General features: G+C 44.7%; 1 protein-coding gene and 1 long non-coding RNA gene across 2 annotated transcripts; both read right to left on the reverse strand.

Annotated features, from left to right (window-relative positions):
- Positions 1-2,734: 2,734 nt before the first annotated feature.
- RPTN (repetin) lies at positions 2,735-8,734 on the reverse strand. Its single transcript, XM_084866473.1, has 3 exons — positions 8,710-8,734; positions 7,095-7,252; positions 2,735-6,337 (listed from the first exon to the last, which is right to left on the reverse strand). Exons 2-3 carry the CDS (start codon positions 7,230-7,232, stop codon positions 3,275-3,277), a joined length of 3,201 nt encoding a protein of 1,066 aa, XP_084722599.1. The 5' UTR covers positions 7,233-7,252; positions 8,710-8,734; the 3' UTR covers positions 2,735-3,274.
- Positions 8,735-62,341: 53,607 nt separating this feature from the next.
- LOC311612276 lies at positions 62,342-66,466 on the reverse strand. Its single transcript, XR_014793267.1, has 3 exons — positions 66,429-66,466; positions 63,410-63,568; positions 62,342-62,883 (listed from the first exon to the last, which is right to left on the reverse strand). It is a non-coding gene; the product is annotated as an uncharacterized lncRNA (long non-coding RNA).
- Between the last annotated feature and the right edge of the window lie 5,623 nt (positions 66,467-72,089).

The raw sequence follows: 72,089 nt of genomic DNA on the forward strand, positions 1-72,089 counted from the left end.
GCAGCAGAGCCAAGACAAGAACTCTTTCCTGACCCCCTCCCTCTCTTAAACTGTTGCTATATGTTTAGTTGTGTTCTTAGCTTGCTTTCCTCTCAAAAATACAAGTTGCTTGTTTGCAAAATGCAATAAGAGATTGTGTTTTGCAGTAAATATTCAGTCAATAAATATTCCATTCAAGTTTGGTTCCAACTGCTTGAGTAAGTCTCATAATGAATTAGCCCACAATAATGGCCGTAAATCCATTTGTGCTGGGTTCTCAAAGGAACAGGAGACTCATCAGGTTCTTAATGACCTTATCACTTCCAGGGAAAGGATGCACGGCATAATTGAAGCAACAGGAGAACACGTATTTATACTGCTACCAGAAGGCAGAATGCACACTGGGAAATTCGGGCATATGGAGCTCAACAGAGCACTGAGGGAGGATTGAAGGAGGTAAGTTTGGAACTGGCCTTTCAAGAGTCAGATGCTATGAATTTCTACACTAAGGACCAACTCCAAACTGTACAGCAAGCCATGCTATGAGACATTCGTATTAAGCCTTGGGGTATTTTATCATATTCATGATACTTGATACAGAATCTATCAGACCAAGAGCAGTCACTAGTCTTGATGTAGAGGGTATAGAGGCAAACAAGAGAAACAAAATCCTTGTTGTTGTGGACCTTAACCTCCAGTAGGGGGCAGAAGACAATGAACAAATAACAAAAACAAGATATCAAATATGAAAAATGCTAAGAACAATAAACAAGAAGAGGAGTATGTGTGAGAAAGTGATTGGGGCATAATCTTAGATGAAATGTTAGAGAAGCTTCTCTGGTGAGGTGACTTTTTAGCTGACACCTCAATGAAATAAGGAGCTAGCCACAAAAAGATCAGGGAGCCAAAACCAGTTTGGCTCAGTGGATACAGCGTCGGCCTACTGACTGAAGGGTCCCAGGTTCGATTCCGGTCAAGGGCATGCACCTTGGTTGCGGGCACATCCCCAGTAGGGGGTGTGCAGGAGGCAGCTGGTCGATGTCTCTCTCTCATCGATGTTTCTAACACTCTATCTCCCTTCCTCTCTGTAAAAAAACAATAAAAAATATTAAAAGATCAGGGAGAAGAATATTTCAGGCAGAAGATATAGCTATTTCAAGTCCTTGAGATGGTAAACAGTGACTGAAGAGAAGAGGTACAAGATGAGGTCTGGCAGGGCCCCATCCTAGGAAGGCCCTGGGAGAATGTTAAATTTTATACTCAGTATGGTGGAAAACTACCAAGCATTTTAATCAGGGAAATATATGTCCTGACCCAGGGTTGAGTCTGCAAACTTGGCATATCAGGATGAAGGGAAGTGACATGATATGTGAAATTGCAAAGGAGTAAGGAGACCCATCAGGAAGCTATTGCTGCATTAAGAGGGAGATGTGGTGATGGGGGTGATAAGAGCAAAGATGGCAAGAATGATGGAGTTGAGCTATACTGTATTTTAATAGAAACAAGAGGACTTGCTAATGAGTTTGGTTTGGGTTGGGAGAGAATGATTACAATAAATACTATCTCCTACGTTTTTGATTGAGCGATGCGGATGATGCTACTAACTTACTGAAATGAAGAAAATTGAGGGAGAAATAGGTTAAGTCAAGAGCTCTGTTTGAGAATGCTAAGATGGAGATATTATTTCATGTCCAAATGAAATGGCAAGTAGATAATTAGATATATGAGTCTGTAGTTTAGGAAAGAGGTAGGGTTGGAGATGAAGATTTAAGAACCTTAGAAATAGTGATGATAGTAAAAGTCACTGGATAAGATTACCTATGGTTAGAAAAGAGGAGAAGGCAACTGGGGAGTGATTCCCAAGGGGATGAAAGTTGGGCTGCACTGAAATAAAGATCAGTTTTCTGTAGGGAAATAATGTCTTTCTGATTTAGATTATTTGGAGGAAGCATTGTGAATTAGCCTCATGGTATGTGTGACTTTTTTCAGAGTTTGGGAATAGAGACAGCGTTTAAGAGTAATGGCCTTCTGTTTGGACTTTTCAATTGAGGAAATTTGGAATATTGTACTGTGGCTTAGGTTCAGAGAGCTGCTTGCTAGGCCCCCCACCCCCCCCTCTTGAGGGTGGACTCCCCCCTTTCTGGTCATTGGCTTTTGACCTTAGAGGTGATGTGTTAACTTTATTCTAAAGTCACTGAAGAGAAGGGAGATTAAGGCAGTGGAAATGGAGACATGGGAAGAGATTCAAGAGGTATGGAGGATAGAGAATTGGCATGACTTAATGATCATTTGAATGTGTTAAGTGAATGAGGGGAAAGAGTCAAATTTGACTGCAGGGGAAGGAGCTGTAAATGATATTTAGATAAGTGCCTTTTGACTTCTTTTTCCTTATTTCCTATTGATTTTTATTTTTTTTCAGTGTCCCGGGAACTCCAAGAACAAAATTATATTAGAAGTCAAGAAATTTGGCCTTGTTCTTGGAGAATGGCCCACAAGTGAAGATAGAATAGCCCCACAGTGAAGGAGGAAAAAAAGAGTTATCGAAGTCATTGCTCATCAATTATTTATTGGGCATTTAAATACAATTCCATAGATTTTCTTGTGAATGGTTTTCAGGCCCCAGTATCTTTGGGTCAACAATTTTGGTTGACTAGGATCTGAAAACAGATGACATATGCTTCCTTTCTATTTAATATGATCAGAAACTAGAATGGTATTGAGCTAAAGCCAGTCTAGTCAGCTTTAGTGCTAGGAGCCAGGGCGCTGGAGGTGTTGTGAATCAGAGATGTCCTCTGTGGTCTCTGACTCTCCTAGCAGCCTCTCACTGAGGTTCAAGTGTAGACTATGAGGCTTGAAATTCCTGATGTTTCATCCGCAGGAGCCAAAGCTCACTAAAGCCCAGATATCCTCTTCTCAGTTTGTGGTGCGTATCTTCAGAATACCTTTCCTGTTTCTGAATTTTGGGAGAAGTTTCTACCTTTCAGTGACCCAACCATACCCTAGTTACAAGGAAGGCAAACCAGGAAATGATTTAAATCCCCAAACTAATCAAAATTGGGATCTGATTATTTCACCCAATTTACCACTCAGATTTCAACCCGCCAGCACACCCTGGATTTGCTGCTCAAAGAACCGAAATGCCCTAGAAGTAAATGCTAGTCCTCAAAAAGCATCCTTGAAAATAGATAGTAAGTAGAGGAGAGAAGGAAGACATACATTTTCAATCTCTTAGAAGTAAATATGAACTTGACACGTAGATTTCTTCTTTGGCAGTAGCTCTGTTGTGCAATAAGGCCTAGTTCCACTGCTCTCTCTGCTCTTGTAGATAATCATAGAGGGGATAGGGAGTAGTCACTGCCTTGGTAGGGTGACTTCCACCCTCTTCTCTTCTTTGGGGCCTCCCATGGCTCTGGGTTGGATGGAAGGCCAGGCTACCGTGTCTTCCCTGGGAGCCTTGGCTCTGGCCATCCTCATTCATGCAGTAATTTTCTCTGTTAGCATAGCCTCGCTGGGTTCCATGGGATTGTCGATCCTGGGACTCTTGATCTCTTTCTTTCTTCTCATGGGTTTGCCTATCCCGTTGTGGCTGACGGTTTTGATCTTCTTCATGAGGTTGCTTATCTCGTCTCTGGTGCTTCTGCTCATCTTCATGGGTTTTCCTGCCCCGTGTCTGATGGTTTTGTTCCTCTTCATGGGTTTGCCTGTCCCGTGTCTCACCCTCATGACCATGTCTACCCCCAATTTGGTGATCCTTCTCTTCCTCTGCCTGGTGGCTCTGCTCCTCACCATGACACTCCTTGGTCTGGGCCTCTCTGTGACCCTGCTCACTACTGCGTGATTGCCTCTCACTCCCTTTGTGAGAGTGTGGCCTTTCTTGCTGAATTGGTGCCATGAGTTTGTGTTGGTGGTGTTGGCTATCCTCCTCAGGCTCCCATGCCTGGTGACTGTTCTGTTGCTCTACCCTAGACTGAAATCTCTGTCCCTGATTTTGGTTCACTTTTTGTCCTTGAGTCTGTTGACTGGGTTTTCCTGACCTTCCTGATTGCTCAACATGTGAGCCTCTGCTTGTTCGCTCATTCCCCTGGAAGCACCTATTTTGCCCAGTTTCCCCAGGTTCTGACTGACTGCATTGAGAGCTCAGTCCTTGCCTTTCTGCCTGACCATAGTGGGAACTCTGGCCTTGTCTGTCTGCCTGACCATAGTGAGAAATCTGGCCTTGTCTGCCTGCCTGTCCATAGTGGGAACTCTGGCCTTGTCTGTCTGCCTGACCATAGTGAGAAATCTGGCCTTGTCTGCCTGCCTGTCCATAGTGGGAACTCTGGCCTTGTCTGTCTGCCTGACCATAGTGGGAACTCTGGCTTTGTCTGTCTTCCTGACCATAGTGGGAACTCTGGCCTTGTCTGTCTGCCTGACCATAGTGGGAACTCTGGTTTTGTCTGTCTTCCTGACCATAGTGGGAACTCTGGCCTTGTCTGTCTGTCTGGCCATATTGAGAGACTGGGCCTTGTCTGCCTGCCTGTCCATAATGATAACTCTGGCCCTGTCTGTCTGCCTGACCATAGTGGGAACTCTGGTCTTGTCTGTCTGTCTGGTCATATTGAGAGATTGGACCTTGTCTGTCTACCTGACCATAGTGGAAACTCTGGCCTTGTCTACCTGTCTGTCCATAGTGGGAACTCTGGCCTTGTCTGCCTGCCTGTCCATAGTGGGAACTCTGGCCTTGTCTGTCTGTCTGGCCATATTGAGAGACTGGGCCTTGTCTGTCTGCCTGTCCATAATGATAACTCTGGCCCTGTCTGTCTGCCTGACCATAGTGGGAACTCTGGTCTTGTCTGTCTGTCTGGCCATATTGAGAGACTGGGCCTTGTCTGTCTGCCTGTCCATAATGATAACTCTGGCCCTGTCTGTCTGCCTGACCATAGTGGGAACTCTGGTCTTGTCTGTCTGTCTGGTCATATTGAGAGATTGGACCTTGTCTGTCTACCTGACCATAGTGGGAACTCTGGCCTTGTCTATCTGTCTGTCCATAGTGGGAAATCTGGCCTTGCCTGCCTGTCTGTCCATAGTGGGAACTCTGGCCTTGTCTGTCTGACTGGCCATGTTGAGAATCAAAGTCTTGCCTGTCTCTCTGATGATAGCCTGATTCCTGATCCAGGCTTGCAGAATTCCCATAATAAGAGCCTGATTCCTTTTGGTTTCTTTGGCTACAGCACGAATCCTCTCTAAATCTTCTAGGCTGGCCTTGTTGTTGTCTAAGCCTTTCAGACCAGCCATTATGAGAATCCTGAACTTGTTTCTCATACTGATTTAGAGCAAATAAATATCCTTCTCTTTTATTCTGGTCACTGCTAGATTTATGATTCAGTTTTTTATCAGAGCTGGAGTCCTGACCTTGCCTCTCAGACTGACCATGGTGAGACTCCTGACCCCCTCTCTCAGACTGACCATGGTGAGACTCCTGACCCCATTTCTCTGACTGACCATGGTGGGAGTCCTGACCCCGTCTCTCAGACTGACAATGGTGGGACTCCTGACCCCGTCTCTCAGTCTGACCATGGTGGGAATCCTGACCCCGTCTCTCAGTCTGACCATGGTGGGACTCCTGACCCCGTCTCTCAGACTGACCATGGTGGGACTCCTGACCCTGTCTCTCAGACTGACCATGGTGGGACTCCTGACCCTGTCTCTCAGACTGACCATGGTGGGAGTCCTGACCCTGTCTCTCAGTCTGACCATGGTGGGAGTCCTGACCCCGTCTCTCAGTCTGACCATGGTGGGAGTCCTGACCCTGTCTCTCAGACTGACCATGGTGGGAGTCCTGACCCTGTCTCTCAGTCTGACCATGGTGTGAATCCTGACCCCGTCTCTCAGTCTGACCATGGTGGGAATCCTGACCCTGTCTTTCAGTCTGACCATGGTGAGACTCCTGACCCTGTCTCTCAGAGTGACCATGGTGAGACTCCTGACCCCATTTCTCAGACTGACGATGGTGGGAATCCTGACCCTGTCTCTCAGTCTGACCATGGTGGTAATCCTGACCCCGTCTCTCAGACTGACCATGGTGAGACTCCTGACCCCATTTCTCAGACTGACCATGGTGGGAGTCCTGCTTTCCTTTCTCATGCCTCTGCTTATGTTGTCTGCTTATATTTCCTGGAAAGCTATGGTCTTGTGTTCCCTCCTGCTCTCCTTCTTGCTGGGAGGCTCTATCTCCACATGACTTATTTTCCTCCTTATGATAACAAGCTTGGACCAACTGGAACACCAGCAAGAGAAATTCATTAAAATCAACATGTCCATTTCTGTCTCTATCCAAGAGGTTCAGGATGGTTTCCACAGTCTCTGGGTCATTTGGTCTCTGTGGGAAGAAAAACAAAGAGAAAAATCAGATGTTCTCCTGTGGATATTAAGATGTGTGCCAGGGTTCATGCCTCAGTCCATTTAGTTTGAATGAACCTTTCTTGTGTGAGAAGCCATTAATCTGAAATGGCTTAGGCTTGGTTCTAGTCTTTGGTCAGCTTCTTTTTAGAATCTCATCCCTTCCTGATTCATTGGAGGGAGCAGGACTATGGGGAGTGATATATTTATTTAAAATCAGCTCCCTTCATAATGAATTTGGGGAAGCTGTCCCACCCCATCATATTATTGTTGCTTGTTTATCAACATTTTTCCAACCACAGTATGAGCTCCTGGAGGGAGTGAAAGCTGTCTTCATCTATGTTTGTATCCTCAGTGTATGGTGCTGGTATGGAAAAGGTGCTTAATGACTCTTTGTTGAATGAGAAAATGTGTGGACAGCCTTAAAATATAGAAACTAATATATTAATCTAGATTTCTTCTGAGAAATGATTTCCAGTTCAAAGTTCTACTTCCTCCTGTTTGAACTCAGATACAAGTAGATGTGTGTGTGTGTGTGTGTGTGTGTGTGTGTGTGTGTGTTTGTATGTGTCTGAGCATTCCTATGCACACATGTCTATGTGCTGGGAGCAAGCTACCTGTAACTCTCTTAGTTCCAGGGTGGAGCATGACCAAAGAAAACAAAAACTAAGCCCTAAATGCACGTTTCAGAGTCACACACACTTGACTCCATGGGATCCAGACTCTATGCATCTTACCCGGAGGATGTTTCCAAACTCAGCCAAGAGCAGCTGCTTCAACTCCTTCTTGCTCAGCAGAGCACAGTCCCCATCCTCTTTAGCATATTTCTGGAACACCTTGATCACGGTGAGTATGCTGTTCAGGAGTGCAGCCATTTTGGCAAAGACAGGTAAACCTAGAAGAAGAAACAAGATTTTGTTTGTGTTTAGGATGAAGCCCAGGAGGCAGCATTTTCAAAGGGAAAGTGGCCCCTCTTGGTCAGGGAAAGAGCTTCTCCTTAGCCATACCCCTGACCCCCTTTGACCCATAGTCTGGCTCCAAATATCACACAATGGGAGAAGGGCGCAGACTATGGGTTACCTGCTAGAAAAAAAATTGCTATTTCCTAAGAACAACAACAAAAAATATACAATAGGTGTTTCACATGCCCTATCTTCTTCTCCGGATGGGACTTGCTTAACTGAAATTCTCATATTAGAATAAAAGGGAAAGATAGTCAGGAAGCCTATGAGGCAGGACCAAAGCCAGTGTCATGAAGCATAACTTTGCACCAATGACTAGCATGCTGAACAGGGCACTACATTGACCTCACTGCAGGTCTCAGTCTTCTAATGAGTGGGGAAGAAGGCTAGAGGTCTCTTGCCATGGCCAAGGAAACTTTCTGGGAGACTAAATTCCAGTAAGCACTTCTGGCCTGGATGATCACTTTGGATATGATTATAAAATAGAAACAGTAAAGCCCTAACGGGTTTGGCTCAGTGGATAGAGGGTTGGCCTGCGGACTCAAGGGTCCCAGGTTCAATTCTAGTCAAGGGCATGTACCTTGGTTGAGAGCACATTCCTAGTAGCGGGTGTGCAGGAGGCAGCTGGTTGATGTTTCTCTCTCATAGATATTTCTAGCTCTCTCTCCCTTTTCCTTCTTCTTTATAAAAAAAAAAAATCAATAAAATATATTTTAAAAAATAGAATCAGGGAATACAAAACTGCTACAGGTGAAATAGCAAGCCAAATGAACTGCATAGATGATGGGAAGATATAATCAGAGAAGTTCACATTGGCCATGCTAAGAGGCAAAGGGTCTTTGGGGATCTGGATCTCAAAGCTATTTCTTACATTACGAAAATCCCAGTTACTGGGCTTAGAGGCCTCCAAACAGAAACCCTAACTGCAAAGCACATTGGACTTCCAACAGCATGCAACGATGCCTGTACGAATAAGGACAAATAACAAATTGCATGGGACTAGTCCCTAGTATCGATTCATTGCAATGAGGCTTGAATATTATCTGGCCTTGTTCCTGATGAGCTCTAAACTCTCGGGTCTTGCCTAACATGCACAAAAGGAAAATTGTCTACTAGGGGAGACTAGGCAAACCTCCAATAGTTCTAGCCCTTGATTTTAGAAAACCTAGGACACACTGTAAAAAAAAAAGCATATATCTTCACAGCCTCAGAAGTAGGCAATCCTAGCTATGATCATATCCTCAGATAGAGCCAAGAAAATGAAGCGGGAGGGTACCCAAGGCTATCACCCTCAGAGAGTAGTCTCAGGCCTCTCCAGCCCAGAACATCACAGCCACCCACCATCAGGAGCCTCCTGGATACTGCCATTGCTCCCCCATGCATGTCTTACCTGTGTAAGGAGGAATGAGCAGAGATTGAGAAGCTGAAGAGGATACTGGAGGCCTGAAAACCCATCCTATTTATAGGGGTTTTAATTGTCCTACGAGGCCATCTCAGGAGACACCCATTCTGTGGCAGAGCCTGAATCACCCTGGACCCAGTCCAGCGTGGCCTCTCCCTCTCCAAACCGTTTAGTTGATTTACTTCCCCCACTTGCTCATGAACTTGTTTGTCAATATAGGTGACACGGTTCAAGTCCCAGCCCCATTTAATTAGGGGAGTGTGTGTGTGTGCGTGCATGCTGTGGGGGTCTGAAAAGGCAGAGGTGTTCATCCTTAAGATGTGTCACTTACCAAGACTAATGGAGGATAATAGTCAAATCATACCAAAGAAGATTAGCAATATGTTCACGTTACAAAAATCCGTCAATGTAGGGACTAGAGCTTCTGGGTATAGGGCCTGGATATAGTTCCCGGAAGAGATTTGTCCTATGACCTATGCTAATGTCTTGCTTGTGTGTATTTTAATCTATTGACCTATTTTGAATTAAAAAAAGTTTTAACAGCTCTTCAGGTTAGTGGAGAGATATATGACTGATTGCGGGGAGGAGGGCTGTGATGATGGTGTTGCTACCATCACTTGAACCTTTTAAGGTTTTACCAAAAAGTTAGAAGTTAGCATCTGGCCAGTGTGGCTCAGTGGTTGAGTGTTGACCTATGAACCTGGAAGTCCCAGTCAAGGCACATGCCCGGGTTGTGGGCCCCAGTGTGGGACATGCCAGAGGCAGCTGATCAATAATTCTCTCTCATCATTGATGTTTCTATCTCTCTCTCCCTTTCCCATCCTCTCTGGAATCAATAAAACACATTTTTTTAAACAACAACAGCAACAACAACAACAACAAAACTTAGAGTTTAGGAACAACGTGGGAGCTTATACTATTTGTGAGTAGAGATGCGGTCAGACACCTGGGCCTCCAGTCATTCCCCGCCTCTGCACCTGTGACATCACCAATGTCTTAGGCATAGGAGAGTCAGAGTAAATCTTGGTGGAGTAAGTGAATTATTGGTTAGGAAAGCGTTTGGGAATTTTGTGTAAAATGCAAAGAATTCGAGATTTGCTGAACTTTCTATTTAAAAAAATATATATATTTTATTGATTTTTTTTACAGAGAAGAAGGGAGAGGGATAGAGAATTAGAAACATTGATGAGAGAGAATCATCGATCAGCTGCCTCTTGTACATCCCCTACTGGGGTAACCATGCCCGCAAACAAAGTACATGCCCTTGACCGGAATCGGACCTGGGACCCTCCAGTCCGTAGGCCAACGCTCTATCCACTGAGCCAAACTGGTTTCAGCTGTACTTTCTATTTTTGTTTCTGGTTGTACTTTTTTCTGTGTAACCATCCATCAATCAGTTAGTAGTGCTTGGGATTTTGCAAGGGAACCACAAAAGTGCATAGAGATTTAATCCAGTTGGAGTAGAGAAGTTTTATGTAGAAGAAAGGTTTTGAATGCCAGGAACAGAACACGAGGAGTGCTGAGTGTTGGAAAACCTGGTATGTATGGAATGTTCATACATACCCAGGGGTTGGGCCCAGACTTCCCTTAGAAAGTGGGATTTGTGTTGGTCCCTGAAGGATTCAGGTGGGCAGAAAGGAAAGAAGAGAAATTCTGGTGGGGAGAAGGGAAAGACCAAAGAGACAAAGGTGAGAATTTAGAGGGTATGTTTTGATTAGAGTGAGTTGGTAAGTCTGGCTGGAGCAGAGGGTATACAGGAGAACAGATATAGAGAATTTTTGAGCTGAAAAGGAAATATAGTCTTAGCCTCCTAATTTTACAGATGAGGAAACTGAAGCCCAGCTAGATTGAATGACTCCCAAGCGTCCGACAGGGTTATGACTAAAGCCTGGCCTTTTACCCCGTCCCACCATGCTTTCTCATAAATTCTCTGAGGCGGACTTGCAGTCTGTTTTAGGGTTTATTTTAATGAGAAATGTGAAGCAGGGACCATTTGGGTCAGGAAAGTGACAAGATAAAAGCATTGTTTGGGGGAAGATTTTGATTTGACTGCAGTAGGGTGACCAGCTGTCTCAGCTGGGACTGAGGAGCTTCCCCGGAGGTGAGACTTTGAGAGCGAAAACTCGGAGGATTCTGGGCAACTTGGGACAAATTGGTCACCCCGGACTGTGAAATATAAGACACATTGGAAAGAGCCCTGTCTGAGCAGGGAGGCCCGTTAGGAGTCTCTTGTAGAGCCATGTGTGGAGTGTGGATGCAGCAGTACGTAACCATGGGAAGGTCCTGGGTGATAGAGGAAAAGAAAGGATGTGTGGAGTGTGGATGCAGTAGTACATAACCATGGGAAGGTGCTGGGTGATCGAGGAAAAGACAGGATGGGGGTTGGGGAGATTCGATGAGGGGCAGGGAAGGGGAGAAGTCAGGTGAGACTCCAAGGCTTTAAGCGTAGAAAACTAGGAGAGCTGTGGTGTACTGAAGAAATGCGACTCCTGAGGGGCTCCATGGGGTCTGAGCTTCAGCATCCGCTCACCCCACCCCCACTGGCACTCCACAGGGTGGCTGCCTGTCTGGTCACCTTCCTGCCAGTTTGCACCCAATGTTGTCTGGGGTCTCCTAGCACTGGAAAGGCCTTGCTTAGATGTGTTTATACATCCTGAGAGCTGGGTCATGCTGAGATTCTATTTCTGCTTTTGTATCTTCACCATTGAGAGCTGCTTAGTTATGCCTCTTTTTATCATTAGAACCAAAAACCAAGAGAAGGGTTGGTGACTCCAGGGACTTATAAGGGGAGTGGAGGTGAATGGATAGGGGGTAGAGAGCAGGGAACCTGGGGGCTCCTTTCTGTGGATGTCTCTCAGGGCTCCCTAGCAGCTGTAAGGGAGAGGGAGAGAGAGATAGAAATGTCAATGATGAGAGATAATCATTGACCGGCTGCCTCCTGCATGCCCCACACTGGGATTCAATCCCACATGTGCCTTGACCAGGAATTTAACTGTGACCTCCTGGTTTATAGGTTGATGCTCAACCACTGAGCCATGCGGGCCGGGCGAAGCTTTTTTATTTTTATTTTGGCATTGACATGCTAAGATTCTGGGATTCCAATCTTAGGTGAGCAGGGGCTTTCGAGGATATATTATAACTGCTCTATTCACGAATTTGATAAAGGCCTAAGAACTTCGTGCTCCTCAGTCTTCCTCTGTGGGAAACAGGAGGACAATAATGGGCACCCGGTTACTTAGAATTTTGAAGCTCTGGGCTGTGTTTTGCTGCCTTTTGCATTCATGTTAGAATGTAGCCCTGTGATCACAAAAGCTAGATGTTTTTAAGCTACAATTTATTGATCTTACTATGTAGGGTAGGCTCTGTGTTAAGCCTTTTCGCATATGTTAGCTTGTTTAATTCCCACAGCAACTTCAGGAGGCAGGCAATATTATCGTCAGGTTTCTAACAAGGAAACAGGTTTAGAGAAAGATAAGTAGCTTGCTCAAGGCCATGCCACTTGGCACAGCTGAGCTGGGGTTTGAATCCACCACTTCCTGATTCCAAAGCCCTTGTTTGCAACACCTGTGTTACACAGCTCCCTCTGGAACAGAACTGGCGCGTGCCCACTTCCCAATGAGAACATCAGCTCTTCGCCAAGGCTGACACTGTAAGAAGGAGATAACTTCCTAATGACAGGCGGCGAAGGAATCCAGCCTTGGGATGAGAACCTCCTGTTGCACAAGCTCTCAAATATTTATTATTTTCCTGTGCTTCTCCGGGATCTAAATGGTTCCAATAATGAAGGTGCTTGTAATCTGTTTGGGGAGACAAGACAGATGCTTATATTTATGCTAGAGGCCCAGTGCACGGATTTGTATTGAGGGGGGAGGGTGGTCCCCTCAGCCTGGCCCGCGGGGATCAGGCTGAAACCACAGTCCAACATCCCCCGAGGGGTTCTGGATGGGGAGAGGACACTCTGCAAATTTGCTGTTGCCTGGTAACTCCCTGGTGGTCAGTGAGCGTCATAGATACCACCTGGTTGGCCGGTCGCTTAGGCTTTTACTAGTATATAGATAGATAGATAGATAGATAGATAGATAGATAGATAGATAAATATGAAAACACAAGAAAAGTACATAGAAAAAGTACCCTTCTGTTTTTACAATGGATAGAATGTGATTGAAGACATCCTTTTGTTGTCCATTTCCTTTGGTTCTTTTTTTTTTTTTTTAAATATTTTATTGATTTTATTTTTTTTACAGAGAGGGAGGCGAAGGATAGAGAGCTAGAAATATCGATGAGAGAAACATCGACCAGCTGTCTCCTGCACACCCCCCATCGGGGATGTGCCCACAACGAATGTACATGCCCTTGACCGGAATCGAACCTGGGACCTTTCCGTCTGCAGGCTGACACTCTATCCACTGAGCCAAACCAGTTTCGACTCCTTTGGTTCTTGACTCTTGCAAGCCTTTGTTGTCCACTTTCCATGGGTGCAGATGTGCCCAGTATGGCTCGCACTATTTTACCTAATGGAGTTTTCAGGGAATCTTGCGGTGAGATTTTGATTAAGGATAATGATCATGGAACTCTTAGATTTCCTTTTCCTCCCGTGGAGATGTTGGGTGGCTATTCAGTGAGAGGAAACCCACAGAACCCAGAGGATGGCTGAGTGTTTGTAGCACAAGGCAGGCCCTGGGTAACCCGGGCAGGCTCCCCACTCCTGCTTAGCCCTCTGGCATGAAGCAGGTGGATAAACCACAGTTGGAGCAAATGACCACCTTGCCCTGGAGAGGAGTGGGCCTAATTAATAGACATAAAACTCTTTGAGATTTGTTGATATTAAAAGGTCATGTCTTATCGTCTACACAAATGAGTTTTCATTTTAAAATCTGTCCTTGCAGATAAATTACCCTCCTGTTAATTACAGGCCATTTTTTTCTTTAATGATATCTGTGAGAGTCAGTGGTTTTTTGAAGGTAACACTGGCCTCAGCGATATTTTAACCTTGTCAGAAAATGTGTCCCAGTCCAAGAAAGGAGCTCGCTCTAGGATTCCTGGGGTCTAGCGCACAGGTTTTCATCTGGAGCTGACTCTTCGTTGCCAGCTCTGTAGCCCAGCCACTGCTTCTATTTCTTATGTTTTTGGCTGTGAGATCCCCATCATCCCTCCCGCCCAATGTCTCAGGCCACAGTCACCCCTCCCTCCCTCACCGAAATGAACCAGAAAGTGTCAAAACTCATTGCTGAGCACCGACCATGGAATTTTAGGTAAATCCTAGAACCTGGTTAATATTGCTTCAGACCAAAACAGATGTCTTGAAAGTTGACCCACATGTAGCAGAATTTGCATCAGTCAGGCCAGGTTTTTGAGTTGTTTTTTTTTTTTTTTGGTCAAAGAGCTTTATTGAAATGTAATTGACATACCTTACCATTTATCCCTTTAAAGTGTACAATCCAATGTTTTTTTTTTTTTTTTTTTTTTTTTTTTTTTTTTTTTTTTTTTTTTTTACTATTGCACAACCATTGCTGAAATCTAGTTTAAGAACACTCCCTTTACCTCCCAAGTAAAACTTGCCCTCTTCCATCCCATAGCAATCATTAATCTATTTTCTGTCCTTACAGTTTGCCTATTCTGAAAATTTCATATAAACGGATCATACATATGTGACCTTTATTGTCTGGCTTTTTCTTTTTCTTTCTTTTCTTTTTTTTTTTTTAGCATAGTGTGTTTCCAAGGTTCATCCATGTTACAACATGTATCAGTACTTCATTTCTTTTTAAAGCTACATGATATTCCACTGTTTATTCATTCAGCCACTGATGGGCATTTAGGTTGTTGCCACCTGTTGACTTCTGTGAATAATGCTGCTCTGAACATTTGTGTAAATGTTTTTGTGCGGACATATGTGCTTTTCAGTTCTCTTGGGCAAGCACCCAGGAGTGGAGTTGCTGGGTCACATGACTACTCTGGTTTAAGTTTTTGAGGATCCGCCACATGCACAGTTAAGTTGTTTTTAAGGAATTTTCTGGAGAGGGATGGTTAGTTTAAAGGCCTTGGCTTGAAGATGCCAACAGGCTGAACCTCGGCAGAGACAGGGCTTGTGAGTTATAGCTGTGGTTCTACAACTTCCTGGTCTTGCATAACCTTGCAACCCAGCAGCCACCAAAGATCCCACAACAGTAGGCACCTGTGAAGGTCTGTTGACCAAATGAATGCATGTGTTGTGAGGTAAAGTGGGAGTGGAGGAAGTGGGGTGGGGAAGGTAGGTAAATACGCTTAGTAATCTGTGAAGTTTCAATAATATTTTACGAGTTATTAGCAATGCATTTGGGGTGCCCATCTGTGTTTGCAGCTCCATGCCCCCACCCTTCCACCCCCAGAGAAACTCTGTCAGGAAGGGAATAGGTGACCCTGGGAATCGGGATCTGTGGACGTCAGTGCTCAGTCACCTGTTCCCCTTTTGAAAGCAGTCAGATCTCCTGCAGCTTCTGGCCCTTCACCTTGGTGCCCAGAGAGACCGAGGACTGAGAACAAGAAGTCCTGGGTTCTCACCAGGGTCCACCTCTCACTTTCACTGGGATCTTGGAGAAGATGTTTCTACTTTGGGACTCAGTTTCCTTCTTTATCTAGAAAAAAAGGAGGGATTTGAAGCGATGGCTGGCTGAATGGGATGATTTCCCACCTTTGCATGTCTGAGCTCTCCGGGAGCTATGAGATTCTGTAACTAACCCATTTCTTGTCTCTCTGCCCTCCTCCCCTCTCCCCTTCACTGCTGCTGCAGCCTGGGAGAGAAACCCATAATTGTTTGCTAGGACTGTGTGCAGCTATCAACTCCTCTCTCTTCCTTCAATCTTCCTTTCTAACCTATTTCACACTGCCCCTAGACTCATTTTCTCTTCTCATGAAGGGTTATCATTTTCCCATGAGAAACAAGCTCCAAGTTCTTAGTAGGCTCTGCAAGGTGCTCCACAGCAAGTAGATCTTTGAGGTTTCAAGTGGCCTTACTTCTCTCCACCGCAATGGACTTCTCAGTCCTTAGCCCTCTAACTAAACCCTGCACGGCTCCTTCTATTCTTATGCGTGCTGCTTCTTCCCCCTGGAACCCTCCTTTCTATTTATGTCTATCAACACCCTACCCGTTTTGAACACATTTCAATACTCACCTTTTCTATCAAAACATTTCCAAGTTTTCCTCATCAGAGATCTCCTCTCTCTTCTCTGTCCCCTCCCTAACTCTGCAGCCTTTCCTGGCTCTATAATCTCGTTGGTGTTCTGTAGATGGCTGCATACACACTTGTCTCAGTAGATTTTGAGTTCAATGAGGGAAAAGACATCTCTTAATTCATCTGTATCCTACAAGCTCTGCTCTGCCCTTCACAGGATGGTGTCTTTTATTTTTTATTTAAAAAAATATATTTTATTGAGTTTTTACAGAGGGGAAGAAAGAGGGATAGAAAGCTAGAAACATCAATAAGCTGCCTCTTGCACACCCCCAACTGGGGATGTGCCCGCAACCAAGGTACATGCCCTTGACCAGAATCGAACTTGGGACCTTTCAGTCCGCAGGCCGACACTCTATCCACTGGGCCAAACTGGTTTTGGCAGGATGGTGTCTTTTAAATGTGTGGTTGGGTGGCTTTCTCTAGCTCCTGTGCCCCTGGTATACTGGGAGTTTGAGCTTGTATTTCAGGTAGTCTTTTAATACTTTCTGCTGTTTCCTATGTAACATTTCTTTACTTGTGAATTAGAGGATGAATTCTCTGAGGGTGAGATCTTGACTTCCCTTCTGATCCCCTCGTGTGTCCTGCGGCCATGCTAGGCTCCCATGGACGGCTGAACCGGATGGCTTGCCACCTCTGCAATGTACTGCATCTGGGCTCCCCGGGCAGTTCTGACTTGGAATTTAGAGCTTGTTGGTGGCTTGCCTCTTGGGAGTTAAGGGACTACCTTGTGAAGATTATCTCCTTACGGAGATGGGTCTGGAAGCTGGAGCAGCAGTGGGCTATGATAACTCCAGGGGGCCTGGGGAATGGCTGCTGGTAGCCTGAAGGGTTTATACGGGAAAGAACAGAGGCACTGCTTTAGTTTCTCAGAAAGAGCCGGACATCATGGCTCCCAGAACCAATGGAGAAGCTGGGATCTGAGGCTCAGCCCAGGAGCCATAGCTCTCACCAGTCACAGACCAGAGTGTGTGTGACACCAGCCAGCATGTGCATGGGGAGTTCTAGAGCAGGCCAACTGAAAGCAGTGTTGGGGGGCAGTCAGGTCTCTGGAGTCAGGTCACCTGTCATGATGATGCCCTGCCTCTGTCCTGGGAGGAGGGACAGGGAGGGGGTCAGTGCCCAGGCCTTCCTTGACAGGTCTCAATCCTAAGACTCCTCAGAGGAGCAGATTACCAACTTTCCCCAGGAAGGTCACATCTGTGTCTCATTCCCTCAGCTGCCAAGCATGGCAGACGCTGGATCCAGGGTCCTGAGAGAGCAGGGAGAGAGCAGCAGGAACTGCGGGAACCATTGCAAAGGTGTCAGTGAGCGGAGGAATCCTGTGGAAGCCTTTGCCAGCGGAGCACAGCAGTAGGAGAGGTCACTAGGGGATATCTAGGGACCGTGGTGGAGATTATCTGGGACTGGGGAGCAGTGCTGTTCCCAATCCTCTGTGATTTTTTTTGCCTGGTCCCCAAAATGAGGACAGTTGACTCTTGAATAATACACCTGCTTGTCACATCCAACTAACAAATTCTGAGCAGTCAGGAAATAAGAAAGAAAGAATGAGGAGCTGGAGACTAAGCCAGAGTTTTCTTCATGGATTGGCTGGTTCATTCATTCATTCATTCATTCATCCATCCTCTTAACAAATGTTAAGTAAGGAAGATAGACCATTAACAACGAAAAGGATTCTAAGAGAGGTTATGACCAGGGTTGTGGGAAGAGCACACTTTCATCGTCATTAAGTCTCCCCTTACAGTGGGACCAGCCCGGACAAGCACTCTCACCACCCCTCGGCTCCCGCCCCCAATGCCTGTGTCCTAGCAGGTTCACACCCTTCTGTGTGCCCAGCTGTGACTCGGCCCAATTGCCACTTCAATTTTCCATGGGCGGTCTGCCTACTCATCCTTCTTTTTAATCTCCAAACTCTTTGTTGTGGTCACAGATGCTCCACGTGGCTCTAGTCACCTGCAGGAAAGAAATCATTAGATTCTTGCTGCATCCAGAAACAGCAGCGCCTTCCTGTCCCGGGAGAGGAGTGAGGGTCAGCACAGTGCAGGCGTTAGGGGAGGAAAAGTGGCAGGAAAAGGGAGGGACCCAGGCAGGATTCTTCTGTGACACGTTGCCTGTGCTGGTCAGCATCAGTAGGAGCCTGGCTGCCTCTCTGATATCTCACCTTCATCATTCTGTGCAGCCGGCTCCTGTGGGTGTGCAGAGGAGGGGCTGGGACTCCCCTTAGCAGGGTGCTCAGGAGCCCAACTCTGCGTGAGGAGGTGGGCTGGTGAATTTGAGTGCAGGGAGCCTCCTGCCACCTGGGAGGAAGGATGGAGGCTCTTGCACATGAAGCCTCTTGGATCCCGTAGAGCAGGGAGCTTCCAGTACCCAGAGTCTTCCTGCCTTGGAAAAGGGAAACATGAAGGCCGAGGAGAGTTAGGTTAAAGTTTTTTACAAGGTCACACAGGGTCGATCTTACAAGATGTTAACAGTAAAGCTACGGTTAGAATCCAAATGTTCTCACATAGCGGCATGACAACTCATCTCTCTTGTCTTTTTAAATATATTTTATTTTATTTTTAATATATATTTTATTGATTTTTTTACAGAGAGGAAGGGAGAGAGATAGAGAGCTAGAAACATCGATGAGAGAGAAATATTGACCAGCTGCCTCTTGCACACCCCCTACCGGGGATGTGCCTGCAACCAAGGTACATGGCCCTGACCGGAATCGAACTTGGGACCTTTCAGTCCACAGACCGACGCTCTACCACCGAGCCAAACCGGTTTCGGCTATTTTATTTTTTTTCACAGAGAGGAAGAGAGGGGGATAGAGAGCTAGAAACATTGATGAGAGAGAAACATCGACCAGCTGCCTCTTGTACACCCCCTACCGGGGATGTGCCCGCAACCAATGTACATGCCCTTGACCAGAATGGAACCTGGGACCTTTTAGTCCGCAGACCGACGCTCTATCCACTGGACCAAACCGGTTCTGGCCCATCTCTCTCGTCTTGACACTCCATTCTGTGATCGTTTTTTCACCGAATGACCCAACGCCAGGCAGAGAGAACCAGGGCCCCAGGCCACGCAGGTCTGCTCTGGGGGAGAGTTCTCACCCAGCGCCTGGCACAGGGGAGGGTGCCGTCAGTCAGCTCTCCTTCACCTCCGAGGTGGCTTGGCCATGATCGCCTTTCTGGAAACTCACAGGGCAACAGAGGTCCTGACCTCCCTGGGTGTACTTGGGCCTCCATTTATAGACTGTGTCAAAAGTTCAAGTACTTTATGGGCGCAGATTAGTTGCTATCATGACTTAATATGCTCGCAACCCACGGTGGTGAGGTGCTGCCCTGAGAAGCAATGGGAGAATCTTGTAGGGCTAATAAGGTCTGTGCCATTAATTGGTGTCTTGAGGGTGTGGGATGTGGAAAGGAGGCTGTTTTGAGCTATGCTCTCACTCTGCCTAAGACGGAGTTCGGCTGTTCTTCAGGTTTAGTCCTCCACCCTTGCCTTCTGGTGACTCCTGTGTTCCTTGAATGTCTCCCCACATTTCCAGTCCCTCCCCATCTCCCATTTCTTGTTGTCTTAGGCATCACGACAGATTCTTCCTGGCGTTTCCATTCCAGCTAAATGGAGATAATAGCCGCCGCCACCTCATGCTCACAAAATTGCAGGCATGTTACGGGGGATTAATGGCATTTTAGGATTAAGGACGGGATGGAGTTTAAAAGCTCTTAGCCCTTCCTTAATTAGGAGATTTACCTGACACAATGCGTTGCTAAGCCTCCCGGATTTCCCTGTGGCACTACTTCTGTTTCTCTGTGGTCCCCCCCAGTGGTTGCCATTTGGGAAATCTGGGGACAGCTGCTTTGGGTGTCAAGTCCCTGTCATTTGAACACCCCCCCCTCCCCTGTAGGGCCTGTGACAACAGAGCTCAGGTATACGGGACCTGATGCACTTGCAAGGATGCGGCAGATGGAAGACACTGTGTGGACACCTCAATAGCCCCCTTGTCCTCTGCGTCACAGACCTCACTGGTCGGGTGGGCACCAGGACCTTGTGGCAGAACCTTTCTCTGCCGGGGTCTTCATGATCTGACCTAGCTCCCACTTCTGACTCCATCTCCCCTCAGAGCGCCCCTGCTCTAGTCAAAGTGGCGTCTGTGCAGAGCGCAGGGCCTACCTCTACACCTTCACTCCGGTGGCGAGTCTTCTCTGAAATGTGTTCTCTTTCCCTTTATTTTAAAAAAAATATATTTTATTGATTTTTTTTTTTTTTTTTTTTTTTTTTTTTTTTTTTTTTTTTTTACAGAGAGGAAGAGAGAGGGACAGAGTCAGAAACATCAATGAGAGAGAATCATCGATCAGCTGCCTCTTGCACACCCCCTACTGGGGATGTGCCCGCAACCAAGGTACATGCCCTTGACTGGAATCGAACCTGGGACCTTTCAGTCTGCACACCGACGCTCTACCACTGAGCCAAACCGGAACAGCTGTTTTCTTTCCCTTTAAATCAACCCCCTCAACCCCCGTGAAACGAAACGGTCCTTGAGCCCTGCTTTGGCCTCTCCCTGCACTGAGCTTCAGGGCACATCTTATCTCACAGAGCACTTTGGTTCAGAGCAGCATGCCCCCCCCCCCCCCCCAAATCTTCCAGCCACCAATGCCTAACTCAGCGGTTTTCAAACCCTGTTCCTCGGAACCTGTCAGGGGCTGAGGGGAGGGGCCTGGTGGAAATGCCTCTGTCACCCATGCCCATTCAAATAACTGCCTTTATCTCTAAAGCACCCTAAGCTTTTCTTTGAGGGGGAGATGCCGCCGTCAAACAGTTTGAGAACTACAGCATCCGGTTTGCTTTGTTTGTGATGTGGAAGTGGAGGTCCAGGGTCCGCAGGGACACACGGCTGGGCAGGGCCGGGATCAGGGCTGGCCTTGAGTCCTTGTTGCTGGTTTAATCGTACTGTTCCCTCAACCGTGAAAGTATCCCTGGGCTTGTGACATGCTCCATTGTATCATCTAATATATATCACATCTCTTTGAAAGAATGAAGTATCTCATACCTCGATGTTCCCTGGCACAATGCCCTGCTCATTGGTGCCCAGTGACTATTGACCGCTGTCGGTGGTGGTGATAACAATGACATACACGTCTAGCGAGCCCCCTGCGAGGCACCTCGATGGCTTCCCTGGCTCTGGCCCCTGGAGGGCTGTGCCTATGGCAGTGGTTGGGCCTTAAGTCCAGGCAAGGCCATCATGTAGGGCAGTATTTCCCAAACTTCTCTCATGATGAGAATCACCTGGTGGAGTTGTTAAACTACAGATTCCTGAATCCCAACTAAGAAGTGCTAAACTAGAATTTTTGGGAACATATAGGTAAACATATACTTAACTAGTCAGGATTAGACAGAGCACTAAGTTAAGATACTATTTTACCTATAAGATATTTTACCTATATGTTCCCAAAAATTCTAGTTTAGCACTTCTTAGTTGGGATTCAGGAATCTGTAGTTTAACAACTCCACCAGGTGATTCTCATCATGAGAGAAGTTTGGGAAACACTGACGTAGGGGGATGATCTCAGAGGGATCCTAATTGCTCTGCGAACTGTGCTCTTCTATAAGGTTAATGTGAACCAATTCTGCCCTTTTCCTCATGCTTTCAGCATAGGCCTTAAAGCTGACTCCCAGGCGATCTGAAGGCCCAGTGTACTCCCTGACAAACCCAGCTTCCAGGCTGTGTCCTTGCCCCTGACTGTGCTCAGCCCTGTCATCTTCTCCACAGACGCTCTTTTATAATAGCATCCACCTCCTCCCGGAAGCCTGCTCTAGTTCCTCAGGCTCCCAATACTCTTTCCTTCTCTAACAATAATCCTTTTAGTCATTATTACCATTTTTCAGCTTTATTGAGGTAAATAAAGCAAATACAATTATGGTATTTAAAGAATACCTTGTGATGATTTGATATATATATGTATTGTGAAAGGATTCCTCCCATCTAGCTAATTAACACACCCATCACTCACATATTTATCTTTTTTTTAAATGAGAACTTTAAAGTTTTATTCTCAGTCAATTTCCATTGTCAATAAAAAATCGTGGAAATGTGTTCTCTCTCTCTCTCTCTCTCTCTCTCTATATATATATATATATATATATATATATATATATATATATATCTATGTAATATCCTTAGGCCACAAATGCCTAAAGTGTTTATTCTCTAGCCCTTTCCAGAAAAAGTTTGCTCACCCTGGATTTAATCTATACTGTAACTGTTCAGGGACAACACAGACAATGACCAAAGGATTGGATTTCCTTTATACATGTAGTTTGTTTCTTTTCGTATTCATTTTTTAAAAATCTCTTTTTCTTCTTTCATTATTTTTTCCTTTATTATTTTTTATTTATTTTAGAAAATACATTCTTTTTTAACGTTTTTAAAATTTTTTTATTTATTCATTTATTTATTTATATTGCAAACTTAATTTCAGAAATATAAAATTCAAACTAAATTTTCAAACATAATCATTGTACAAATGCTACTCTTGACACTCACTCACATGATATTCTTTCAATTCATACCCTCAACCCAAAACAAAATATAAAATTAAGTATAACATCAATTTTTATGTTTCCAGAAATGATAACACAATGCAACTTTTAACACATAAAGTAATTTTATATGTCTGCCCCTAACCTTAATTAACCTAGCAGAATCTCTAACTTTGACAGCAATCTATAAACTACAATAGAGGCAACATTAAAAAAATTAGATTTGGGGTTAACTAAATTTTAGAGAGTAGGTTTGTGTTGAAGTTACAATTCAGGTTAGATCTAGAAAATGCATTCTTGAATCTCACTCAGTTAAATCCTTAGTCCTGCAGTTCAGTGATTTCTTTTTTTATTGTCATATCTTCAGGGAAGAGGGAGGCCACCCGGCCATTGTGGAAATCAGTTTTAATTTGCTCTGAGTCAGGACTATGCGACAGAATAGTGAAGCCCTGTATTTGCAGTGAAGGTTTTAACTGCCTGAATCCTGTTAGTTACTCCCCTCTGTTCCAGCTTCCACAGCTGAGGAGGAGAAGAGTAAATGTTCTGTAGACACCTGGTGGCCAGTTAGGAGAAAGCAGTGTTATCTGAGAGCAGAGCCCTGTGTACCTCTCAGGTGTGCCTGGGGCCCCGCCAAAGCCCTTTCTGGGTTTGGAAGTTGAGTTAGTCAGTCTGTTATCAGTCCAAGGGGTTCATCCTGGGAAGATGGTCCTGTTTTCTAAGTCAAGTTTGTCTAGAAATGTATCCTTGTTGCTGGTTTAATGTTACTATTCCCACAACCTTGATAATCATTCCTTTTTTCTTGATTCCATAGATTTTCTTCTAGAGGTAAAGTGCTGTGGACCCAGGACTACCACAGCATCTGAAGCACCATAGAAGTCTTATGGTGCTTACAAATGTCTTTCACATCCCTACTATCACCCCCCTTATAGATGAAAACACCGAGGTACAGAAAGGTTCAATAACCTACTTGAGGTTACATAACTAGTCAGGGAAATAGGCTTTGAATCCAGACGGTCTGACTCCGTAACCTCTACTTTTAACTCTCAATAAACAACTGTTGATTGGTCAGTGACATGTTTGTTACTTGAGGGAACCTGAAAAGAAATCTTACTCCAAAATATAGTTTCCACCGAAGGGAGTGCAGTTGTATAATATTATCATTAAGCACTGCCCTTCCTCAGTTTCTTACAGTGCTTTAAAATGTGTAGTATCCTATGAAGAGTTACACTAACCAGTCAGTGTGAATTTATTTATTAGATGTTGTTATTGTCTCATTGAATGAAGGTGCGAGTGGGGCTGGGAATTGTTGGGTCCTTCAAAGAAATTACATAAGCAGCTATTTCCCTGCTCTTTTTCTAAACAGGGTTGAAAAGTTAATCAGAAAGAAAATATGGTAGCCAAAATGCCACCACCATCTAATACATATTATATCTCTTCGAAATAATAAAGTATCTCATACCTCTATGTTCCCTGATAGTGGTTAAATCATCGACAGTGGCTCTAGGTCTATTAGCCAAGGCTTGCTCTACTAGAGTCTAGTTAATAACTAGATCCAAGAATTAGGCAGATTAACCAATCAATCCCATGGCAGCCTTGGGCTGGGCATGTCCCACCCCCCAGGTGTTGGTCCCCATTTTGGTGTGGAGGGTCTCTGCAGTCCCCAAGTAGAAGCAGGGCTGAGCTGAGCCAATTATTCTTACCAACTTTGCCAATCAGTGAAGTCCTACCATCTCAAGGACAGAGAGAGAAAGAGGCCAGGGGTGTGGGAAAAGCACTACCATCCAGCAGAGACCTTCACCATCATCTCCTCGAGCCCCTCGTGGTACAGCCACAACAGAATTTCAGGAAGGGGAAAGAAAGGACTTGGATAAGTGAGTGTTGCAAGTTCATGGGGGAGATGGACCAGGACGCTAGGCATCACTCCATCTACATTGCACATTGTCTTCCTCCAGGAAGAGGGAACAGTGGAAGCTCTCCAGGACCTGGTGGGATGGGGAGAGGGGTGGGGGGAAGTGACTAGGCATAGGGGGACCCTTCAGCAGGCCAGAGCATCAGGTATTGGAGTCAAGCCCTCTCTCCCCTGCTCTCCTCCTCACAGACCCACCCAGTGCCAGAGCTGGGAGGACTTGAGATGAACACTTTCGTAGTCAGGGTTCTCCAAAGAAAAAGAACCAATAGGATGCATGTTATAATACATATATTACACTGGATTGGCTTCCATGGTTATGGAGGCTGGCAAGTCCAAAGCCCTGCAGTGTGGACCAGCAGGCTGGAGACCCAGGAGAGCCAATCTGCAGAGAAGGCCCAAAGGCAGTCTGCCGGAGAGAATTTCCTCTTGCTCGAGGCAGTGGGTCCTTTTGTTCTCCTCACACCTTCAGCTGATTGGATGCGACCCATTCACATTATTGTGTGTGTGTGTGTGTGTGTGTGTGTGTGTGGTAATCTGCCTCACTCAGTTCACTCATTTAAATGTTAATCTCATCCCAAACGCCTTCCATAATGAACCATCACACCCACCTTTCCTCTTCATTGTCCTTGTGAGGCTGGAAGTTTCCCACTATATTAGTCATTTGAATACCACTTTCATGATTTTTTTCAATATCCCTGTGTGATGCACTTAGTGTTTTCTTTAAACCAGTGTTAACTATTCATTTAAAAATTAGCCTGGCTTATACTAAATATTCGAGATAAAGGGATTTATTGTACTAGGTGTAATTTTTTTCTAAATAAGAATAACATTTTTTAAAGCATGGTAGCCTTTAAAACCAATTTGCAGGTGCCTGAGGCTCCGACTGGCCAGCAGGGGGCGGAGCTGCCCGATGACCTCGGAAGACCGCTGGGGATGGGGTGGGCGTTGGGGGGCGGAGCACGGTATTTTTCAGGCCCACCGGGCACAGGGCGGAGAGGAGAGCCTGGGCCTAATCCCACCCAGGGCGCCCTCCACTGAGCCCCCAGAGCGGCTGCTGAGAGCGCCCACAATCCAGGCCTTTGGAGGCCCAGAGCCCAGACTTGCGGTGCCGAGGCCCCCCTCCGGGTCAGGGCCCCGACGGGAGGTGAGGCCCCGGCGAGGCGCTTCCATCCTCCCCGAACCCGGAGTTTGCTCGGAGCAGAGGCCGCCCCGCAGAGGGGGAGAGCCCCGCGGGCGGGAGGGCGGTCTGTCTGTCTGTCTGTCTGTCTCCTTCGAACCTCCTGCCACGCGGGGCTGCACGTTTGGAAACCGGGAGAGGCACCGCCTGGGGCCGACCCACAGGGGAGGGCGGGTGCGCTCCGTTAGGGAGAGGGGACCGCGCGGTGGGGGACCGGCCAGCTCCGCCCAGAAGGGCTGTTGGTAGCTTCGGGGCTCAGAGAGCGCCCCTCGCGGTGGCCTGTGGTGCTGCATCCTCCTTCCGCTGCGGCCTCGGGAGCCCGGAGCCCAGGGTGCGCCTGGCTGGAGGGGACCCCCAGGCAGCATGGCTTGGTTTCTCTTATTACTATTTTAATTTAAATGGTTTCGCTGCTTTACCGAAATGGAGACATTTATTTTAAAAGGAAACTTTTGTCTACAAAAGGGTCATAATGGTACCTGCATCACACCGGATTGATGTGGGGATTATAAATGAAATAATATACAGAAGTGCTTTAAAAAGTGCTTGACATGGCAGAGCTCAGTACATAGATGCTCTTACTGTTTCGATTTTAGTGGGAAATGAGTTCTGGGGAACACTGGGGCATATGGGCATATGGGCCTTCAAAGAAGGCTCCAGGATGTTTTGGAAAAATCCAGTCTAGCCTCGTGTTTTTTTTTTTTTGTTTTTTGTTTTTTTTTTAATTTAAATAAATTGATTTCAGAGAGGGAGGGAGAAAGAGATAGAAACATCAATGATGAGAGAGAATCATTGATCAGCTGCCTCCTGCAGGCCCCACACTGGGGATCAAGCCCACAACTCAGCATGTGCTCTTGACTGGAATCAAACCCGGGACCGTCAGTCCCCAGGCGGATGCTCTATCCATTGAGCCAAACCTGCAAGGGCTCCTTCCTTCTGTTTTAATGTAGACCTGATTGTCCTCACTGGCCAAAGGGAACTAATCCCTGTAACCCCATTCACCCCTGGAGATTCCTGAGTTTAATTGCTGAATTTGCTACTAAGTATTGTACAATGGCCAGCAGGTGGCGAAAGAGCACCGTGGATGTGTTTGCACTTTTGTGATTGATAATAAAACACCGTGGTTCAAGGTTTCCGGGGATATAGGGTTGCTGGAGGGTGTGGGTAGGAGACCTTGGCCAAGGAATAATATTAATGATTTATTATTCTAGTCTTTTTTTTTTCCACAAGATTTTGGCTTTTATTTTATTCATTCATATGTTCATTCAACAAATATTTATTAGATGCCTACTTTGTTCCATATGTTATTCAGAGACTTGATATATACTAAGTGGCCAGATTATTATGATCTCTGAGCCTAGGCCCAGTGCATGAATTCGTGCATGGGTGAGGTCCGGCCAGCCTGGCCGGGGAGAGGGGACATGGGCGGTTGGCCAGCCTGCCTGCTGGTCAAACTCTTGATTGAAGGGACAATTTGCATATTAGCCTTTAATTATATAGGATATACACTGAGTGGCCAGATTATTATGAATTCATAATAATCTGGCCACTCAGTGTATATCAATGAACTAGAACAAAGATTCTTGCCCTTATAGAGCTCACATTTTTTGCAGGTAGCAATAAAGATAATAAATTATATAGCATGTTAGAAGTGTTAAGGAAAATAGAAGTGCAAACTGGAATGTGTGGGGATGGGATTGTTGGGATGGGCGGGTTGCAGTATTAAATATGGTATCTAGGACGGACCTCATTGGGAAGGGAAGATTTGAGCAAAGATTAAAGAGAAATGAAGTTAGCCAAGCAGAGATCCTGGGGAAGAGTGTTCTAGATACTACGAATAGTTTGGAGCAGTTATGTTTACCCTTGGATTGATGAGATAATTGAGACTCAGGGAAGTGAAATGACTTCCTAGTATTTAAGGTCTTACAGGAGGTTGATGGCCAATGAGCTTCACCTCCTCATTTCTAGCCTCATGTTTATTCAACAGATTATATTATCACTGTGTTTGTCAAGGTGATGGAGCCTTCCAGTAAACCTGCATGATACATAGCTTGCTTAAGTGATGACTCACATTATCCTGGCATATTTTCCCATTGGGCCATACCTCAACTGCCTGTGATCTTTTGTTTTTACATAATCAATACAATATTTATTTTGCTAAGTGCTGTGGAGGATAGAAACGAGGCATGCCCCTGCACCTAAGGGACCAATAAGCTATTCCTAAGCATCGTTTGGACTTCATGTCTTCTCTTTCGTCTACTTTTCCAACTTTCCTCCAGGCAAGTTCACTGATGATCTCTACCTACAGCTTAGAATCCAGTCAAGTTCTCAGACTTGGTCACCCATTCTTGGTTTGTAGGTTCCTGAATTTCTCCCTCAATTCCCTTTGCTTCCAGTTGATACGTAGTGTCCCTAGTTATCCATAGGTCACAGTGTCCACTCTCTCTGCCCCGTGTTGACCCATCTCTGAAAGCAGGCTTATACTTTGCCCTCTACTCCTAGGCTTCAATGAGGTATCCCACCTGGATCCTTAGTGGCCCTCTAGAACTGTCTCCTTGCCACCTGTATTCACAATTTTGATGTTTAATTTGAGCCAAGCTGACAACATATCCCAGGGAGCAAGATTTCAAATGCTCTCCACAGTTGTTGAGATCTGACCTCTTGAGTGGAGACTTCGTTCGTGTCCTCCTATTTGGAGAACCGTGCTTGGTTCTCTCAAAGCAGCTTCTCTGAGCCTGAGTTAGTTCTCTCAGCCTTAGAGTCCCCTTTCCTTCCTGCCCCCACTTGCTGGGAGGAGATTGTGGTGCTTTGTGTGCAAGCCCTGGGTCATAGCGCTTGTGCAACATTGGTGAAGAACAGAAGGCTGTGCTTTTAGGTAATTAATTGGAGTTTGGTAAGCTCGTAATGGATAAGAATGTGGCAAAGAATGGAAGGTGGAACTGGAGCCTCGTCTTGAGGGACAGCTGGAATTAGTGGGCGTAGGGGAGAGAACAGGGTGGGGGTGACCTTGGAGTGTTGTGGCACAATGAGAGAGTAGCCTACATGGAATGGAACAGAGAAGGTGTGTTGGGGAGTGGTGCCGGCCAGAGGACTGATAGGAAGGCTGAGCTGGAGCAGGGCCTGGAGCACCTGGTCAAGACATTGGCATTTCAGCATCAGAAACTATTCTCAAGTGTGACGTTCCCTGGAAGGTGGCAGAACGGCATTATGACAGGACCTACATGTCCATCTGTCTGTCTTTGAGCATCTCACATTTACTGCGTTCCTGAGTACCCCATTTAAAGAGGTTCCCTTGGTTGTTTTGTTAGGGCATTCTGTTTCTTACTTTTTGCTTGTTTATTCTCAGTCTTCTCTAGAATAAACCTTAGAAGAATGCTGCCAGAGGGCCAAGATTCTGTCTGATTGCTTGTTGAATCCCCACAATCCAGCACAGTATCAGCTACTCAACACTCTAAAAATATTTGTTGACTGAATGAATACCTTAAATAAAATATCTGTTTTTCCAGACCTCCTTTACTTAAAAATAATAATAATAATAATAAAATATATATTTTATTGATTTTTTTACAGAGAGGAAAGGAGAGAGATAGAAAGTAAGAAACATTGATCAGCTGTCTCCTGCACGCCCCCTACTGAGGATGTGCCAGCCACCAAGGTACATGCCCCTGAAACGAATCAAACCTGGGACCCTTAAGTCCGCAGGATGACGCTCTATCCACTGAGCCAAACCAGTTTCAGCTCCCTTACCTTTTGAATGCTTGAGTTCTGTTAGTGCTAATGTCATCTATCTATCTTGTCTGCAAGGTTGGAAATTAGGAGTCAGCCTTGAGGAAGACATGGGCAGAAGACCTCGCTACTTCTAAATTTACATGGGGACTATACTCTTACGGAGATCTTGTTTTATGCTCCATTTCGACAAGATAACATAATGTACCCATTTTAGATGTGAAGGCTGAAAGCAACAGACGTGAAGAATGAAGGAAAAGGAGAACTCATTAGGCGGGCCACTGGCAAATTGTAAATTACATATTTCTAAACGTTACCCCATCATATTAGCTGTTTTGATCTCTTCCAAGGGCAAAATCACATAGTGGGTTAAGGGTGTGGGCTCAGATACTGGTTCTGCCACTTCCCAGCTGTGTGTCTTTGGGAAAGGTGCTTTACCTCTCTGTGGCGCAGGTTTCTCCTCTATAAAACATGGGTAAGGGTAACACCTCACAGAGTTATTTTGATTACATTCTTAGAGCAGTACTAGCACATACAATGCTCACCAAGTGTTTGCCATTAGTAGCCGTTAGTATTCCATGGGTCGGTGAGACATCATGGATTCTGTTGCCAGTTGGGGCTGCTCATCTGAGACAAAAGGGTGTGATAGTGGAGGGAAGTTAGAATTTGCTGAGTGAGGAGCAAGTTCCTGTGGGAGATGGCCATGGCCACAGAGGGAGGTACTGGGTCCAGATGGGATTATTTCTGGTGAAATGTGAGGTGAATTCTTTGACATACTCAGGAGGTGTTACCACTTAGCTGTCTCTATGAGGGGCTGTGCAGACAGCTAAAAGAACTCCATTCCTACCCATTTATTTCTTTGTAGGCGAAAAGGACAGCCAGGCAATTTATGATTAAGGTTGTTAGTGCAATATTGAAGTTCTCCAACGGCCCATCGTCTCCTTCCTGACGGTGAGTCTCCCACCCTCAGTGAACACACAACTCAACATTCCATTCCAGGAGTGGCGGTGCTGACACTGAGGTGGGCCAGGAAGGTTTGGTGGTTTTACCAAACTGAGTAACCATAACAAATTACTTTTCACCCTTGAATCCCTGTGGCCCACTATTCCAGGCACTTAGTATTCTTGCTGACATAGCAAAGATGGATTTGATCTTGGTTATTTTACACTTGGGAGTGATTTTATTTTGCTGAATGTTGGACTATTTGGAAGTGAAACATTTTAATTTTTAATTTATTTATTTATATTTATTTATTTATTTTTGGAAGTGAAGCATTTTAGAGCTGCAGAAACTTCTGTGGCCAGGTATATGCAGTATCCATGTGGCCTTTCCCAGCCGCTCTGTGGGACGTCACATCCGTGTATCCTGAGGGCCCCTCCATGAAGAATCTGAAAGCGAAGACACCAACATTCTTTTCTTCTGAATGCAAAAGGCAATGTATAGGTGCGAGACATTAAAGTTCCAAAGAAGTTGCAATTGGGCAGAGTATTCTTTGTTTTTCTATTCCACTTCTATCCAGAATAGAAAAAAGACCACCTAAAACGGGCAGAGGGGAGTTTGGAGAAAAAAGTAGAGTAGGATGTAATGTGTGGATCTATGCTATTCTCTTACCCAAGGCTGATATGAGTGGTGGTGAATTATTATTATGATTACTATTACTATTATTATTATTTTTATTATTGAAAGGCATAGATGTGTTTTCTGAATAAGGCCTTAATTAGGGTAATCTATTGTCTCTGTAGCACGTTCTCCAAATAAAGGAGTCTCTTTAACAGTTCCAGTGCCAATGAATGGTCCACTCTCTTTATGTGTGAGCATCTGAGCTGAGAGGACCCCTGCTTCCCTCTCTGAGTGCCACCAAAGTGCCTGAAAGCCTTGTAGAGAGCCCTTCAATGTGGAGGAGTAGAAGGGTGGCTTGTCTTTACATGCGCGTTGGAGAAGCTCAGTGGCATGAGAGAACATCTGAAGGCACCAATTATTCCTGTTCCTTTCTGGCATTTTGATGTCTTTCTCTTTGCCATTACGATCTAGTCACTTTTCTAGTTCTATCTTTAAGAGGATTTAGGTCTCAGTATGTTGGGTTTCCCCTGCCATATGTGTCCATTTTGGACTCTAAACTTCAAGTCTTTTCTTATGTGGGCTATTCTCTCCATTTGTTCCTTGAATGGATACTTTCCTGAACCACAGTAATCTCTATTTATGACTTTCTGAGGTTTCTCTGTTTGTTTTCTCAGGTTATTTCACTCATCCAGTGCCAACTTGATTTTCTAAGACTGAATTTTTTACTGATTGCTTGGCCTTGGCTTTGTGTTAATCTCCTTCAGCATTTTGTCTCTCTTGATGCTGTTGGCATCTTAATTTCTATTCTGAGAAGTCCCGGTTCTTTTTTATTTGTTGGTAAAACCTACCACTCCCCTCTTGTTGAATGCATAGTCTTTGGATCATGTAGAACTATCGGTGAAAGATGTTAAAGAGAAACATCAGGTTCAAAATGGAGTCATTTTTATTAAGCCCCATCAAAATTCAATACCTAACCTAATTGCAGTGTCAGCCCCTCCCAGTAGGGGAATTTTAAACCAGTCTAGAATTGCTTGATAAGACCTTGGTCACCATTCCTCCAAAGAAAGGTGACCCAGCTTGAAACAATTCTTCCTTATCTTTTGTCAATAACTTTCTTGTTCTGCCCAGTTTCTGCTTATAAAAACCGTCCACTTAGTACAACTTCTCAGATTGTCTCAGATTCATAATTTGTTCAATAAAGCCAATTCAATTTTTACATTTACTCGGTTGAAATTGTGTTCTTTCACAGAGGAAACCAAATAACAGGTAATAAATAACTAAATAATCAGATTGCTGGGTGGAGGAGAGTGTGCTCGAGGGAGGTAGGAGTGGAGAGAATAGTGTGGGGGTGCAGGGAAGAGCAGGGCGGGGAAGGAGTGAGAGGAAGCAAATATTCTTAGCCCACTCACTGTCATTATGTGTGACCTCTCTCAAAGGAGGTGGAGGCCTTGTCTAGGTAGAAGTCATCATTCCTGGCAGGAGGAGGTGGCTCTTGTACCCTTAACCCCATCCTTTCCTTCTGCCTCTTTAGGAAGCAATCAGGAGACTAGATTTGCTCCATCACTGATAATAATCACAGTGCATTACAACAGCGATTTTCAAGTGATGTTCTGCAAGAATTGTTAAAGCATGCAATTCCTGACTATTTAGTCAGGAGCACTGACCCCTTTACCTTTAGATTTTGAAAATTTAAAAAATATGACAACAGCCAACACAACAATAGCCATCCGATGTGAACGAATCAAAATTATATCTATTTTTTTTTGTCAGACTGGCAAAAAATATGACATTTTTTGGTGTGCCACAGAATTTTAGTCATTAGTTTATATGTGCCATGAAATGAAAAATGTTGAAAATTGCTGCATTATAACAATTTCAAAAGTGTGATTATGAAATTCAGCATAGATATGAACAAAGGCAAAAGGACTGACTGACAGACTAAAGAAATAGAGACATGACAAAGAACATATTTATTTAAAAATTGCATATCCGCTCGGCTGGCATGGCTCAGTGGTTGAGCATCGACCTATGTTGACCATAACTGGAAGACTCTTTTTAAGTTCTCTTGCCAAAAAATGCCCCTATTCTTAATTTTTTCTTAGAATGCTCCCTGCCTTCTACTAGAAAGTTATTTTTTTCCTGGATGATGCTGTTTCCATGAACTCTATGAAGTGGAAACTAGCTATTCCTGGTGAAGTCAGTATGGTCTAGTGGACTGAGAATGTTTCCCAGTCAGCACACTTAAGTTCAAGTCTGAATTACATCCTGGACAAGCTGTGTGTTCTTGGCTTAACTTCCCAGAACCTCAGTTTGCATACTGAGAAGCTTAAGGATCTCTGCCCCCCAAAGTTATTGTGAATTAAAAAGGGGATACGTGGCCTGACATTGTATATCCCATAGCATATTCCTGACTGTGTATTTTATAGTTACTTTCTTTTACTTGAAGAGTTGCCACTACTAGCAAAGCCCATCTTCACTACAGTAATTGAATGTAGAGGGACATTTGGCTGTAAAATTATCCCACCCTTCACGCACCTGAAGTTTGGGCCCAGGAGAAGTTCTGTAAGGATTTCTGTCCTTTCCTTCTATACCTGAAATCCTCAGTATTTATCATTGAGTGTTCCTGGGCCTATAACTTTGTCTTGCACCTTCCCTGAAAATCCCAAACTTGCAATTACCGTGACTTCATTTTCTTTGCTTCTTCTGCCAGGTTATTGGTATTAGTGAATATCACATATCCTATTGTGATTCATTAGCTTCTCTCTACACATTTATGATTTCAACTTTATCTCAATTCTGAATACTAACTGGGATTCTCGTTACTCATTCCTAGATGGTGCCCTTATTACAGTCTCCTTAACAAATGCTTTACATCTTTCCCACTCTTTCCTCCCCACCAATGGGAGGATGGTGGAGTGATTAAAAAAGCATTAGGAGTTCATTTCTGAGACGAATATGCTTTTGAATAAATAACATGGAGGCATTTAAAGGAAAAAAAAAATTACACGGTTACCAAGTTTATAGTTAGTTTGTTTATGTGGATAAAACAGAAACTTCCCCACATAATTATCATATTTGTAAACATCAGTATTACAAATGTTAGGGAGCTTTTTACATTAGGAAGTCAGAATTGACAGGAAATGGCTTAAGCTTCATTGATTCGGGGAGACTAATTCTCGGTGAAATCTTCTTCCTTATTTCTAGGCGATCTCAGGGTGCAGGGTTTTTTCCGCCTCTCCAGCTGTGCGATCTGATCATTGTAGTCATAGTGGTAGCTGGACAAGGAATCATTTTGCTTTCGCTAAGTGGCCAACAGATGTGAATTCTCCTACATCCCATTTTTTTCTCAAAGAAATTCACTGGGCCACAGACCATTAAAAATGCAAGCTGCTGGCCTTTATCACCTAGAAATTCTGATTCAGTGGGTCTGGGATGGACCCACTGAATCAGAATTTCTATAATATAAGAATTTGGTTTATAAATAATTACCTCAGGCGATTCTATGCAGCTCATCTTTTTAGAAACACAGAGGTAATTATATATTCACTTATTTTTACCTTCTATTTGCTTCAAGAATATATATCCTATTTCTTTTCAAGGCTGATTTCACTATACGTGCTTTTGATTCTATTTATTTCATTTCTTCTGGGTCCTTGAGTCATCAATGAACCTCCTTCTCTGGTATTGACAGTCTCTTCCTTTTCACAATTGCCTTCCCCTTGGCTTACAAATATTTTTCACTCATTTAATAAATTTTTATCAAGTGCCCTTTATGTTTCTGGCACATGCTTTAATTTTTTTTAAAAAAATACGTTTTTAATAAAAAATATGTTTTTATTGATTTTAGAGAGAAAAAAAAGGGTAGAAGGAGAGAGAAAAAAACATTGATGTGAGAGGGAAACATCAGTTGGTTGCCTTTGACATGTATCTCAATCTGGGATCGAACACACAACCTGGGCACATACCCTGACCTTATAGAACTTCTCCTGGGCCCAAACTGCAACTTTTCGACACAGGATGATGTTCAAACAACAGAGCTACACCAGCGAGGGCTAGATTTATCATTATCGGTGTTTTTCATTGACTTTTCTTCTCTGCCTACCTCACACTCCCCTTAAAGCCCTTTAATGCCTGCTTCCAGCTTGCTTTACCAAGCCTCAGTTCCTGAAACTCTTTGCCCTCTGTGTTTCTGTCAAAGGCACGCACCCTTGGGTCCTTGAAGACACTATTTCCGTAATATCTTCGCACATGAAGTTTCTTTGTCTATGAAGTCTGGAATATTGCTTGGCAGATCTGTTAGTTATGTGCCTCAGAGCACCCACTGATTTAAGGTTTTCAGCATCTGGAATGCTCTGACTAGGATATGTAGATGAGGACTGAACTAGGAGAGTGCTGCTCTGAGATCTTTGATGTTTGGAGTAAAGCACACAGGGTGAGAGAGTCAGAGAGTGCAGGAGTAGATGGGGGACAGGGCATTGTGGTTATTGCGGGGAATTGGATATAGGATCTTTGTCTTTTACTGAGTGGAAAACTGTTGAGTGGTTGATTATAATTAGTCCATAGTGAACTTCAAATAAGGCGCGCACTAAGGAAAACTAGGTCAGAAATGCCACCCTCTGGAATTGAAGTTAATGAGATCATTAAACGTGAAGAGATGAGTTATCTGAAGCAGGGATCCTCCCTTAGAAATTGTTCCTAAGTGTGTTGCTCATGAACGAGGGTGTTTCTCAAGAGTCCCTCAGGGACATTAAGTGTTGCATTGAGGGTAGGAAAAGGCGAGTCAGAGGCAGAGTTTCAGTTGGTGTGTTCCCAGCAGCGTCCAAAATGAGTTGTCTGTCTTATTATTGAGTTTTAATAATTTCTCATAAAATCTGGGTTATTCATGAAGGATAGGACCTTGAAAATATTATAGCTATATGAGCTAGTTTCTATTCTGACCACATGTGTGTGAGAGTAAAGTGAAGCAGAGATGAGACAACCTTAGTGTTTGATCACTATTTTTTATTGTTAAATTTTAATGCAGTTCAGTTATTTGATACAAATATGTTATAGTCAAACCAAGGAATTATACAGCAGTGGCAGATTAATCTTTCTTTACCTCTGGGTTTAAAGGCTGTTTTCCTATGTGGAAAGGCCAATGAACTGTAGAGATAGATTGGAGCCATTGTATTCCTGTGGTATTGCTCTTCCAAAGTTTTTTTTTTTTTTTTTTTTTTTTTTTTTTGGGTGTGCGTGTGTGTGTTCAGGCAACATCTTTCTTGCTAAAACCAAGTGAGAGCCCTCATTTGGATTTCTTAATCCTGAACTGGTGTATCTCTGTTGTTTAAGAAATAATGCTCTCACTCACTAGCTAGGGAGAAACAAACACCTGATGCCACTTTTTAATGTGACATTAAACAAACACCTGCAGCTTACTAATGAAAGATGCACCCGAGAATAAGGGCTTGATGGTTTTGGTAAACTGGGAAACTTCCTACATTACATATTTGCTTTTAGGATCTTCTTTTTGCTACCATCCATGTGGGGCACACCAAAAATTATGACCCATATTGATGTAAGAGAAGCTTTTGCTCCAGAACTGGTAGTATCATTTTTTGCTTTTTAGAGATGCAGGCTTAGTTTGGCATAAATAATGAACAGCGAACTCTCAAAAAGACTCCTTAACCAAACCCCAGGCTCCATAAATACTTTATATTAGGCTTCTAAATTTAGGTCCACACATTATTTATTCAAATCAGGATTTCCTAGCAATGTAGCCCATATACCCTATATTCTTTGGAAGGAACCAAATAACAGTGAATAGAATGCAGTCAAATGAAAAAGATAGAAACAAATACATTTACTTTTAGAAAGACTCTTTATAATAAGTTGCTTGTCTGTTATAGTTTATTTTTTAAATTACTACTTGAGTTAATTTCGTTTCTCTTTATTATTTATCACTAGAATTAACACCTGTGTTCTTGGACATATTTATAGAGTGGAGTGCTGCTACTGAAACTGTGGGAACTTGAGTTGGTGCTTCCATCTCCACAGTTATTGCCTTCTGTCTGATAATAATAATAGCCATCTTGTCTATTATCCTCCTTGGACATTAATACTAAATTGGGTGTGTTGGCTCTAGGTTGTCCAAAGCCACAACTCAAGGAGCTTTCTACTTGTCTTTGTCCATGAATACTCTCATATCTATCAGACTCACTACTTTTTTCTTCTTCATTGTACCCTGACCATTCCTGGCTATTTCTTCTTGATTGATTGGGGGTTGAGGATTTACTGTCCTCATCATGAGTACCACTTGAAATTGACTCACATCTTCCTTGTAATTCATGTTGCTCATAGCTAGGACACCAAGTAGACCCAGAACCACATTGTTTAGGGCAAGGTGAATGACACGAGCCATAACCATATTGTTCTGTGTCAGAATACTGACCAGATCCCAAATCATATTGTTCAGAGCTAGATGAGTGAGATGAACCAAACCCAGATTGTTCAGTGCCAGAATACTGACCAGATCTAAAGCCACATTGTTCAGAGCTAGATGAATGAGATGAGCCAGACCCATATTGTCCAGTGCCAGAATACTGACCAGATGCAAACCCAGATTGTTCAGAGCTAGAACATAGACCCGAGCCACATCCATGTTGAATATGGTGAGAGGCATATCTGTGTTGGCCACAGCTAGAAGGCTGACTCCATCCACATCCAGATTGGCTATAAGGCTGACCTGAGCCAGAACCATGTTGACCACAACTAGAAGATTGACCTGAGCCATACTCATGTTGACCATAGCTAGAACACTGACCTGAGCCAGAACCGTGTTGGCCATAGCTAGAAGACTGACCTGAGCCATACCCATGTTGACCACAGCTAGAAGACTGACCTGAGCCAGAACCGTGTTGACCATAGCTAGAAGACTGACCTGAGCCATACCCATGTTCGCCATAGCTAGAAGACTGACCTGAGCCATACCCATGTTGGCCATAGCTAGAAGACTGACCTGAGCCAGAACTGTGTTGACCATAGCTAGAAGACTGACCTGAGCCATACCCATGTTGGCCATAGCTAGAAGACTGACCTGAGCCAGAACCGTGTTGACCATAGCTAGAAGACTGACCTGAGCCAGAACCGTGTTGACCATAGCTAGAAGACTGACCTGAGCCAGACCCATGTTGACCATAGCTAGAAGACTGACCTGAGCCAGACCCGTGTTGACCATAGCTAGAAGACTGACCTGAGCCATACTCATGTTGACCATAGCTAGAAGACTGACCTGAGCCAGACCCGTGTTGACCATAGCTAGAAGACTGACCTGAGCCAGACCCATGTTGACCACAACTAGAAGACTGACCTGAGCCAGAACCGTGTTGACCATAGCTAGAAGACTGACCTGAGCCAGACCCGTGTTGGCCATAGCTAGAAGACTGACCTGAGCCAGACCCGTGTTGGCCATAACTAGAGGATTGACCTGATCCAGATCCATGTTGTCCAAAGCCAGAAGATTGACCTGAGCTATGTCTGTGTTGTCCAGAGCCAGAGGATTGACCTGATCCATACCTATGTTGGCTATGGCTAGAAGATTGACTTGAGCTAGACCTGTGTCGGCCATAGCCAGAGGTTTGACCTGATTCAGACCCACGTTGTCCATAGCTGGAAGCCTGGCCTGATCCTGATCCATGTTGGCCATAGCTAGAAGACTGACCTGAGCCAGACCCGTGTTGATCATAACTAGAAGACTGACCTGAGCCAGAACCGTGTTGACCATAGCTAGAAGATTGACCTGAGCCATACCCATGTTGGCCATAGCTAGAAGACTGACCCGAGCCAGAACCGTGTTGGCCATAGCTAGAAGACTGACCTGAGCCATGCTCATGTTGACCACAACTAGAAGACTGACCTGAGCCATGCTCATGTTGACCATAGCTAGAAGACTGACCTGAGCCAGTCCTCTGTCGGCCATAGCCAGAAGATTGACCTGATCCATACCTATGTTGGCTATGGCTAGAAGACTGACTTGAACCAGACCTGTGTCGGCCATAGCCAGAAGATTGACCTGATTCAGACCCATGTTGTCCATAGCTGGAAGCCTGGCCTAATCCTGATCCATGTTGGCCATAGCTAGAAGACTGACCTGAGCCAGACCCGTGTTGACCATAACTAGAAGACTGACCTGAGCCAGAACCGTGTTGACCATAGCTAGAAGATTGACCTGAGCCATACCTATGTTGGCCATAGCTAGAAGACTGACCCGAGCCAGAACCGTGTTGGCCATAGCTAGAAGACTGACCTGAGCCATGCTCATGTTGACCACAACTAGAAGACTGACCTGAGCCATGCTCATGTTGACCACAACTAGAAGACTGACCTGAGCCAGAACCGTGTTGGCCATAGCTAGAAGACTGACCCGAACCATACCCATGTTGGCCATAGCTAGAAGACTGACCTGAGCCAGAACCGTGTTGGCCATAACTAGAGGATTGACCTGATCCAGATCCATGTTGTCCAAAGCCAGAAGATTGACCTGAGCTATGTCTGTGTTGTCCAGAGCCAGAGGATTGACCTGATCCATACCTATGTTGGCTATGGCTAGAAGATTGACTTGAGCCAGACCTGTGTCGGCCATAGCCAGAGGTTTGACCTGATTCAGACCCACGTTGTCCATAGCTGGAAGCCTGGCCTAATCCTGATCCATGTTGACCATAGCTAGAAGACTGACCTGAGCCAGTCCTCTGTCGGCCATAGCCAGAAGATTGACCTGATCCATACCTATGTTGGCTATGGCTAGAAGACTGACTTGAACCAGACCTGTGTCGGCCATAGCCAGAAGATTGACCTGATTCAGACCCATGTTGTCCATAGCTGGAAGCCTGGCCTAATCCTGATCCATGTTGGCCATAGCTAGAAGACTGACCTGAGCCATACCCATGTTGGCCATAGCTAGAAGACTGACCTGAGCCAGAACCGTGTTGACCATAGCTAGAAGACTGACCTGAGCCATACCCATGTTGGCCATAGCTAGAAGACTGACCCGAGCCAGAACCATGTTGGCCATAGCTAGAAGACTGACCTGAGCCATGCTCATGTTGACCACAACTAGAAGACTGACCTGAGCCATGCTCATGTTGACCATAGCTAGAAGACTGACCTGAGCCATGCTCATGTTGACCATAGCTAGAAGACTGACCTGAGCCATGCTCATGTTGACCATAGCTAGAAGACTGACCTGAGCCATGCTCATGTTGACCACAGCTAGAAGACTGACCTGAGCCATGCTCACGTTGACCATAACTAGAGGATTGACCTGATCCAGATCCATGTTGTCCAAAGCCAGAAGATTGACCTGAGCTATGTCTGTGTTGTCCAGAGCCAGAGGATTGACCTGATCCATACCTATGTTGGCTATGGCTAGAAGATTGACTTGAGCCAGACCTGTGTCGGCCATAGCCAGAGGTTTGACCTGATTCAGACCCATGTTGTCCATAGCTGGAAGCTTGGCCTGATCCTGATCCATGTTGGCCATAGCTAGAAGACTGACCTGAGCCAGTCCTCTGTCGGCCATAGCCAGAAGATTGACCTGATCCATACCTATGTTGGCTATGGCTAGAAGACTGACTTGAACCAGACCTGTGTCGGCCATAGCCAGAAGTTTGACCTGATTCAGACCCATGTTGTCCATAGCTGGAAGCCTGGCCTAATCCTGATCCATGTTGGCCATAGCTAGAAGACTGACCTGAGCCTGACCCATGACCATGACCAATGGTCTCATTTGAACTTGACCAGTTGTCTTGTCCTCCACAACTCCCTGAGCTGAATCCATGATGTTGACTTGAATTCTCATGTTGTCTATTTCCTAAAGATTCATTTGAGTGAGACCCACGTTGGTCAGAACTGAAAGACCGATCCTCTGAGTGGGACACATGCCCTTGTTCTCCATAACCGCCTGACTGATTTGCTGAGTGTGATCTTTTTCTATAGTTATTTGACTGAGTGTGACCATCTTCGTCACTCGCAGACCTTTCTTGCTGATGAGAGCCATACTTATTTTTCTTAATATTCTTAAAGTGGCCTGAGTTTGACTCTCTCCATCTTTCCCCAGAGCTTTGCCTGTGTCCCAAATTAGATGAACCTCCTTCATGCCCAATTCTTCTGGAGCTCCTGGAATAGGAATCGTTCTCTCCTGCACTCCACCTTGAATGGCTGGAAGACGATTCTTCCCCATTGTTCTTCTTTTCTGTTTCACTATGTTCCTCTTGGTGCTGGTGACTGTGATCTTTTTGCTTTGACCCTGAAGCTTGGCAGTAATCTTTGCCGATGATTTTATTACAAGCCTGAGCCAGCTGGAATATCATCAGAAGATACTCAGTAAAGTCCACTTTCTTGTTATGGTCTCGATCCAGACTTTGCATGATAATATCTACAGTTTCTGGATCATCTGGGTTCTGTATAGGAACAAGGTACAAAGGGAAGCTCTGTGAATATGGACCACATACCCAGCTAACCAATTGAAGAAAGGCTGTAGAAGTGTGAGAGCTTGGCTTACATAGGTTAAAACAGATAGTCCTTTAGGCTGGACTATACTATCCTGAGCACGAGGGAAGGAAATATGCAATGAACAATGCAGTGAGAAATAGAAGAATGTGCAACTGGAAGATTATTTTTTTTAAGGAATGGGTCAAATATAGATGATTAGCTAATTTATAAACAATAATTTTGGATATTAATTAATTATATATGATTTTTCTTGATTTGTTCATCTTTATTCATTAACTCATTAATTCATTTACTCATTCAAAAAATTTATTTTGCACCTACTACCTGCCTCTCATTCAGTTAGGTGCAATGAGTAAGTTTGGTTCTTGACAAAATGGAACTTAAAGTCTAGTGGGCCAGACACACAAACTTAAAAATCACAGTTTATTGTGATGTTTCTATAAGAATATACCAGAGGGGAGCCACTGGGGGTTTAAGGAAGGTTAATGAGGGGAAGTGATATATTTCGAAGGATGGATTGGACCCAGGTAGAGGGAACAATATGAACAAAAGAATTGGAGGTAAGAGAAGACATGGCTCATATAGAAAGAACTGAAAGAAATTCAGGACTGCTAAATTTAGAGCATTAGCAGTCAAGAGATGTGCTAGAGAGGTAAGTATGGAGCAAATCATGCCTTTGAAGATACATTAAGTAACTTTGGACTTTATTTTAAAGAACTGGGAACTGTTAAAGGATTTTGAAATGAGTGTGAAATGATTAGATTTGTGTGTAATGCTGAGATTGGAAGTAAGAAATGGCTTGAACCAGCAATAGTGATGGGGTGAAATGGGCTGATTGAGAGACTGTGATGAATTTGATGGAGGTTGGAGGGTGGAAGAGCAAGCTGAGAGAGGAAGTTAAAATGGCACCAGATTTCTGCTTTGGGCACACAGGAGGAAAGGTTAAGTTTTGTATCTGACATCCTGAATTTGAGACATTGATACGAATCCAAATGAAAATATTTAGTATGTAGCTGGATTCAATGAGTTGGAGGACAAGAACTACATCTAAGCTCCTAAATATTTATTTCCAGAACTGAAATTTTAAGATGGTGGTCACCCTCTTTCATGATTTAGGAGTAAGATGCTAATTTCTTGAACTCAGAGGCTTTATAATGCCTCCATCTTAGAAATGGGCTGTGGTCAGGATGTTTTGGGCTGAAGAAAGACTTAAAAAGGGAAGAAGATGCATTTTACCTACTTTTCAGTTTTTCTGAGGACCATCTTGGTTGTTGTTCCAGAAGAATTACTCACTTAGGACATTTAATCTATGATTTTTTTTAATAGGATCACTTTCTTGGTCATGTTATGGAAACCATTACAGGGGTCAACGTTTGACCTTGTTTTAAACCCTGTTCTAGGGTAGGGAGAATCATCTAGGAGTTTGATATATGTGACAAAAAGTAGAAAAGGAGAAGAAGGGAATTGCAGTGTTTTAGTCCTGATATGGACTTATATCTTACCTTCATAATTTGATGGAATTCATTTTCCAAAAATACTTTCATTTCTCCCTTGTTCAACATGGCACACTCCTCATCATTTGTGGCATATTGGTAGAAAACTTCGATGACAGAGACAATGCTTTGTAGGAGTTTAGGCATCTTTTTGGAGATTTAATTAACCTAAAAGGGAAGAAAAGGAGAGACCCACCTGTTATTATTCCTTTTTCTTGTTTAAATACATAAGTAGTTTTAATTATTTGTAAAAATGGTTCTGAATCAATGAGGGATGATTAATTCTGTTATGATCAAGAGCCAATCCAGAGTTAAATGACTTGTTCAAATCCTATAGCAAGAAAGTGATGAAATTAGGAACAGAAACTATATCTCATATTTCCGTTTCTGAATGAATATAGGAGTGATGACTTCTTTTTTTGGTCTCTTTGCCTCTTCCAGGGATAATTTTTAGGAACTTTGTTCTGGAGCTGTAGAAGTCCTGGGTGTGCCAATTCATCCATTTCCTCAGTTCCTTTCTAGGTCTCAACCATCACACTAAGGAAGGACAAGTCTATTATCTACATGGCATGTCTGAGTCCAACTAAGGGGTATCAGGGTCTAAACTAGGTCCTCCAGACTTCTAGGCCAGAGAAAGTAAATAAAGTGGGCAAAGACAACAACAGGCCTAGGTGAGATGGAGCTGGGGGCAGCTGCTATCGGGCTCAGCTTCTGTTTTCAGCTGACCCCAGGTTTTACTGATTAGACGACAGAGAGAAAAAGCTTAGTAAGTAAAGGAGGCAACCTGCCTACTGGATAATTTTGAGCCCATGATCATTAAGGAAATGACCCCAAAGAAAGCTGATACTATCAGTTCCACATATTTCTTCATTTTTCTTCTCAATAAAATTAAACTTATACCAAAGTTCTCCAAAGTATATTCAAAAGAAGCCTGGTACCCAGTGCCTCTTTGCCATAGAGCCCATCCCAGATTTTCATAACTTATAGCTCTAAATACTGCTCACTTACCTAGTACACCAGAGGAACAAGTAGGATGGAGGCTGAAGCAGCTTACAGGGTGCTGCTAGATGCAGATAGTGGCCTTTTTATAGAGGGAGTAATGATCCATCTCAGGGAGGAGTGTTCCCTTTGAGATGTCCTAATTTACTCTCAAGTAAGCCCAGCTCCACCTCCATCTCCACCTCCTAGTGTTTATCTTCTTACTCCCTTACTTGTTCACCTTAGATTGCATTAGCAGCTCCCAAATCTGGGCGAGTACCAGCCCTACCTGTCAGAGTCTCTGGACACTGAAGAAAGACCTTTTGCATATCCAATGAAATATCTACGTAGCACAATGCATTGAAAACAAATTATGTGGATTTAACTGAAGTTAAGCGGAATGTGTGCAGGGACATCAGGGAACAAATATCAGATTCATGGAATCTGATTTTTAAAAGGAAGCTTAAAGATCATCTGATCAAAAAAATTTTTTTTTTTTTTTTTTTTTTTTAGCCAAAGCTGGTTTGGCTCAGTGGATAGAGCATCGGCCTGTGGACTGAAGGGTCCCAGGTTCGATTCTGGTCAAGGCATGTTCCTTGGCTGCGGGAACATCCCCAGTAGGGAGTGTGCAAGAGGCAGCTGATTGATGATTCTCTCTCATTAATGTTTCTAACTCTCTATCCCTCTCTCTTCCTCTCTGTAAAAAACAATAAAATATACATAAAAAAATTTTTTTTTTAAAGCTAAATTTTCTTATGCAGGATTCCAGCCAAGGTGTCACCCATGATATTATTACCTCTTTAAATAGAGAATGGCGGCAGAGGCCTTCTTGTTTTTTTTTATTCAATTCTCTTTATCAGACTTTAGTGGCCATTTGTCAATGTGGCTTTTGTTTTAGCCACTATATAACCTTAAGAAGAAATGCATGCTCTTTAGCATAGTATTCAAGGTTCCTCATGATCTGGGCTGTGGCTTCTCTTTAGCCCCATCTTCTCTCTCCCTCTTCCTCTTAATGCCCCACCAGTGATACTTAAATTTCCTGAAAATAATATGCTATTTCATGTTTTTTCCTGGAATATCTTTTCTCATCATCTGCTTAGTGAACTCTTATCCATTCTTAAAAACCCACATTAGACACCCTGTAAGAAATCTGCCTTGAATTACTCGAGAGTTATTAATTGTGTACCTTATTCATAATTCTATAGTAGTATCAATCAAACTATATTATAATCTTCTAAAATAGTTTTACTATGAAATTAATGTTTAATACAAAAATTAAAAAATATAGATAAACAAAAAGAAAGTGAAAATACCTTTAATCCTATTACTCAGAAATAGCTACTGTTAATTATTTAGTTTATTTCCTTAAATACACACACACACACACACACACACACACACACACGCACGTACGTATTTGTCTCTTTGCCTATATCAATTCTGGACTATGAGCTTGAGAATAGGGAATGGGCATCATTATTCCTTATGTCATTTGGAGACTAAGCAAATTTCTTGGCAATGAAGGTCCCCAATAAATGTTGGTCAAATTGAATTGAATTGAAAAAGGAGTGAGGGCTATGACTACAGTGATCTTCATTGATCAACTTATACTTTTTCACAGGACTAGAGCCTTCCCTCTCTCTTGCCATTGTTACCTCATTGGACATTATTTCACCCGAATCTATACTGAATCTTAGCATTGGAATCCATGAGTGCTTTTCTGCTTATCTCTGAGGTCCTTGCTCTGCACTCCATCATTTTAAACATGTAACACAAATTTCACTAAAGCTGAGTGAAATTACATAGACTTAAAACTTTTGCAACACAACCATCAGGATTTTTGGAAGAGTGGTAGCAATTATTGGCAAATGATAAATCACATGATTCAAAATTCAACCATTATTATGATATATGTTTTCTTCAAAAAACTACCCAGAGGGCTGCAGAGCCAGTATCCATACAGTGGCCCAGTTTCCTCTGGACACCTGATTTGGGCCAGGTCATCATACTTCATCAGAGGAAAGAGCTTTATAAAGGTGTGACTGAGACTGTGGGAGTGCAAGGGAGGTGGAATTTGCTAAGTGAAGACTAATTTCCTGCAGGAGCGGGCTCTTGCCAAAGAGGAAGGACAGGGTGATGTGAGGTGAAGACTACTCCAGGTGGACATGCTCTTGGGATGAGTGTTCTCCTGAATTAGGGGCCAGCAAACTATTTCTGTAAAAGGCTAGAGAGTAAATATTATAGGCTTCGCAGGCCCGATGGACCGCGTTACAACTATTGAACTCTGTTCTTCTAGCATGAAAGCAGCCATAGGTGATATGTAAATGAATGAACATGGCTGTGTTTCAATAAAACTTATTTATCGGCACTGACCTTTACATTTCATAAAACTTCACAATTTCCCCGCCCCCCCCCCAACTACTGTAGAAAATGTTTATGGTTTGTGGGCCATCCATAAATTGGTGATGAGCTAGGTTTGGCCTGTGAGCTGTAGTTTGCCACCCCTGGCCCTCTTCTGTATTTGCTTGTTAGGAAGATTTGCAAGGAAAGGAGAATCTGAGGGAGGAGAAGTGCTGGGAAGTGTTGGATATCAGAACCAATAATTCTGTGTGAGAGAAAAGGTGCATGTCTGAGAATGTTGGCGTGTCTGAGGTGGTAGGTAAAGGAAACAGAATAAGGGACCTTTGAGTGCTTATAAGAGTAAGGTAGATTTTGACTTGATGTAAGTAAGAAATCCTTACATCTGTGTTGGTTGAAAATGCAATGAACTCTTTGCAAGGTAATTGAGTTTATTGTCTGGAATATTGTAGAATCTGTCATTTCTCATGTAAGAATTTTCAGTGTTTTGTTTTCTGAATATTCTCCAATGTCACCAACCAAAGTTTTGTTGAGCTTTATTTATTGTGTCACGAAAACAGGAAGTATATTTAATGTATCTTTTGGCCTCTCCTCTCCCTTTTGAGAATTTCTAGTGTAAGAATTGGGAGTTGATTACCACAAAGGTCCTTTCAAAAACTGAGAATCATGATTTTACCAGAACATGTGTTCCACAGTCTAAGGGTGGACGTGAAGAGTTTGGTTAGTAGTTTCCCCCTTGGAGATGACAGGGTTCAGGAGAAGAGATTTCTTATGGTATGTGTTACATTCTAGGTTTTTCAGTGCCACCATGTGTTGGCAGAAGAAAGGAAGTTGCATTCTCCACTATGCCAAACACAGTGCTCTAAGTATATAATTTTATTAATTCTCACAACAGCTGTATGTTGTCTGCATTATTACTTCCATTTTTCAGATGAGAAAACTGAGGCCTAGAGAATACATGTAAGTTGTTTCAAGTCACTTAGCAATTTGAATATTGAGAAGACAATATTCAAACTCAGATCTGCTTCTGTCTAGGAATAGCCAGGGAGTAGAGATTATTCATGCAAAAGGCAAGAGGGTCGGGGAAAAGTTTTTGAGGAATGGAGTGTTTGACCTGAAGAGAAAACCAACCAACCAACCAACCAACCAACCAACCAAAATTAGTGAAGATAATCTGTGAAGTTCCCTTCCACAGCTGTTTTCACTTGTGCGCCTATGGAAGGCAGAGTAGTGTTCCTATAGTGCCATCTGGTGGGCTATCGGGAAATTCTACAGAAAGCTTTTCTCCTTGATCTCTTCTCTCACTTCCCCCATGCAATTTCTTACAGTTCTCAGTCTCCATGAATGAGGAGACTATGCAAAAAATAGGGACATAACAAGCAAAGAACGTTGGTTGTTATGATTTTGGGGTGAGTGGAGTCAAAAGAAGTTAGCTATAAAATAAAACTGGTCAGCAAGCATTTTCTTCCATATCCTTCTCACCAGGTACAAGGGCCATTTTTTCTTTTACTTCAAAAAATCAAAAATGGATCTGATATAATTTAATATCTTAGCATTGGGGGGAAGGGGATTGCAGCAGGCATGATGATACATCTTTCAGCTCCAAACCCAAACCCTGGAATATACTCTGCTTGAGTATTGGTCTTCCTATTCAGTTGTTTCTCTTTGTGTTCTTAGTATTCTTCCTTTTCTCCTCCAAGACCTCATAAATGCCCAGGTGCTAGGAATTCATAGCCTATTCTTACTTGTATACTCTTACTTATTTTGTTAACAGCTTTCTCTTTCCACCTCCCTAACTTACTGCTTGATGATCTCATGACCATTCATGGCCTGTAGTCTTTAGTTCCTGCTTTATTGAGGCTTTCTGCATGCAGGACTTAAAGTGAAAAGATGGAGGAGAGTGGATGGAAATGTTCCCCAGGGACCATAAAATATTATAGAGGTAGTACAAAAGACCTGCTAGTATGTGAAATATCAGAGAGGACTTCAGAGCCACACAGAGTCTGTCCAAGATTCTGCAGGGAGGTCAAGTTCAGCAGGGTGTGGCTGCTGGGGAGGGTTGGGCTAATGGATCTCCCATGATGGGGAGGTGCTAGTCAGGCTTGAGGGAAGTTTGGAGGAATGGTGCCCACCCCAGAGACACACAACTTAGTCCATCCCGGATTCTGCCCAGAACTTGGCAGCGAGGGTGGAAGGCACTAGGAGTCAGGAGGCTGAGATTGCTGGGAGCCTTGAGAGTGGGCCTAGCAGATCTCCTGTGAGGGGGAGATTCACAGGAATGTGGGGGCAATAGCCCCTGCCCCAAAGCCACACCACTCAGTCATAGACATCTCCTGAGTCTGGCCAGACCTTTATATCCCAGCCCAGGCAGCTAACTCTCAGGAGGCATGACTCCATAGGGTGGGGCAACAGGGAGTTCAGATGGTAGGGCTATTGCATTTCCCTGGGTTGATCCCATAGGAAATGAGTGCTCCACCCAAGAAAGATGGTATCTGTGGTGTGGTAGAGGAACTCAACACAGGGGTCCTGCCGGCTGTTCCTTCAGGGCTCTCCCCAGAGTCACAAACCCCATTCTCTCCTCACATGACTCTAGTCTGCTCTGCCCTCCCTCCACTGCAGCAGAGGGTGAATGGCTGCAAATGAGATTTTGTGTTTTGGTTCTTTAGGAGGGTACCTGTGTCTCTAGCAGACTCCGGTCTCTCCCTGGCAGGAGTCTGCTAGAATCCCTGCTGATTTTCACAGCCAGATGTTATGTGGGTACCTTTTTGTATATTGATTTTGTATGTGCAACTTTACTGTTGTTTTTTTTTAATTTTAAAAAGTATTTTATTGATTTTTTTTTACAGAGAGAAAGGGAGAAGGATAAAGAGCTAGAAACATCAATGAGAGAAAAACATAGATCAGCTGCCTCCTGCACACCCCGCTACTGGGGATGTGCCCGCAACCAAGGTACATGCCCTTAACCTGAATCGAACCAGGGACCTTTCAGTCTGCAGGCCAATGCTCTATCCACTGAGCCAAACTGGTTTTGCTCCAACTTTATTGTGTTTGTTTATTGTTTTTAATAGTTTTTTTTGGTGGAGTTTTTAGGTTTTTTTTATGTATAGAATCATTTCATCTGCAAATAATGACAGTTTTACTTCTCTATTTAGATGCTTTTTATTTCTTTTTCTGGCTAGTGCTGTGTTGAATAATAGTGGCAAGAATGAGCATCCTTATCTTGTTCCTGATCTTAGAAGAAAAGCTTTTAGTTTTTTACCATTGAGTATAATATTAGCTGAGGGTTTGTCATATATGGCCCTTATCATGTCGGTACTTTCCTTCTATGCCTATTTTATTGAGTGTTTTTAAAAAATCATAAATGGATGTTGTATCCTGTCATTATGATAATTGAAATAAGCCAGTCACAAAAAGAGAAGTATTTTATGATTCCATTTATATGAAATATCTAAAGTAGTCAAATTAATAGAATCAGAAAGTAGAATGGTGGATGCTATGGGGTAAGGGAAGAGGAAATAAGGAATTTTTGTTTAATGTATATAAAGATTCAGTTGGGCAAGATGAAAAAAATCTGGAGATTAGTTGTGCCACAATGTGAATATACTTGCCTCTACTGAACTGTGCATGAAACTATTGTAGTTGATTCACATGCAAGGGAGTGTATGGTAATTTTGTCCTTGAGTGGACAGGGATATGAAAGAAAACAATTTCAGTTGTCTGTTTATGGGTTCTTTACAAAACATCAAGAGTTTTTGTATCTCTGTTGTAAGGTCAGTCAGTGTCTTTCCATCAATACTTCCCTCCTTGGGTAGCCAGGTCTGCACTGTCTCTCTCATTCTAACTTTTATCTTCAGCCTGTCAGTTAGGCTTGACTACTCTAGAGAAAGAAGGGTCTCGGTGGTAGCTGAATAGCTGGTTGTGAGACTGTAGGCAAGGTGACAAATAGTGACTCATAAGAGAGGCGGTGGCTCCATTATCTGTGTCAGTGGAAACTCAATGAGGTCAGCAGGTCTGGCACCTTCTGGATTTTGCAGCTTGTATGGGAATTTAGGGACAGCACTTTAAGCAGGGAAGCAGGGGACCCGTAGGTGGATCAGATCCCCTTTGAGTGGCTTGTGGAGCACAAACATAGACATGATATTATTTGAGGCTAATGAGAAAAATGAAGTTGTTGCTTTTTATTTACTCCCTTATCCACATTGGGGATCATTTAAACTTTGACAATTTTACTTTAGCTTGCTTTATTAAAGCAATAGTGAGAAAAAAAAGACAGCTTTTGTAAGTGTGCTTATAAAACCACTAAGTAGAGAATTAAAAAAGACTTGAGCTCTAGTTGTTATTGTGGCGCAGATTATTTGTGTGATGGACTCATCTGCTAAATGTGAACAATGGTCTAGGTATTCTCTGAATTCCCGCTGGTCTCCTATCACAAAGGAGGAATCTAGGATACGATTCACACAGAGGGATTTTCCTTCTAATGATAGAATCTTGTTCACATGATTCCTATTTTTTCCCTTATCTCTTTATCCACTGGACTAACTCATGAAGTACATGAATTTTCTTTCCAGGAAGGAGAATGGGTTTTTTTTTTTTTTTTTTTTTTTATTGATTTCCAATAAATTTTAGCACAATTTCTCTGCTCTCATTAGTCTCCATTGAAAAACATTTCCTAGTATCTTGGAAAAAGGTTCTACTGGCAGTAGTTTGTGTTTCCTGATCTTGGTTTGACTTGGATAATAACCATCTGGGTTGATGTTTTGATAATAGTTATGATTCCATTAACAATTGAGATAAGCCTTTTCCACCCTGTAGGTGACAAAGTGGAACAATGGCTATGTTACAGAAAAACATAGGATTTGATTAAGTACTTTCTTCTTTAGTCTCCTTAATATTTTTGCATGCTGTGTAACTAGGATTTGGTCATACAGGTTGCTAGTGATGAGGAAAAGATTGTAATTCAGACCATGGGGAAAAAAGTCTTTCGGGGTTTATGAGAAATAAGCATAGAAGACACAAATTATGGTATATGATCAATTGTTTATTTTCAGTTTTTATGCAATTCGCTTTTATGAATTCTACATGCTGAAAGGTGATTTTAATGAATACAGAGTAATACACAGTTCCAATTGAAGCATAATAGAAGCACCTGTAATTAGCCACGATAGTAGTATAGCAGCTTTGGACTCAGGAATGATGATTTTATAATTTTGACCCCATTTTTAATTTTTGGCAAAGATTATAGTATAAAACTGAAGAAATTCTAAATTTTAATACCTCAAAAAATTATGCCATAAACCCATTTACCAAAATAGTCATGCATTTCATAATTTCTCTGTCCATAACACTGCTCTTTTCCATTCACCATTTTAAAGTTATAAAGTAAAACCATCCCAGAGAATGAGAAGAAACCACCACCAAAGAAAAGTAAAATAATATGTTAAAAAGATAATAGAAGATAACCTATGTGTAAGTATAATGAAACATTCTTGATTCAAATTTCTGTTGTTCCTCTCTTACTCTTTGAATTAATAACATTTCTATTGTCTCTCACTCAGAATAAAAGTATTGTTGTTTAAAGCCCCGCTGCCTTAAACTATCACCTGACTGACCATATGTCACAGGATTTATATAACTGCCTAATGTATTGGATCTTGAAAAGTCTTCTCCATAGAGAGGTCTGTGTATAAATCCCACATGAAGGGATTTAGGTATTCCAACTTTAGTCCCACTGGCTTGAATAATATTGAATCCATGGTGCCTACTGTAAACAGATTGAGCTGAACTATCTCCATTTCCATTTCTTGAGTTTCTGGAGCTACCACCTGCCTGTTCATGCCGGTGTCTCTGTATATGTGTACTGCCAGATCCTGACACACCATGGGAAGATTGGGACTCCCTGTCGCCGGCTGTTTGCCCTTCATAGGACCCCAAGTGCCTAGTGCTATCTCCAGATTGTCCATGGGAGTACCCATGATGTTGTCTTGAACTGGATCCAGTCCTATCATGGGTCAAGCCAGACTGTCTACCTGAATGGCCAGAGTGTCCTTCGCTGTCACTGGCCTGACTGCTAGTGGATCCCCGACGTGTGGTGGTCCTGGACCCAGAAGCTGATTGTCCACGTCCAGTGCCTGAGTGTGTGTGGCTGTCTAGGGTCCTGCCATGCTGGGACTGGTGTCTTCCTCCTGCGCTCTGTCCGGACTGCCCACGGGATGAGACGTGGTGTCCCCGAGAGGATGTGTCTGCATGATGCCTCGAGGTGTCCGTGGAGCGTCGATGACTATGTCCCTGTCTTGTTCCTACATCAGAGTCTGGGTGTCCCTGGGTGTCCTCAGAGTGCCCATGCTGGGCTCTGTGCCCTCCATGGGGGCCAGAGTGTGTAGAACTGTCTCTTGACTGGCCATGGCTAGACTCATGGTGTTGTCTTGAAGTGGATCCAGTCCTGTCATGGGTAGAGCCAGACTGTCTACCTGAATGGCCAGAGTGTCCTTCGCTGTCGCTGGCCTGACTGCTAGTGGATCCCCGACGTGTGGTGGTCCTGGACCCAGAAGCTGATTGTCCACGTCCAGTGCCCGAGTGTGTGTGGCTGTCTAGGGTCTGGCCGTGCTGGGACTGGTGTCTTCCTCCTGTGCTTTGTCCGGACTGCCCACGGGATGAGACGTGGTGTCCCCGAGAGGATGTGTCTGCATGATGCCTAGAGGTGTCCGTGGAGCGTCGATGACTATATCCCTGTCTTGTTCCTACATCAGAGTCTGGGTGTCCCTGGGTGTCCTCAGAGTGCCCATGCTGGGCTCTGTGCCCTCCATGGGAGCCAGAGTGTGTAAAACTGTCTCTTGACTGGCCAGGGCTAGACTCATCGTGTTGTCTTGAAGTCGATCCAGTCCTGTCATGGGTAGAGCCAGACTGTCTACCTGAATGGCCAGAGTGTCCTTCGCTGTCACTGGTCTGACTGCTAGTGGATCCCCGACGTGTGGTGGTCCTGGACCCAGAAGCTGATTGTCCACGTCCAGTGCCCGAGTGTGTGTGGCTGTCTAGGGTCTGGCCGTGCTGGGACTGGTGTCTTCCTCCTGCGCTCTGTCCGGACTGCCCACGGGATGAGACGTGGTGTCCCCGAGAGGATGTGTCTGCCTGATGCCTAGAGGTGTCCGTGGAGCTTCGATGAGTATGTCCCTGTCTTGTTACTACATCAGAGTCTGGGTGTCCCTGGGTGTCCTCAGAGTGCCCATGTTGGGCTCTGTGCCCTCCATGGGGGCCAGAGTGTGTAGAACTGTCTCTTGACTGGCCATGGCTAGACTCATGGTGTTGTCTTGAAGTGGATCCAGTCCTGTCATGGGTAGAGCCAGACTGTCTACCTGAATGGCCAGAGTGTCCTTCGCTGTCACTGGTCTGACTGCTAGTGGATCCCCGACGTGTGGTGGTCCTGGACCCAGAAGCTGATTGTCCACGTCCAGTGCCCGAGTGTGTGTGGCTGTCTAGGGTCTGGCCGTGCTGGGACTGGTGTCTTCCTCCTGCGCTCTGTCCGGACTGCCCACGGGATGAGGCGTGGTGTCCTCGAGAGGATGTGTCTGCCTGATGTCTAGAGGTGTCCGTGGAGCTTCGATGAGTATGTCCCTGTCTTGTTCCTACATCAGAGTCTGGGTGTCCCTGGGTGTCCTCAGAGTGCCCATGTTGGGCTCTGTGCCCTCCATGGGGGCCAGAGTGTGTAGAACTGTCTCTTGACTGGCCATGGCTAGACTCATGGTGTTGTCTTGAAGTGGATCCAGTCCTGTCATGGGTAGAGCCGGACTGTCTACCTGAATGGCCAGAGTGTCCTTCGCTGTCGCTGGCCTGACTGCTAGTGGATCCCCGACGTGTGGTGGTCCTGGACCCAGAAGCTGATTGTCCACGTCCACTGCCCGATTGTGTGTGGCTGTCAAGGGTCTGGCCGTGCTGGGACTGGTGTCTTCCTCCTGCGCGCTGTCCGGACTGCCCACGGGATGAGACGTGGTGTCCCCGAGAGGATGTGTCTGCATGATGCCTAGAGGTGTCCGTGGAGCTTCGATGAGTATGTCCCTGTCTTGTTCCTACATCAGAGTCTGGGTGTCCCCGGGTGTCCTCAGAGTGCCCATGTTGGGCTCTGTGCCCTCCATGGGAGCCAGAGTGTGTAAAACTGTCTCTTGACTGGCCATGGCTAGACTCATCGTGTTGTCTTGAAGTGGATCCAGTCCTGTCATGGGTAGAGCCAGACTGTCTACCTGAATGGCCAGAGTGTCCTTCGCTGTCGCTGGTCTGACTGCTAGTGGATCCCCGACGTGTGGTGGTCCTGGACCCAGAAGCTGATTGTCCACGTCCAGTGCCCGAGTGTGTGTGGCTGTCTAGGGTCTGGCCGTGCTGGGACTGGTGTCTTCCTCCTGCGCTCTGTCCGGACTGCCCACGGGATGAGGCGTGGTGTCCCCGAGAGGATGTGTCTGCATGATGCCTAGAGGTGTCCGTGGAGCTTCGATGAGTATGTCCCTGTCTTGTTCCTACATCAGAGTCTGGGTGTCCCTGGGTGTCCTCAGAGTGCCCATGGTGGGCTCTGTGCCCTCCATGGGAGCCAGAGTGTGTAGAACTGTCTCTTGACTGGCCATGGCTAGACTCATGGTGTTGTCTTGAAGTGGATCCAGTCCTGTCATGGGTAGAGCCGGACTGTCTACCTGAATGGCCAGAGTGTCCTTCGCTGTCGCTGGCCTGACTGCTAGTGGATCCCCGACGTGTGGTGGTCCTGGACCCAGAAGTTGATTGTCCACGTCCAGTGCCCGAGTGTGTGTGGCTGTCTAGGGTCTGGCCGTGCTGGGACTGGTGTCTTCCTCCTGTGCTTTGTCCGGACTGCCCACGGGATGAGACGTGGTGTCCCCGAGAGGATGTGTCTGCATGATGCCTAGAGGTGTCCGTGGAGCGTCGATGACTATATCCCTGTCTTGTTCCTACATCAGAGTCTGGGTGTCCCTGGGTGTCCTCAGAGTGCCCATGCTGGGCTCTGTGCCCTCCATGGGAGCCAGAGTGTGTAAAACTGTCTCTTGACTGGCCATGGCTAGACTCATTGTGTTGTCTTGAAGTGGATCCAGTCCTGTCATGGGTAGAGCCAGACTGTCTACCTGAATGGCCAGAGTGTCCTTCGCTGTCACTGGTCTGACTGCTAGTGGATCCCCGACGTGTGGTGGTCCTGGACCCAGAAGCTGATTGTCCACGTCCAGTGCCCGAGTGTGTGTGGCTGTCTAGGGTCTGGCCGTGCTGGGACTGGTGTCTTCCTCCTGCGCTCTGTCCGGACTGCCCACGGGATGAGGCGTGGTGTCCCCGAGAGGATGTGTCTGCCTGATGCCTAGAGGTGTCCGTGGAGCTTCGATGAGTATGTCCCTGTCTTGTTCCTACATCAGAGTCTGGGTGTCCCTGGGTGTCCTCAGAGTGCCCATGTTGGGCTCTGTGCCCTCCATGGGGGCCAGAGTGTGTAGAACTGTCTCTTGACTGGCCATGGCTAGACTCATGGTGTTGTCTTGAAGTGGATCCAGTCCTGTCATGGGTAGAGCCGGACTGTCTACCTGAATGGCCAGAGTGTCCTTCGCTGTCGCTGGCCTGACTGCTAGTGGATCCCCGACGTGTGGTGGTCCTGGACCCAGAAGTTGATTGTCCACGTCCAGTGCCCGAGTGTGTGTGGCTGTCTAGGGTCTGGCCGTGCTGGGACTGGTGTCTTCCTCCTGTGCTTTGTCCGGACTGCCCACGGGATGAGACGTGGTGTCCCCGAGAGGATGTGTCTGCATGATGCCTAGAGGTGTCCGTGGAGCGTCGATGACTATGTCCCTGTCTTGTTCCTACATCAGAGTCTGGGTGTCCCTGGGTGTCCTCAGAGTGCCCATGCTGGGCTCTGTGCCCTCCATGGGAGCCAGAGTGTGTAAAACTGTCTCTTGACTGGCCATGGCTAGACTCATCGTGTTGTCTTGAAGTCGATCCAGTCCTGTCATGGGTAGAGCCAGACTGTCTACCTGAATGGCCAGAGTGTCCTTCGCTGTCGCTGGCCTGACTGCTAGTGGATCCCCGACGTGTGGTGGTCCTGGACCCAGAAGTTAATTGTCCACGTCCAGTGCCCGAGTGTGTGTGGCTGTCTAGGGTCTGGCCGTGCTGGGACTGGTGTCTTCCTCCTGTGCTTTGTCCGGACTGCCCACGGGATGAGACGTGGTGTCCCCGAGAGGATGTGTCTGCATGATGCCTCGAGGTGTCCGTGGAGCGTCGATGACTATATCCCTGTCTTGTTCCTACATCAGAGTCTGGGTGTCCCTGGGTGTCCTCAGAGTGCCCATGGTGGGCTCTGTGCCCTCCATGGGGGCCAGAGTGTGTAGAACTGTCTCTTGACTGGCCATGGCTAGACTCATGGTGTTGTCTTGAAGTGGATCCAGTCCTGTCATGGGTAGAGCCGGACTGTCTACCTGAATGGCCAGAGTGTCCTTCGCTGTCGCTGGCCTGACTGCTAGTGGATCCCCGACGTGTGGTGGTCCTGGACCCAGAAGTTGATTGTCCACGTCCAGTGCCCGAGTGTGTGTGGCTGTCTAGGGTCTGGCCGTGCTGGGACTGGTGTCTTCCTCCTGTGCTTTGTCCGGACTGCCCACGGGATGAGACGTGGTGTCCCCGAGAGGATGTGTCTGCATGATGCCTAGAGGTGTCCGTGGAGCGTCGATGACTATATCCCTGTCTTGTTCCTACATCAGAGTCTGGGTGTCCCTGGGTGTCCTCAGAGTGCCCATGGTGGGCTCTGTGCCCTCCATGGGGGCCAGAGTGTGTAGAACTGTCTCTTGACTGGCCATGGCTAGACTCATGGTGTTGTCTTGAAGTGGATCCAGTCCTGTCATGGGTAGAGCCGGACTGTCTACCTGAATGGCCAGAGTGTCCTTCGCTGTCGCTGGCCTGACTGCTAGTGGATCCCCGACGTGTGGTGGTCCTGGACCCAGAAGTTGATTGTCCACGTCCAGTGCCCGAGTGTGTGTGGCTGTCTAGGGTCTGGCCGTGCTGGGACTGGTGTCTTCCTCCTGTGCTTTGTCCGGACTGCCCACGGGATGAGACGTGGTGTCCCCGAGAGGATGTGTCTGCATGATGCCTAGAGGTGTCCGTGGAGCGTCGATGACTATATCCCTGTCTTGTTCCTACATCAGAGTCTGGGTGTCCCTGGGTGTCCTCAGAGTGCCCATGCTTTGCTCTGTGCCCTCCATGGGAGCCAGAGTGTGTAAAACTGTCTCTTGACTGGCCATGGCTAGACTCATCGTGTTGTCTTGAAGTGGATCCAGTCCTGTCATGGGTAGAGCCAGACTGTCTACCTGAATGGCCAGAGTGTCCTTCGCTGTCACTGGTCTGACTGCTAGTGGATCCCCGACGTGTGGTGGTCCTGGACCCAGAAGCTGATTGTCCACGTCCAGTGCCCGAGTGTGTGTGGCTGTCTAGGGTCTGGCCGTGCTGGGACTGGTGTCTTCCTCCTGCGCTCTGTCCGGACTGCCCACGGGATGAGGCGTGGTGTCCCCGAGAGGATGTGTCTGCCTGATGCCTAGAGGTGTCCGTGGAGCTTCGATGAGTATGTCCCTGTCTTGTTCCTACATCAGAGTCTGGGTGTCCCTGGGAGTCCTCAGAGTGCCCATGTTGGGCTCTGTGCCCTCCATGGGGGCCAGAGTGTGTAGAACTGTCTCTTGACTGGCCATGGCTAGACTCATGGTGTTGTCTTGAAGTGGATCCAGTCCTGTCATGGGTAGAGCCGGACTGTCTACCTGAATGGCCAGAGTGTCCTTCGCTGTCGCTGGCCTGACTGCTAGTGGATCCCCGACGTGTGGTGGTCCTGGACCCAGAAGTTGATTGTCCACGTCCAGTGCCCGAGTGTGTGTGGCTGTCTAGGGTCTGGCCGTGCTGGGACTGGTGTCTTCCTCCTGTGCTTTGTCCGGACTGCCCACGGGATGAGACGTGGTGTCCCCGAGAGGATGTGTCTGCATGATGCCTAGAGGTGTCCGTGGAGCGTCGATGACTATGTCCCTGTCTTGTTCCTACATCAGAGTCTGGGTGTCCCTGGGTGTCCTCAGAGTGCCCATGCTGGGCTCTGTGCCCTCCATGGGAGCCAGAGTGTGTAAAACTGTCTCTTGACTGGCCATGGCTAGACTCATCGTGTTGTCTTGAAGTCGATCCAGTCCTGTCATGGGTAGAGCCAGACTGTCTACCTGAATGGCCAGAGTGTCCTTCGCTGTCGCTGGCCTGACTGCTAGTGGATCCCCGACGTGTGGTGGTCCTGGACCCAGAAGTTAATTGTCCACGTCCAGTGCCCGAGTGTGTGTGGCTGTCTAGGGTCTGGCCGTGCTGGGACTGGTGTCTTCCTCCTGTGCTTTGTCCGGACTGCCCACGGGATGAGGCGTGGTGTCCTCGAGAGGATGTGTCTGCCTGATGTCTAGAGGTGTCCGTGGAGCTTCGATGAGTATGTCCCTGTCTTGTTCCTACATCAGAGTCTGGGTGTCCCTGGGTGTCCTCAGAGTGCCCATGTTGGGCTCTGTGCCCTCCATGGGGGCCAGAGTGTGTAGAACTGTCTCTTGACTGGCCATTGCTAGACTCATGGTGTTGTCTTGAAGTGGATCCAGTCCTGTCATGGGTAGAGCCGGACTGTCTACCTGAATGGCCAGAGTGTCCTTCGCTGTCGCTGGCCTGACTGCTAGTGGATCCCCGACGTGTGGTGGTCCTGGACCCAGAAGCTGATTGTCCACGTCCACTGCCCGATTGTGTGTGGCTGTCAAGGGTCTGGCCGTGCTGGGACTGGTGTCTTCCTCCTGCGCGCTGTCCGGACTGCCCACGGGATGAGACGTGGTGTCCCCGAGAGGATGTGTCTGCATGATGCCTAGAGGTGTCCGTGGAGCTTCGATGAGTATGTCCCTGTCTTGTTCCTACATCAGAGTCTGGGTGTCCCCGGGTGTCCTCAGAGTGCCCATGTTGGGCTCTGTGCCCTCCATGGGAGCCAGAGTGTGTAAAACTGTCTCTTGACTGGCCATGGCTAGACTCATCGTGTTGTCTTGAAGTGGATCCAGTCCTGTCATGAGTAGAGCCAGACTGTCTACCTGAATGGCCAGAGTGTCCTTCGCTGTCGCTGGTCTGACTGCTAGTGGATCCCCGACGTGTGGTGGTCCTGGACCCAGAAGCTGATTGTCCACGTCCAGTGCCCGAGTGTGTGTGGCTGTCTAGGGTCTGGCCGTGCTGGGACTGGTGTCTTCCTCCTGCGGTCTGTTCGGACTGCCCACGGGATGAGACGTGGTGTCCCCGAGAGGATGTGTCTGCATGATGCCTAGAGGTGTCCGTGGAGCTTCGATGAGTATGTCCCTGTCTTGTTCCTACATCAGAGTCTGGGTGTCCCTGGGTGTCCTCAGAGTGCCCATGGTGGGCTCTGTGCCCTCCATGGGGGCCAGAGTGTGTAGAACTGTCTCTTGACTGGCCATGGCTAGACTCATGGTGTTGTCTTGAAGTGGATCCAGTCCTGTCATGGGTAGAGCCGGACTGTCTACCTGAATGGCCAGAGTGTCCTTCGCTGTCGCTGGCCTGACTGCTAGTGGATCCCCGACGTGTGGTGGTCCTGGACCCAGAAGTTGATTGTCCACGTCCAGTGCCCGAGTGTGTGTGGCTGTCTAGGGTCTGGCCGTGCTGGGACTGGTGTCTTCCTCCTGTGCTTTGTCCGGACTGCCCACGGGATGAGACGTGGTGTCCCCGAGAGGATGTGTCTGCATGATGCCTAGAGGTGTCCGTGGAGCGTCGATGACTATGTCCCTGTCTTGTTCCTACATCAGAGTCTGGGTGTCCCTGGGTGTCCTCAGAGTGCCCATGCTGGGCTCTGTGCCCTCCATGGGAGCCAGAGTGTGTAAAACTGTCTCTTGACTGGCCATGGCTAGACTCATCGTGTTGTCTTGAAGTCGATCCAGTCCTGTCATGGGTAGAGCCAGACTGTCTACCTGAATGGCCAGAGTGTCCTTCGCTGTCGCTGGCCTGACTGCTAGTGGATCCCCGACGTGTGGTGGTCCTGGACCCAGAAGTTAATTGTCCACGTCCAGTGCCCGAGTGTGTGTGGCTGTCTAGGGTCTGGCCGTGCTGGGACTGGTGTCTTCCTCCTGTGCTTTGTCCGGACTGCCCACGGGATGAGACGTGGTGTCCCCGAGAGGATGTGTCTGCATGATGCCTCGAGGTGTCCGTGGAGCGTCGATGACTATATCCCTGTCTTGTTCCTACATCAGAGTCTGGGTGTCCCTGGGTGTCCTCAGAGTGCCCATGGTGGGCTCTGTGCCCTCCATGGGGGCCAGAGTGTGTAGAACTGTCTCTTGACTGGCCATGGCTAGACTCATGGTGTTGTCTTGAAGTGGATCCAGTCCTGTCATGGGTAGAGCCGGACTGTCTACCTGAATGGCCAGAGTGTCCTTCGCTGTCGCTGGCCTGACTGCTAGTGGATCCCCGACGTGTGGTGGTCCTGGACCCAGAAGTTGATTGTCCACGTCCAGTGCCCGAGTGTGTGTGGCTGTCTAGGGTCTGGCCGTGCTGGGACTGGTGTCTTCCTCCTGTGCTTTGTCCGGACTGCCCACGGGATGAGACGTGGTGTCCCCGAGAGGATGTGTCTGCATGATGCCTAGAGGTGTCCGTGGAGCGTCGATGACTATATCCCTGTCTTGTTCCTACATCAGAGTCTGGGTGTCCCTGGGTGTCCTCAGAGTGCCCATGGTGGGCTCTGTGCCCTCCATGGGGGCCAGAGTGTGTAGAACTGTCTCTTGACTGGCCATGGCTAGACTCATGGTGTTGTCTTGAAGTGGATCCAGTCCTGTCATGGGTAGAGCCGGACTGTCTACCTGAATGGCCAGAGTGTCCTTCGCTGTCGCTGGCCTGACTGCTAGTGGATCCCCGACGTGTGGTGGTCCTGGACCCAGAAGTTGATTGTCCACGTCCAGTGCCCGAGTGTGTGTGGCTGTCTAGGGTCTGGCCGTGCTGGGACTGGTGTCTTCCTCCTGTGCTTTGTCCGGACTGCCCACGGGATGAGACGTGGTGTCCCCGAGAGGATGTGTCTGCATGATGCCTAGAGGTGTCCGTGGAGCGTCGATGACTATGTCCCTGTCTTGTTCCTACATCAGAGTCTGGGTGTCCCTGGGTGTCCTCAGAGTGCCCATGCTGGGCTCTGTGCCCTCCATGGGAGCCAGAGTGTGTAAAACTGTCTCTTGACTGGCCATGGCTAGACTCATCGTGTTGTCTTGAAGTCGATCCAGTCCTGTCATGGGTAGAGCCAGACTGTCTACCTGAATGGCCAGAGTGTCCTTCGCTGTCGCTGGCCTGACTGCTAGTGGATCCCCGACGTGTGGTGGTCCTGGACCCAGAAGTTAATTGTCCACGTCCAGTGCCCGAGTGTGTGTGGCTGTCTAGGGTCTGGCCGTGCTGGGACTGGTGTCTTCCTCCTGTGCTTTGTCCGGACTGCCCACGGGATGAGACGTGGTGTCCCCGAGAGGATGTGTCTGCATGATGCCTCGAGGTGTCCGTGGAGCGTCGATGACTATATCCCTGTCTTGTTCCTACATCAGAGTCTGGGTGTCCCTGGGTGTCCTCAGAGTGCCCATGTTGGGCTCTGTGCCCTCCATGGGGGCCAGAGTGTGTACAACTGTCTCTTGACTGGCCATGGCTAGACTCATGGTGTTGTCTTGAAGTGGATCCAGTCCTGTCATGGGTAGAGCCGGACTGTCTACCTGAATGGCCAGAGTGTCCTTCGCTGTCGCTGGCCTGACTGCTAGTGGATCCCCGACGTGTGGTGGTCCTGGACCCAGAAGCTGATTGTCCACGTCCACTGCCCGAGTGTGTGTGGCTGTCAAGGGTCTGGCCGTGCTGGGACTGGTGTCTTCCTCCTGCGCGCTGTCCGGACTGCCCACGGGATGAGACGTGGTGTCCCCGAGAGGATGTGTCTGCATGATGCCTAGAGGTGTCCGTGGAGCTTCGATGAGTATGTCCCTGTCTTGTTCCTACATCAGAGTCTGGGTGTCCCCGGGTGTCCTCAGAGTGCCCATGTTGGGCTCTGTGCCCTCCATGGGGGCCAGAGTGTGTAGAACTGTCTCTTGACTGGCCTTGGCTAGACTCATGGTGTTGTCTTGAAGTGGATCCAGTCCTGTCATGGGTAGAGCCAGACTGTCTATCTGAATGGCCAGAGTGTCCTTCGCTGTCGCTGGCCTGACTGCTAGTGGATCTCTGACGTGTGGTGGTCCTGGACCCAGAAGCTGATTGTCCACGTCCAGTGCCCGAGTGTGTGTGGCTGTCTAGGGTCTGGCCGTGCTGGGACTGGTGTCTTCCTCCTGCGCTCTGTCCGGACTGCCCACGGGATGAGCCATGGGGTCCCTGAGAGGATGTGTCTGCATGATGCGGGCCTGACTGCCTAGAGGTGTCCGTCGAGCGTCGATGACTATGTCCCTGTCTTGTTCTGGTATCAAAGTCTGCTTTCCCCCCCTTTCCATCACTCTCTTTATGCCTGTATTTTCTCTCTTTTTCCTCTTCCTCCTCGTTTTCCTTTATATCATGTTCTTCGTGTTTCTTTTGGTTTCCCTTCTTTTTCTGTTTTTGTCCTGATGATCGGAAATTCTTTCTCATTTTAGAGTCATTGAATGCTTTGGCCAAATTGAATAACATCAGGAAAAATTCTTCAAAGTCTAATTTCTGGTTGTGGTCTATGTCAAGGATGTCCATGACGACTTCAGCAGTGTCTAGGTCATCTGGATTCTGTACAGAAGATATATAGGAGGGCGGGTCCATTAGGCTGACTTACATGGTTAAATAAATAATGAAAAGTCAATTTAGGGAGTATGAATTTTTTGCTACTTAAATTGAAAACAAATCAGGTGTCTTTAACATAGTTTAGATTATTGTGACTCAGGGGAAAATTAGAGGTAATAGAGGAAAAGAAGCAAATATTAAATACATGGGATGACATGAAAAGATTTGTTGGCCAAGTTCCTCTTTTTCCTACTTCAAATATCAAAAGATTATAAAGCCAATACTTGAACTATACTATCTTAATATTCATTATGTCGGAAGAATATTGTGAAGGTCTAACTAACTGGTATTTATTTCGTTGTCATTAAATATTCATATTATTATCCTTCATAGAGGGAATGTGTATGGTGGATATAAAGACATAAAGGGAGAAAACAAATTTATATCCGTTTTGATATGGGATCAACTCAATTTTGTGAGATTATTAATGAATACTGAGGTGTTATACTCTAATTCTGGCAAATATCTTTACCTTCAGGATTGGGCGAAACTCTACTTCCAGAAGTTCCTTCAGCTCTTCTTTGCTCAGTGTTTCAGTTTCTTTGTCTTTGTCTGAATATTGATGGAATAGGTCAATGATGGCAATGATGTTTTCCAGAAGAGTAGACATCCTTTGGAAATATAGCTGAACCTAGAAAGAGAAATAAAAGTGTACTTTTCATATATATATATATATATATATATATATATTTTTTTTTTTTTTAGATCATATCAATTATTATTGTGATTTTTCACATTTTAAACCTACATTATCTCCTAAAGTTCATCTTTTAAAATGGAAGTTAGCTCTGAAAACTTTGCTTTATTATGTACATAGTGAAAATGAACAGAGAGTTTGAATGAATTATGAAACCTGTCTATTTCTTGTTCATGAACCCATTTATATCAGGATTTAGATAGTTTCATAGATCTCACTGTGCCCAAGATAAGACGATCCTTTTTTCCTACAGTAAGATAGTAGGAAGCCACTGATCAAAAGCAGCAGAATTTACTCATATCAATTAGCTGAAAATCAATTCTCTAGAAGCAAATCTGATAATTGATCATTTTGTTGAGAGATAATGTCCTGAAAACCAAGTGACTCTGATTGAATATTCTCCCCCCCCCCCAAACAACTCATGATGGTTACAATATTTTCAATTGGATGGTATGACTTTAATGGCTTTTCCATAATATTTTTTTTTGTTGTTGTTGTTGACTGGCTTTTACTTTGCCACTTAAGGAATAGCATAGCATATAGAGTTTTGGAGATATTTTAGACCAATCAGAAATTTTGTGGTAAACGACATATTTGGGTTAAAAATGGACAACCAGGAAGAAACTAACCTTATTGATTAAAGACTTTGAGGTAAAGGGAGTTGTGCAGTGTATCTAACATGGGCATCAGCTTTTCATGTTTGCAATATAGAAAGACAAACAAACAAAAACAAACCCAACTCCAGAACATTTGGTCAAATGAGGAGTGATATAAATTGAAAGTCAGAGATGTAGGCAGGGTCAGATAATGAAGATCTTCTAAATAGGGTAGTGTAGGTGTATTTTATTTTAGGAGTGATAGGAAGTTACTAGATGGTCTGTTATGATTCAGTTTAAAAAAGACCACTTTGTGCCTTGGCTTATAAGTTGTTTCAGAGTAACCTTTCTTTGACAACAACTAAAAAGCTGGTGTGTGTGTGTGTGTGTGTGTGTGTGTGTGTGTGTGTGTGTTATGTTTGTGTGAGTGTGTGCAGGTATCAGAATGCTATCAAGATTGTGATAATTATTGAGACTACATTTAACTTTGAAGTGAGGTACAGTATTGGGGGAGATTTTTAAATAATGAGATTTTCTAAAACTAATAAAAGTTATCAGGCATATATTCAAAATATATTATCAATTTCAAGCAGATATATAAAAGAAACCCATACCTACATATTTGATTTAAGAAATTCAAGCTGTTGAACACTTAAAGAATGAGGAAATCTTACAAGCAGCCAGAGAAACACATGTTGTCCTGAAAGGAACAACAATAAGACTGACATCTGGCTTTTAAAATGAAACCGTGGCAGCCAGAAGACAACAAAATGTTATCTTCATATTTCTGAAAGAAACAAAAACACTACTTCTAAAAGATATATGCATCCTTGTGTTCATTGCAGCATTATTTACAATAGCCAAGAAGATATGGAAGCAACCATGGTGCCTATTGATCAATGAATGCATAAAGAATATGTGGTACAGATACATAATGAAATATTAATCAGCATTAAAAAAAGGAATGAAATCTCGTCATTTTCAACAATAGGAATGAATTTAGAGGGTAATTTTTCCAAGTAATATATGTCAGTCAGAGAAAGACCAATAACATATGATTTCACTTATTTGTGGAATCAATAAAAAACCACAACAAATGAACAAACCAAACCAAACAGAAATAGATCCATAGATACAGAGAAAAAGCTGATAATTGCCAAAGGGGAGGGAGGTGGGTAGATGGTGAAAAAAGATGGGGTTATAAACTAGATTTGGGCTCTAGCAAAGAGTTTTTCTCTCTCACCATTTCTATTATTCTCATCATCTCTTACCTAAAACTACAGCCCACCCATCTCTCTGCTCTGACTTTTGTGATTTTATTATCACTTTTCCCACTTAGCAGCCCAAAATGGTATTTTTAAAACATGCCCTCAATTGTGTTACTGCCCCAGTCAATGACTTCTCATGTACTTAAAATGATGTATAAACTCTGCCATGCTCCTTCTTACATGGTCTACCCTAGTCTGTCTTTCTGACATTATATACTCCTGTTCCTCTAGTTAAATATACTCTAGGCACACTAGCTTCTTTTTTTTCTTCTTCAAAAAAATGTACTTCTGCTTTAAAAATCTTGAACTTTGCCTTGACTTGTTCTTTTTCTCTTTAAGATCTCAGCTCAAAAGATAATTCTCCAGAGAGGTATTTCCTGGCCATTCTTTTCCTGCACCTAAGTTCTCTCCTCCTATTACTCTACCTCATCACTCACTTATTTTCTTCATTATTTTTATTACTCTGTGAAATTTTGCTTATTCATTACTTACTGAAAGTCTTCTCCTATTAAAATGTAACCTCTTAAGAGTAGGGAGATTATCTTGTTCACTGTTACATAATCAGCTAAAAGCAGCAATTGGCAAAATAAGGTAGTTAATATACATTTGTTGAATGAATAAATGGAAACTATAGTAATATGAAGAGAATACTAAATAGCCTCATAGAAAAAACACTATGCCCTTATTTTTCTTCTGTATTGAAATAACTTTTAGTAACAGTTCCAGCAAAGGTAAAGAACCCTGTACACAAACCGTATCAAACTCGTGGCCCACGGGCTGCATGCCCAATTTATCTGGCCCATGTTAGCTTTTGAGTTTGACATGCTTGTTGCACACCCAGAACTTTTTGCCTTAGAATACAAGAACATCCAGAATTCTATCATGCTCAACACCAAGTAGGCAAAGCTAGATGCATCCCCTCTTACTTACTTCACCAGAAGAGCAAGTAGAATGCAGCCAGAAGGAGCTTGCTGGGTGCTGAAGTTCTGTGATGATAACCTTTTTATATCCGCCTGTCCAAGGAGGAGCCATCCTCTGTAGGTTGGTCTGATTCATTTCTAACCAAACCCAGATCCACCCACATCTCCACCTCTATTTCTCTAGTGTTTACTTCTTAACTTCCTCACGTACTCATCTGTACTTGATTGATTAAGTTCCAAAATTATATAAACCCCATATATTGGAGACTTTATAGAAGGTTTCCTTTGGCTATTATAGGTTCTTTGTGAGCAGTGTTCACACTTACTTTTTAAAAATTGACCTGGTAGGTGCTTGATAAATATATATTGATAAATGCAGTATCTTATGCTTGTCCTTAAAGGGATAGAATATGTATTCACGGGAAACTTTAAGCTATGGTAGGAAGACATCACAATCACCTACCTGCACTAAAACAAATCCTCATCCTAGGACATCCTTAGAGAAAGAAAGGGGAGAGAGAGAGATATTAGTGCAAGAGAGAAACATCGATTGGTTGCCTTCCATACACTCCCCAACTGGGAATTGAACCTGCATCCCAGGTATATTCCCTGACTGGGAACCAAACTGACAACCTTCCAATACACAGGACCATGGTCAACCAACTGAGCAACTCCGATCAGGCTGCATGTCCCTTTTTATTAATGAATTCCATTGCTGGATACTGGGAGAACTTGCCATGGGATGAATGTTCTTTTAGAAATTATGATGAAGGGAGAGAAAAGAGGCAAATTTAATTTTGTCTTTTCAGAAGAGAGCAAGACAATGAGCTTTTGGATTATAAGTGGTAATCACTAGGATCTAGCATGAGTTTATTAGGCAAGAATCATTAGTCTATTTTACATTGTTTTCAAGGTTATCACATTGGTGTATCAGAGACATTTTCCACATCTTCCTATGGGTTAAAACATGCTTTTAAAAATTTATTCTCATAAATATACTGGAAACTCTTATTTTGACCTTGCTCTTGGTTTCCAGACTATGTCGGACCTTATATCTTTATTTGAATGTGTCTTAGTTACCTCTGTTCATAGTGTTTAAATCTGAACTTATTCTCATGCCCTATAACAAAGTGTACTGTCTTACAGATGCCCACATATTGGTTAATTTCATCCCCATCCTCTGATTTTCTCAAGCTACATCAAGTAATTTTTTACTACTCTCCATTCTTTACCTCCATAATCATGCCACATCATGTAAACTGTATCTGGCCTTATATTCTTTGTATGTGGGCCTATTCCCTATATCCAGTGCTGCAGTTTTAATTCTGGACTCACCATCTTTCAACGGAGCATTTGTAAACAGTATCATAACTAGCCCCTCTACTAATAGGCTGCCTGAATCACCTAATGTCATCCTGTCATTCCCTCCATGGCTTCTCCTTGCCTATAGAATTCCAAACTGCTTTACTGTCATACAAACTCCTTCACAATAGGTACAAATCTGTATCTTTCTTTTAAAAAAATATATTTTATTGATTTTTTACAGAGAGGAAGGGGGAGGGATAGAGAGTTAGAAACATCGATGAGAGAGAAACATCGATCAGCTGCCTCTTGCACCGCCCCCCCCAACACCCCCCAACACCCCCTTTCCCCCCGCCACTGGGGATGTGCCTGCAACCAAGGTACATGCCCTTGACCAGAATCGAACCCGGAACCTTTCAGTCCGAAGGCCGACACTCTATCCACTGAGCCAAACCGGTTTCGGCCAAATCTGTATCTTTCTTGATGCTTCTCTTATCACCTCTATTTTATGTGAAAGTAACTCTAGACTGATTAAAATTCCTTGGATGAAACTTCTGTGGTCCACCACTGTTCACAATCTCTGAATGCTATCCTTATTAACTGGACAGTCCCTCAACTTTACCTTCTCTTCATCTTTGAAGACCCTTGATAATCATCATCTTCTTCATAAAGCCTTACTTGATATCTACAAATAGATAGCTATTCCCTCATATATAGAACTTTATCTCTCTGGTAACACTGGTCATGTTTTATTTTAATTATTTGCTTATATGCCTGCACCCCACTTCCCAAATTGTGTTTCTTCTTACTCTGTATTGCCTGGGTCACAATCTTTAGTGTGCCAGGACCCTATAACAATTTTTAGGACACGATCAGATAAGAAATGTAAGTATGTAGATTATCTTATTTAGAGCCAATGAGATAGAAAAATGTTTGGGGTTTTAAAAACTTTAACATTGTCATTTCTAACTTTATTTGACCATTACTTCTTTCTTTTGTGGAAAATTAATTAACATTCACAGAACTCAAATATTCATTTTCTCCTCCTCTTGGTTTTAATTGTCTTTGTGTGCATGTAGCTATTGTGTTTTTTATCTCTCTCTCACCATGCTGTAATAATAATAATAATACTATATTTCATGCCTATTATGTGCCAATCATGTACTAAGATTTTGCACATATTGCTTCTAATGTTCAGAACAATATCATGAGGTCATCATTATTATCCCTATTTTTGAGATGAGGAAACTGATAGGAATATGATGCCCAAGGTTACCCAGCGAGTAAGTTACAAAACAAGGATCAATCCCAGGTCTTCTGATTCCAACTCCCACATTATTTCCAGTACATCACGTTGTACTGGGTGTGGACTTTTATTTTTGTTATCTTTCTTTATATGTTTACTGTTTAAAACAGTGGATCTCTCAAAGTGCCCCAAGTCCTGAGCATTCTTATCTGCAGGTATTATTGCAGGGGCAGCAGAAAGAAGAGACAAGAGAGAAAGGATGGGGTAAACTGGGATCTAACCTTTTGATGGCCTGAAAATTTAAATCTTGCATATTTATGTTATTATGGAGGGCAGTCTCTAAAAGTCTGTTTCAGGACTTTTGTTTTATTGACCATGTTATGATCATTATATTTTATCAATAACTTAGATGAAAATGTCAACAGATGGCAAAATTTCTTAGGATAGACTAACGATTTGAGAAGATTTCAGCTTGTCTCACCAAATAGCTCAAATTTCATAAAATGAATCTTACAGAAATAAAAGTAAAATTCTGACTTTGCTAAATTCAACATCATAAAGACTGGGAAGAACACATGAGTAAAAGAAGGGTATGGTGACAGTGACAGCGTGATGTAGTAGCTGAAAAGGTAATGCTGATTTGGGTTGCATTAAAAGATGTATTTGCCAGAACAACGTAAGTGGCAGTGTTGTTCTCTTGGCATTTGTCAGCTTGTTTCTGTGACTGTTTGTTCAGGTCTAATGACCACTTTTTAATAGGGAAATGGACAGTTGTTATGTGTTCTGAGTAAAGTAAGTAGGATGATTATGTAGATGAAGGAACCAAGTGAGAAGCAGATGGATGCGAGATAAATATCTGTCTTCATTATATGAATGGTGGTTATATGGGAGAGAGATTATACTTAAGTTGTATAAAAAACTCAGATAAATGGACAGAACCCATTGGAGACATATTTTGACTTTGTACAAGGAAGAACTTTTTAATATCAGAATTGTCCAAACATGAAAACCATTATCTTTGGGGCTAGTTCATTCTCTGTCATTGCCTAGAGAATCTTGAACTGGATGAGATTTTGGCAATTAACTAGTCTAGTCTCCTCATATTGTAGTTGAAGATAAGTAGGTCTAGTGCTGTATGACTGATAAATCTAAGAATCGGGACCCAGGCCTCCAACCAAGGACTTTTCATTCCAAATCCTCTCTGCATCACACCAAGGTTATATCAGTTACTTGGAGATGAGATAGGGATATTTTGGAGGGGAGTTATATAGAGGAATATTGGGTTGAAGTCTGAAAAATCCCTGTTTCAACCTGAGAGCTGTAATCCTAAGATCCAAGTAAATCTAATTTTTAATTGAATTTATTGAGGTGACATTGATTAATGAAATTATATAGGTTTCAGGTGTACAGTTCTATAATACATCATCTGTATATTGTGTATTCACCAACACACAAGTAAATAATCTTGTCTGACTTGATTCAGCTCAGCTCAGGTGGCTCTTTGACCAGTGCAGGTTAGTAACTGTAAGGAAATAGAACTATCAATTCTTCTTCATAGTATGAACAGGACAGCCTTTGGGTTTCATTGCCCTACTTCTTGCCAATAGAGCTGATCCCTCTGGCATTTTAGCTTTTTCCATTCAACATCCCAAAGTACTTTTTTCTTTAAGCCTTTAAAATTAGTGTTCATTGAAGGGTGAACTGGGAGATGCATCTTCTCTATCCTCAGAGAGAATCTATTCTTCATCTCATTGTTCTGAGACAATGAAATGGTTTCAGAAGTGTTTTGGTGTTTGCACTTACACATTGTGGCTATCAGTATTGGCTTAGGAATGAAGAAAACTTGACAAAGTCAGTAGTTATTGACAAATCACCAATTATAGGATTTCAATTACAGTCATTCAATTGTTTGTCCCTCAGCATTTTCTTCAGTTGCTTCAATTGTTGGAAAGGCGAGATGTTGCCATAATGCCTCTGGGCTGCTGATGTGGGTCAGGTTGTCCTAGTTTAAGGGATCAGCCCTTTGGGATGTGTGACTGAGGCTGTAGGAGTGAAGGGGAGTTGGACTTTGTGGTTTAAAGATTTCCTAAAAGAGTTGTCGTCATCTGGGAGGTGCTCATTTGGGGTTGAGGTTTTTTCCAGGTTGAATATTCTCATGGATTCCTTGGCATAGTGGTAGCTGATATTCCTATTTAATCATACAATTGTGGAGTAGCATCTGGCAAGGACATGTTTACTGGGAGCTTGTATTTGACTGGACAAAAGTGAAGGAAAGTAATGTTGATCTCAATAAAAATTTTCAAGTTGCCTATAGTGACCTCAGATTCTGTTTTCTTCAGCCTCCTCTCTCTCTCTCTCCCTCTCCCTCTCTCTCTCTCTGAAACATGTCATTTAAGCTTCTGCAGAAGCAGAAGAGAGACACACACAAACATATATGCACACAATGAGAATTTGTGTGATACAGACAGAACAGAGAAAATGACAACGAAAGTTAAATCTTTGGAATAGTGAAGATATTCTCAAGGAAGTACTTATATCAATAAGCTATTATTTTTTCTAAAAATTATGGTGGTTTGTTGAATTCCTTCGACACAATTGCAGAGATGGCCAGAAGCATTGTAGTTTGAAGGGAGTTACATCTATGCAGTAACTGTGTTATAGGAAAGTTTTTTTTCCCCCTCAAATAATTAGGAACAAAAGCAATAAATGGGGAAAAAAATAATAGATGGAATAATGGAAAAATAACAGATCACCTCATATAGTTAAGGAAAAAAACCTTCATGACTTACTTTTGAATGGTTATCAACAGGGAGATTGTGAAATTTTTAGAGTGGCCATATTAGCAAGACGAATATCAGTAGTAAAAGAAGGACTAGTTACCATTCTATGTCCCATAGGAACACTGAGTTTGGTGACAAGTGGTACAGCATTAAGAAATTGGGGGAGAGGGGGTGGGAGAGGGAGAAGAAAGAATACAAGAACAAGCTAGGGCAAGGACATTATAGTCATTCTGACCAGATTTTACCATTGTCATTGTTCAGCCAGCTTCTGGAATAGGCCAGTGACTACAGGAGAATGTGGAAGATCAGGAGAGTTTGGAACTTGGAATAAACTTCCGCTCCT

This window comes from Pipistrellus hanaki (assembly GCF_964339955.1).
Source record: "Pipistrellus hanaki genome assembly, chromosome: 18".
In the NCBI taxonomy this organism is placed as follows: Eukaryota; Metazoa; Chordata; class Mammalia; order Chiroptera; family Vespertilionidae; genus Pipistrellus; species Pipistrellus hanaki.

Bases quoted from the DNA above. Each gene is read 5' to 3' on its own strand.
- RPTN (XM_084866473.1), bottom strand. From the start codon at position 7,232: ATGGCTGCACTCCTGAACAGCATACTCACCGTGATCAAGGTGTTCCAG. The intron at 6,338-7,094 runs GTAAGATGCATA...TTCTTCCCACAG, and splicing joins AGTTTGGAAACATCCTCCGG to AGACCAAATGACCCAGAGAC.